Source organism: Callospermophilus lateralis, chromosome 11 (genome assembly GCF_048772815.1).
Source record: "Callospermophilus lateralis isolate mCalLat2 chromosome 11, mCalLat2.hap1, whole genome shotgun sequence".
Classification (NCBI taxonomy): Eukaryota; Metazoa; Chordata; class Mammalia; order Rodentia; family Sciuridae; genus Callospermophilus; species Callospermophilus lateralis.
The window spans coordinates 4,799,408-4,871,143 of NC_135315.1; the positions used below are offsets into that span (position 1 = coordinate 4,799,408).

At 47.2% G+C, this 71,736-nt stretch overlaps 2 protein-coding genes across 3 annotated transcripts in view; both read left to right on the forward strand.

Moving 5' to 3' along the window:
* Positions 1-2,148: 2,148 nt before the first annotated feature.
* Positions 2,149-21,668, forward strand: St6galnac1 (ST6 N-acetylgalactosaminide alpha-2,6-sialyltransferase 1). Its single transcript, XM_076870781.2, is given in 10 exon segments — positions 2,149-2,383; positions 18,100-18,307; positions 18,309-18,878; positions 19,500-19,668; positions 19,747-19,918; positions 20,154-20,292; positions 20,547-20,650; positions 20,842-20,931; positions 21,009-21,108; positions 21,366-21,668. Coding segments are annotated over 10 exon segments (1,872 nt in total). The 5' UTR covers positions 2,149-2,249; the 3' UTR covers positions 21,552-21,668.
* Positions 21,669-66,675: 45,007 nt separating this feature from the next.
* Positions 66,676-71,736, forward strand: part of St6galnac2 (ST6 N-acetylgalactosaminide alpha-2,6-sialyltransferase 2) — a 16,970-nt gene continuing 11,909 nt past the window's right edge. For both annotated transcript variants that reach the window (XM_076869249.2, XM_076869250.2), the window contains exons 1-2: positions 66,676-66,885; positions 70,362-70,422. In XM_076869249.2, the coding sequence (XP_076725364.1) occupies positions 66,761-66,885; positions 70,362-70,422 (186 nt within the window). In that variant the 5' untranslated portion in view covers positions 66,676-66,760. The remainder of the gene's footprint in view (positions 66,886-70,361; positions 70,423-71,736) is intronic.

The window sequence follows — 71,736 nt, forward strand, 5'->3', positions numbered from 1 at the left end:
TACAGTTTGTATTGGTGCCTTTATTTGGAGGCTTACATAGGACTGCATCCTTTTTGAGATAATGTCTCATCTGATGCCCAGACACAATGATGAACATCGAACACATCTGCTTGTGATATCCTCTTTAACAGTGGGCTCTTGCTGGGCTCTGTGGGGCACGCCTGTAATCCCAGCGGCTCAGGAGGTTGAGTACAGAATTTGAGAAGATCAGGAACATAAGAAGGGCACTGAGCACAGCCCCTCAAGGTAGAAGACCAAAATATGCCCCCCCACCCCTCAAAATATGCCTCTTTGGCATCAGAATTATTTTCCACTGTTTATTTTGAGAAACAGCAGGCCCAGAAAAAGGTCTAAGAGCAGAGTTGAAGTCGTCCTTTTCAAAGGAAAATCACATTTATAAAGAAAAAGAATGGTGACAGGTGGAGGGAGCTCCAGCCGCACTCTGCAGAGGTGACCGCTGCACCCACGCATTTCCTGCCTGTCTCCCCTCTGCCTGCCTCTCCCCAGCACCTACTTTCCATGTGAGTTGACAATCCTACACAAGCTGGAGTTGTCACAGGCCACCTGTGACGGGGGTCCCCTCCAAGAACTTAGAAAGGCAGAGGAAAAGTAATTTTCTTCCTCTACACCACCAGCTCCACTGTGGGGCTTTCAACCTCCCAAAAGTTGAAATGCCTTTCACTTAATCCAGTATTCCTCTAAGCCATCGAATGTCCCTCAGAGCAGAGAGGATCCAATGGCTGACACTTTTCAAGAAGTCCAACCCACGCTTGCTGGTGCAGGGCATCCCTCCAGAGGAGCCGCTGTCCCCTGGCCTTTCGGAGATTTACAACTCAAAATTGTGGGCGCCGGAGACACACACATACTCTCTGTCTGTAGGGGAAGATCGGAGGCCGTGAAGTGACGAGCGGTGGCCACTCAGGTGAAACAGCCGGCCTGCTTAAGGTCCTCCAGGAAAAGTCCCACTCCTCTCCAGAGCCCTTCACACCCAACTCAGCTTGAAAAAGTTACAGAAGATGTGGAAAAACCAGTTTTGCCCCAGTTTGCAATGCCTTTTAACAATTCTTACTCTAACCTGAGCCTCTGCACCCTCTCTTGACCATTCTCTCTTGGTCTGCCTCTCTCACGAGTGAAAGGAAATGACAATCGTCTTCTTGCTTCACTTTTCACTGCAAATGACCTTTTGACAACTCTTATCTGCATAGAAGTTCTCACACGCCCTGCTGGATGGTTTACAAAGAAGGCCAAAGTCGAAAGTTTTAGTTTAAAAAGGAGAGAGATAAAAGTAGATTTATCAAGCAGAAGAATTATGAAGCCTAGAGTCAGTTCCCCTAAAAACGTGTCTTTTCCTGGACCTCACACTCCTGGCAGCATTGGGCTGGAACCTGAGAACCGGGAAGTGAACTGTGGATTATTCCACCCCACTGATCTGGGTTGTAATTTTCACTCAAGAGTAATAGGTTGTTTTTTCTTTCTTTTTTTTTTTTTCCTAAAATCAAGGCAGTGCTCATTTCTCAGAGGGCTGCTGGGCAGCGGTGGAGAATGCAATCTTTGGGTTGGGCAGATGGGGACCCGGAGCCAGCAGCGCACTGTGGTCTTGTGTGACCGCTGGCTGGCAGAAGCAGTTTCCTTAACTGAGAAATGGGGAGGACCAGGGTCCCTCCTGTGGCTGCGCAAGTCGCCCTGGGGCCCGTGAAGCCTCACACGGTGGGTTCCATGCACCGTGGGTGCCTGGCGGAGTGCACAAGGTTTCAGAAGAGGAGGAGGAAGGTGGAAAGGTGGGAAGGTGACCGAGAGCCGGTGCCTCCCATAAACAAGGCACCACTGCATGTGGTGATCTCGGGTGTCCTTGTGACAGCCCAGAGGCACGGGCCTCTGCTTTTCCCATTTAGGGATGAGGCGAGCAGATCAAGGAACTCGATAAAGTGAGCTTGCTTCTCATGGATGTAGTCCTCTCGAAGCTCTGCATTCAGAAATTGGCTTCAGAGACAGAAAAGGAAGGTGAACTTGTTTGAACAAAAGGAGTTTCTCTTCCTTGCAGCCACGCCAGCCTATAAGCCTTCATAAAGCAGTGAAGGCGGTTCCTCTTCCCCTGGCAGAGACTGATAGCCTCCGCACTCACCACAGTGGCTCCGGGTGAAGACAGGGTGCACACTCCCTGACCCGAGGCCTGGGCGGGGAGCCCTTCCCTGTTCACATCCAGCCCCAGGATATGGAGAAATCCCCTATAGGGCCCCACACTCACCAGCATGAGGTCCTGCCCACGGAGACTCAGTCGACTCAGCCGCCTGGGCCAAGTGTGGCCCTGGCTTGTGGCCGCGCTGATCTTCTTCCTCCTCACCCTGCCTTCCTTCACTAAGGAGCCCAGCACGAAGCCTTCCAGGTAAGAGTCGCTCCCTTCCAGGTTCCTCCTGTCCCCTGAGGGGGACTGAACACTGTGGCCCAGGGAGCCTTGGGACCTCTGAGCCACTTGTGAAGGTGTCAGATCAGAGATGTCAAGAACCACGGGTCGGGAAGACCCTAGGGAAATGGACCCCAGGGGGATGGAGGAGATAGTGGCAGTGGCAGAACCAAGGTCCAGGGACACCACCAGGCTCCTGTGGGGCAGAAAGGGAGGCGGGAGCCGAGAACTCGTGGAGCGGTCAGCAGAGAGCACAGGTGGAAATGGGCTGAGCTCCCCTCTGGGACCGTGAGCAATGCCAGCAGCCTCAGCGTTGGCTCTCACAGGCCTAGAGCCAAAGACGCGTCCCGGCTGTTCCATTTGTTTAAAGCCATGCCACCCCGAGAAGTCTGTCGGTGAAACGGGGCCTCCACGGAGGGAGGCGGCTCTGATGCTGTGCCCCAAGTTGGTCCTCCAAAAAGACAGAGCCATTTTTCTTAGAAAATAAACACACCTCTGGCAGTGAGCCAGACTCAAAAAAAATTTTTTTTTCTTCTTTTGGTTTTGCATGTGTGTTCTCACAGAGTTAAAAATAATACAGAGAAGAGAGGCAGGAAGTGAAGGTCACCCCGTGACACCCCACATCTGATCACTGTTAATACCTTGGTATGATCACAGCTCACACTTCCACAGCAGTACTGTGTGCCAGGCCCTATTCTAAATGCTTTATGTTCATTAGCGAATTCTCGTTATGATGAGGATGCTGAGACACCGAGAGCTAAGCTGAGTCACCTAAATAACACTGCTAGAATGTCTCAGGGCCAGGATTTAAACCCAGGTATTCTGACCCTGTATCCCATGTAGGTCTCCTTTATGCTATGAAACACCTTCAACTGTGTGTCCCACCGTACTTACTGTGCCACAGGACAATTGTTTTTTCCAGCACTGAAGACTAAACCCAGGTGCTCTACCACTGAGCCACTTCCCCAGCCCGTTTGATTTTGAGGCTGGATCTCGCTGTTACCCAGGCTGGTTCCACACTTTCGATCCTTCTGCCTTGGCCTCCTGAGTAGCTGCATTACAGGCATTCAAGGCCTGGCTACAGGGCAATTTTAAAATCACACTTAGGGTAGACATTTTTCCATGTTATTGCTACATAGACTACTGTTTATTATTATCATTAATTAATTGATTGATTTTATGATGCTGGGATGGAACTCAGGGCCCTCATGCATGCTGGGCAATGCTCTGCTTGAGATAACACCCAGCCCCACTCCCTCTCCCTTCTTTTTCATAGCTGCATAGCATTTTGCAGAACTGATAGGGTTTCTTTAGCCAAGCCCTATTGATTAGCACAGGGATATTGGACGTAGGGGTGGGCAACCGGATTGTCACTCATTTTTCACTTCCTTTTGTACATTTCCGTAGCATTTCTGTAGAGGGATTTCTTGCAGTGGGATTGCCAAGACAATGATTACAGCCATAAGAAATGTTAATGGAGACGGCAAAGCATTTTCCCCAAAGGCAACACTAGGGGGCGAGAAGGTCAGCTCTCGGCCAGATGTGGCCACCCTGGGGAGCTTCAATGCTTTGGGGGTTTCCATTCTATAGGTAATTTTCATTTATCAGTTTATTGGGGAAGCTAAGGCTCTTTTTAAAGTTGTTAATTATTTGTACTTTTCTGTTTTCTTTTTTGGTACCAGGGATTGAACCCAGAGTTTCTTTACCTCTGGGCCACAGTCCCGGCCACCGCCCCCGACGGCCCCCGCTTTTTTTTTTTAAGTTGATTTAAAGACGGGGTCTTGCTAAGTTGCTGAGGCTGATTTTGAACTTGCGATCCTCCTGCCTCAGTCTCCCGAGTAGCAGAATCATTTGTATTTTTCCATGAATGCTCTGTTCATATCGTTTGTTCTTTTTTTTGTTAAAGTAAATTATTTCTTTTTCCTATTTGTAAGAGATTCCCATGTATTGGGCATATTAACTCTTTCTGACTTATATGTTACAATGCTTCAAATGTTTCCTTTGGCCCAATGTTTATTCCGTGTTTGTGATATTGTATCTCATACAGAAGTAATATTTATGTAGATAAATCTTTTCCTTTATGGTCACTGGGCTTTTTGTGCAATTTTTAGGAAAACAAGTCCTACCCCCAAATCATATAAGTTTTCTTTTTAATTTTCTACTAATATTCCTGCATTTTCCCCTTTATGTTGAATAAGTTAATCCTGCAGAATTGAACATGAACATGAACATTCTCCAGGACTCTTGATTTTTATCAGCAAAACCCAAATCCATCAAGCTTAAGTAGGATAGTGAGGGGACGAGATGCTAGAGCAGCGCAGCTCTCCTGGGGAGCACTGCAAAGTGACGCTGTCCTGCAGATGAACGGCTGCTGGTGACAGGGCTCCTGGCCACCTTCCCCAGGAGTTAAAGGGCAGAGGTTAGTGGCCAGGAGATGTCTGGTCTAGAGGTTTCTGAAGGCCAAAGGCCACTGTGACTCAGGGCAGGGTGATGTGTGGGGAAGATGACGGAGCCACACTGCCCGTCCCAGTCATTCCTGTGGCTCGTGTGCTACAGGGATTGCGGATCAGAGCCTTGAAACTGCCCGGTTACTTTCTGGAGCCAAGTAATGAGACCACTCATCCCAGAAAAAGTGTGGAAATGCTGACAGCTGCCAGGGCAGCAGGGGTCAGGCCAGGAAGGCCCTTCCTGGAGAAAAGCCATGCTTACTGACAGTGAGACCAGGTCAGCAGGTCCCTGCCATCAAACAGAGCCTCGGGGTGAGCAGAGACACCTTCCCAACACACACCAGCAGGTGGGCACTCAAGTAATAATGCCAAGGCTCAGAAGAGCTGAGCCTTGACAGAGGGGGCAGCCCGGGCCTCCGCCCAGAGGTAGAGCATTGGCCCGGCACCTGCGAGGCCCTGGCTCCACCCCAGCCAACACCACAGAAGGAAAGAAAGGTGGGCAGAGTTCTCCTGCCTGGCCATGATCTTGCCGCCCCCTCCCTTGCTCCCTCATCTCCCCAAACTCCCCTCATCTCATCCCCGTCTCCCCATCCCTACCCGCAGCTGAGAGGGTTGTAGCTCTGGTTTGGCTGCAAGGGGGAACAGGAGAGGAGCTCTGAACCACGTAGTACACCTGGAGCTCTCAAGGAGATCAGAGACATGAGGGAGAGCGAGGGCGAGAGACAGAGAGCGGGGGGTCTAAGAAAAATTACAATATAATCTGAGTCTCGGGTTTTTTGGTTGGTTGTTTTGTTTTGGTACTGTGAACCCAGGCCCTGCACATGCTAAGCAAGCGCTCTGCCACTGAGCTACACCCTCAGCCTCCTAAGACTGAATTTTCAGCCTCAAAAGTGACTATGACATTTTGGAGATATTTCCGATTCCATTAAGGAATGGGAAAAAGGGAACATATTATGCTGCTCAATAAACTGTTTACATAATTAAGTTCCCAAATGGTTAACAGAAGAACCAAGTGCCATACGGAGTCCCTGGAAGAGACTCCCTGGAAATTCTCTGTTGAAGGATTCTCAGAGGATGTGGCACTTGAGACGAGCAGGGCTCAGATGAGGGACTGGGGAAAGGCGTGTGGGTGGGTGAGGAAATCCTACAAACAAGGGGCTGACCTCAACGAGTCCTCTGGCCTTGACGAGCCATAGCAAACTGGCCCCAGAGCAGAAAAGGGCTGGGCAGCAGCGGCTCTGCAGCAGGGTGGGGACAGAGGCTTGCTGCACGGGGCATGCGGGCAGCGGTGGCTCATGAGACTGGTATGTGAAGGCCGTTAGTCTGTCAGAGGTGAACTGGGTGGGTGGGAAGGTGGAGTGGGTGCCATCTTGGCCTGACCAGCGGTGGCAATCTAGGGTGGGATACAGAGAGAGTTCCCAAGCAAATGACCTGACACAAAGTCCAACAGGGGGAGACTAACCGCTGAATCTCAAGGCGAAGAGAATCCGGGAGCAGAAAGAAAGGGGACATCGAGAGGCATATCAAAGGAACAGGAAGCAGAGTGGAAGAGGCAAACGTGACCACAAACTTTGCACCTTAGAGACTGGCCACGGTCCACCCTCCTCAGTCTTGGTCCCACAGTGCTTCTGGGAAGAGGGTAACAGTAAAACCAGACATAATCCAGGCACAATGGCACACACCTGTGATCCCAGCTACTCAGGAGGCTGGGGCAGGAGGATCACAGGTTCAAGGCCAACTTGGCAACTTAGTGAGAGGTCCTCTCTAAAAATAAAACTTATTAAAAATGGCTGGGGATGTGGCTCAGTGGAAGAGTGCCCCTGGATCCAATTCCCAGAACCAAAAAAAAAAAAAAAAAAAAAAAACCAGACATGAAAGGGAGTTTTAAAAAGCTTACCTTAATTTATGAGGGTCGAAATAAAGGAGGCGACAACCACTTTCACGACACATCATTAACATTTCAGAACTGGAGATGTTTCCAGAGCACCCTCTACCCAGGAGCTGTCTGTGTACTCCTTGGTAGACAGCCAACATCAGGGTATTTATTCTTTCTGAAAGATCTCAAATATGAGGCTCAAAAAGGTTAACACTGATTCCACCCAACCAGAAAATAGCAAAACAGAAACTTGAACTTAGGGGACTTTGGCTCCATATGCCATTCTTCCACTATCTCCCTTGTGTGTTGACTCCCAAGAGATGCAAAGTCTAAAGAAAACGAGAGACATACAAAGTAGGCAGCAGGCAGGACATGTGACAAGTGCCACGAAGCAGATAGGGAGGACCAAGTCCAAGGGGGAGTCGGAGTGAGAACATCACGGAGAAGCCTAATGACTGTGTGACATTTCAGCCATCAGGGATGATGCAAACCAAGGGAACAGTGTGAGCGGTGGCCCAGAATGCTCAGGAGGGAGTCATCGGTGGCTGATCAACCAGCACCGGTGTGGCCCTTGCAGTGTGCCAGGCCTGGTCTCGGCGGCTGCTGCATATTAGGCTTCTTAGGTAGATACATCATCACCACCACTCCCCGTTACAGAGAAGATAACGTGCCCAGGACAGTCTGGTCACAAGTGTATCCCAGGCAAGCTGGCTGCCGTCCAGACTCTCAGCCCCAACACCAGGCTCTGCCCTTCAGCTCCTCAGGTTCAACAAACCCAGAGTTTTGTTTCGTCTCCCCCCAGAGCACGCATTTCTTGTGGGCAGCCTCTTATTTATCTCTATTTCCTATTTTCTCTATTTTCCTCTATTTTGAGCATGTCCTGAACACAGCACAGGAGCATAGATAAAGGCTTGTTGATGAAAGAATAAACTCATGCCCTTAAATAGCAGGCCAAAGTATTTACAGACGTTATTCTATGCTATAGAACTTTAAGAGCTCGGGATGACTTGCTCACGTCTGTGCTAGATGCAGGTTACTCTGCCACTGGATGTCCTGGATGACGGGGGACAGTTACGGGGCCAGAGTTCAGGACACCTGAGCAGGGACGGTACAGACAGGAAGAGCGAGCCGAGAGTGCCAGATCTGCGGGACTAGGCCACAGGGAGGTCGGAGGAAGGGGTGAAGAAGAGGGACTTCGAGCAGCTCTGTGACCTCAGACCAAGGTTACTGGCCACCTCTCACATCTTCTTAGGACAGAGTCAAGTGCATCAAACTGTGAAGGTGTTGGTCCCAGGCTAGGTTTTGCAGGCTGATGCGCAGATGTGATCTAAAGCCACCCTCTCTGCCTGGTATGAATATGTTAGAGAGGATAATTGACAGTAAGCTTTAAAAACACAGCTATGGAGTCTGCTTTCCATTTTATTTTGTTTTGGAATAAGAAACACAACCTTATTTTCTTTGACCTCCTGATTTCCAATCTGGACCTCTCCAGGCTGCAGGAGAACTTGACCTCAGCGTTCTTCCCCCTCTGGCCCATCCCAGGATGTTGCCAAGGGCTCCAGGACCTAAAGCGGTGCCAAGCATGGGAGGGCAGCAGACTCTTAGCCCCTGGTGGAGCTGCTGTCGAGCAGCACTGTCCTTTCCCTGGGCTCCCCCCAGGTCCACCTGGCTTGGACTGTCTGTGGTCCCATCTCCCAAGGCTCTGCACACAACCATTTCCTTTCTGGGGAAGTGTCAGACCCCCAGATCACTGCCACAGGGGATAGTGGCCTCTGATCCCCTGAACACAGATCTCTCCCCTGTCTCTGCTCTCCCTTCTCTCTCCCCTCCCCCAACCAGAGCAAGTCTCCAGGGAAGGAACAATGGCAGCGGGAAGTAGTAAGTCCCCCTCCCTCCTAACTTCTCCAAGACATTTTATGTATTTCACCAATTTTTAAATTTTTTTAAAAAAATTTATTTGTATGTGGTGCTGAGGATGGAACCCAGGGCCTCACACCGGCTAGGCGAGCGCTGTACCGCTGAGCCACAACCTCGGGCCTTATTTCACCAAATTTTGAACACGGAACAGACTCTTAACTGCTAGGGGAGGTGAGGGGGTGCAGGGAGGAAAATAGTTAAATAACATTCCAGAACACTAGACAACTGCTCAGGACAGGGACCTGGCGGCTCACGCCTGCGGGACTGACAGAGCGTTCTTGCAGAGGATGGGGTTATAGGAGATTGACACCCCTGCGTCTGCAGTGAGCACACATTTCCTCCCTCACTTCTGAAGACTCAGGAGAAAAAAGGCTCAATTTAGGTGTCACTCCCATTGCAGAGGCCTCCCAGAGAGAGCTGTCTTCCTGAGTCGTCTCCACTGCCCCCACACATGTGACGGAGGCCGTCACGCCTGTAACACCTGTTGCAGCTGTGGATATTCATGTCCGTCTCCCTGGTAGACTGAGCTTCTAAGATGGGTGACCCAGTTATTGGTCCCTAACAGACGTCCTATGCTGGGCATATGGCCAGTCATTTAAGAAAATATTTGCCAAATAAACATTGCCTGGGGCTTTCTAATTCTCATGGGATTTTCAATGTCTCATTTTGTTTTCAGTTTTTCTCAATATTTTTTTGAACTTTTTTAAATACCTTTATTTATTCATTCTTTTTTTTTTTTAATGTGGTGCTGAGGATCGAACCCAGGGCCTCGCATGTGCTCGGCCAACGCTCTGCCACTGAACCACAACCCCAGCCCCTCTCCTCAATATTTCATGTTTGTTAACAAGACATGCACAGTTCTAAAGACCAAGGCTGCCATGCTGAGGCCTGCCTCCCACAGGGCAGCCCTCAGTGCCCTCCCCACCCCAGGACCCTGATCCCCAAGGCTACTACTCCACTATCCTGCTGTTTCTTTTGGCACTGACCCCACGTTTCTGAATAACATGGCTGACCTGCTGTCCTCTGACCTCTCAACTTGAAGTGGTTAAGTGCTGTCAGTGACGTATTGTTTACCCCCAGCCTTGGGCTGATCATTCCTTTCAAGTGTCCTTTCTGGACATGGAGACCCAAAGGGAAGCTGATTGGGACAGTGTCACTGTGTCATTCCAGAACTGACAACTGTCCGAGTTTGACCAGCCTACCTTAGTACGGCATGGTAATAAAAGTGCCTTTTACCAAATTATGCTGTTATCCTGTGTGCATATATGGATATGCATGGATCTGTAACAACAAATCACATCATTTTGTATCTCCATAAGGCACCATTAAAAAATGTGGAAAGGAAAATAAAGTGCCTTCTACACATTGGATCGTAAGTTTTATGAGACAGGTATTAAGAATCCCATTTAATGCAAAAAGAAATGGAGGCTCAAAGGGTTTGGTGACTTGCCCCCAGCAGCTGGCCAGGCAGGATGTATCACGTTTTTGTGTTGGAACCTTCAAACAGCTCTCTTCCAGCCCTTTACAAAATATATGTCATTGCCGACCAGTGGTCCCATGCTGTGGACACTGGAACTCACTCCTCCTCCTCCTCACTCCTCCCATCTAGTGGCATTTTGGTGTCCATCTCCTCTCTGGCCATGCTTCCTCCCACTACTGAGCACTACTCTGCTCTCTACTCTATGAAATCACTTCTGAAGCTTCCCGTGGTGAGAACATGTGTATCTCCTGTGCCTGGCTTATTTCACTTACCTAACACCCTCCAGTCCCACCCATGTTGCCACAAATGGCAGACCCCCATTTCTCGGCTGGCCAACCTCTCATTGTTGCACACGCCACCTTTTCTCACCTCCTCATCCACCATTGGAGAAAACTTGGCCGATTCCATGCCTTGGCTCTTGTGAATACAGCTGCAGTGAACGTGGAGCCCAGGTCTCTGATCACACAGATCTCAGTTCCTTGGGCTGGATTCTATGGTGCGGCATTTTTAGTTGGCTGAGGAGCCTTCAGACCGTTCTCTGTAAAGGGGAATCCGTCCACGCTGCTGCGGTGATCTTTTGCCTTTTTTATTATAGCCATTCAAACTGGGCTGAGATCACCTCTATTTTGTTTGCCTTCCTCATCACCAATGACATTCAGCAATTTTTCACATATTTGGCCGTTTGTGTACCTTCTTTTGAGAAATATCTGTTCAGATCATTTGCTATTTTCAAGTGATGATTCACGTTTTTTGCTGCCGTTTGAGTGCCTTGTCTTCTTCTGTGGATGTTAATCCCTTGTCAGATGGATAGTTTCCAGTATTTCCTCCCATTCTGTATGTCATCCTGCGCTCCATTGATGGTTTCCTTTGTGTGCAGAGCATATTTTAATTTTTTTAAGATGTTGATGAACCTTTTATTTTATTCATTTATTTATATGTGGTGCTGAGAGTCGAACGCAGCGCTTCGTTTATGCTAGGAAGCACTCTGCCACTGAGCCTCAGCCCCAGCCCCATATTAAGTTTGATATAATGCCACTTGTCTATTTGTTTTTTGTTTTTTTTTTTTCCACTTGTCTATTTGTGTCTTTGTCATCTGTACCTTTGAGGTCTTATCCAAAAAATTAATCGCCCAGAACAATGTCTTAAAACATGTCCCATATGTTTTCTTCCCGCAGCTTCAGGTTTTACCTTTAGGTCTTTGATCCTTTCCGCTTTTCCCCTGTGCTGGGGGTGGCTCCCAGGGCCTGAGGCACGTTAGGCAGGAGTTGTGCCACTGGCTATTTCCCCAGCACCTTTGATCTGCTGTCAGTTGGAAGGGACGAGGGTCGCATTTCGTTCTTCTCTGTGTGGATATCCAGCTTTCCCAGCACCATGGACTGAAGACCCTTTGACCGTATCTGCCATTGTTGTTTAAAACACCTCCTCCCTGCATGGCTTGGTCCTGTCCACCACCACCCCTACTCTGCATCTTCTCCTAAACTCTCACAATATTCAGGCCTGGGAGTCAGGGGCGAGCCCTGCCAGTGGACAGGATGTGTGTTTTATGGAGAGAGGACACCCAACTTTCAAACCAACTCACTGTCATTCTGGCCCAGTGAGTCCAGTGAGGAGACAGGATTCCCAGAGAGCGCCTGAGGAGCCCTAGGCAGGGTGTGCTTCGGGAATTGCTTCCTCATTTTTTCCTCTGAATTTTTTCCTTTTCTTCCTCTTCTGTCCCCATTAGCATCTCCCCTTCTGTGATTAAAGGGTTCATAGCAAACAAAAGTTTCCTCTGGGCGCTGGGGTCGTGGCTCAGCTGTAGAGCGCTCGCCTAGCATGTGGGAGGCACTGGGCTAGATCCTCAGCACCACATAAAAATAAAAGATATTGTGTCCACTACAACTAAAACAATTTTTATTTTTAAAAGGTTTCCTCTTCCCCTGATACATCATCCCCTTAGTAACTCTTCAAATGAACGAGCTCTGACCTGAAAAAGAACACTCAGAATAACAAAACACGGATTTCCAGCAAATGTTTCAACACACAAAGGTAATTTAGGCAGTTGTACAGCTTTTAGCCATTGAAGCAGCCACTGAAAAATCATTCAAAACCTTTAAATCATCTAAAACTTTTCAGGATTTCCAGGGAAAATACGCTTGCTAGTTGGAAAAGCAAAGCAGAGTAGCTGTTTTCATTTCAGATAGGAAAGGAGACCCCAAAGAGCCACCAAACTCCAGGGGGGACTGGGACAGGGGAGTCTTGGAACCCACAGGTCTGGCTAAGAGAGTGGGGCGGGAGCAGCCCCTGGAATAGGGCTAGACAGCAGGAGTCAGGCGACCCAGGAGCGGCCAAGGCGGGTCTGCCTCCCTTCCAGGAGAAACAGCTGGAACTGGCATCACAGGGAGGGACAGAGAGGCAAAGCTGATGACCAGGACTGCCTAGAGAGCCCAGGACTCAAGGACGTGAGGGGACGCCCATTTGTGTGACTGGCCACTCATGACGACAGACTAGCAGACACAGCTGACTGGGACCCCTTTCAGTCCCCGAACCACAGCTCGGGAGCCCAGGTACAAAACTACTGTGGAAATCACAAGTCTTTTGACCACTTTCCTATGCTCCAGAAGTAATCCACTCCTGCCGCCATTACAGGTGACCACTGACCGGGGTAGTATTCTCAAATTTCAGTTCAGACAGCCTCTCGAACAGCCTTGGATCCCGTCCTGCATTGTCTGTAGGCTGTAATCTCTGGAAAACCTTGCTTGGTTGCCAAGTTGCTTTATGACTTCAGGCATAAATGAACTTTGAACCTGTTGCCATTTCTTTGCCTCCAGCCTACCTGTGGTGATGTTTTTACCAATAGAGAGGAGACTGCAGTGAAACATTCTTCTATGTGCTACTTTTATCAAATAGAGCTGTGTGAGCCTCATGATGATTAAATGCAATATTTTTTCTTACCTCCCCAGTAGATCAGAATTATGAAATTGTTATTATTATTATTATTATTATTATTATTATTATTTTTGCTTAAGTGTGGTCCATAAATATTTCCCCTGTCCTTCTGGACTAGATACCCTTAATAGAAAAGTGCTCTCCTGCCCCAGCCCTGCCCATGGCTCAGAATCTGAACAAATGAAAACAGGATACTCAGCTTCTGCACACCACTTTAGCATTCAGTAAATCCATGTGTAACAATAAGGAAATGCTTGTATAAACACCTGTGAACCTAACAATCATAGGTGTGTTTAATTATTGATAATTGAAACTTAAATCAGATAATTATATCACTCCCTGGATTACTGCTGTGACTTCCTGCACAATGTCAACGAGTTTTCAAGCAACCGAAGCATTTGCAGACAGAACTGTCTTCTCTGGGTGTCACTGGGCCACTCCTGCCTCCAGACCGATTCTAGAGAGGGACGTTGTATGTCTTCAGGGGCCGTGTGACCGCTATGCAGAGGGCCGGCTGTCCGTGCTGCCCAGTCTGCGGTGCGGAAGACCACCGGCCTCATTCTCTTCCCAGCCGCTGCCTGTTGGTGCCCTTGGCCAGACAGCAACATCCAGGAAAATGTTCAGGCTAGGAAAACGTTATTCACCAGAGTTCCTCAAGCAGGGTGCTAAGAGTTTGGGAGAAAACACTCTCCAAGACTTCTAGGGGAGGAGAAAGCCGACGGGGTTCGGGTGAGTCCACCAGGGCCTCACTGCCAGAGCTGCCTGATGAACCAAGCCAACAGCTGGGCTGGAGCTTGTGCTGAACTGTCAGAGCCCAGACAGTAGGTGAGTCTCAGCCCCATCCTGGCAGCTCTCGACCCTCCCACTCCATCAACCGAGTGAGTCACCAAGGACACAGCCGGACCAGTTGGGTCTTCCGAGGCACCCTGAATGGTATTCTTTCATAATGGATACTTCAGGGGTGTCTACCCAGCCTATAAGCCCCTCTTCCTCTTGAAATGGTCATCCTCTTGTGCAGAGGGTGGACCCTAGGATGTCACATACTGTGTGACCCAGACCACTGGGTAGGAAATGGAACCCAAGTCCTTCTACCAAGATTAAAAATCTGGGAGCAAAGAGTCAAGCCCCTAGGACGGGGGTTACCAGGTGGCTACATTCATCCATGATGCGGGCTGAAGAGGGGAGGCTCCCGGCGCTGACTCCTGGAAAGAGAGAAACCAACGCAGAGGGGGCAGGAGAGAGAACAGAGCCAGAGGGAGACTCGGGTTCCAGTCTCCTGGGGGAGCAACCACTTATTGCTTTTTATTTTTTTTAAAAAAACCCTTTGTTTATTTTCATGTGGTGATGAGGACAGAACCCAGGGCTTTGAATGTGCCAGGCGGGCGCCCTACCACTGAGCCACAACCCCCGCCCCCACTTCTTGCTCTTGATTCCTTGAGACACTTACCCTTGGAATAAGTTTCCCTTTTGCTTTTTTTTTTTTTAATATATTTTTTAGTTGTAAATGCAGCTTTTATTTTATTTATTTATTTTTATGTGGTGCTGAGGATTGAACCCAGGACCTCACATGCCAGGCAAGTGCTCTACCACTGAGCCACAACTCCAGCCCCATTTTTGCTTTTCTTTTCCTTTTTTTTTTTTTTTTTTTTTGTGCTGGGGATTGAACCCAGGGCCAGAAAATGAGAAATGAAAAAGAATCGGGACTGAAGCCTATTAGCCTTTCCATCAACCCTGCCCCAGGGCCTCTCCCTCCTGGTCTGAACTACCCAACATTTGAAAGACTCCTCAGGGCCACACAACAAAGGAAGAGGCACCTTCTACAGGGGCATATTCAAAGTGCAGAAGTGCCAAGGAGGCAGGACCCCTGGAGTCAGGACACCAGGCCAGCCTTTGATCGCCCTTGAAGGGATTTAGGCCCCAGGTCAGTTTCAAAGTCAGAACCCAGAGTGTCCCTCCAGGAAGACCAGACAAATGCAAAGGCGAATCTTCCTGGCTGAGAAAGGCAGGCGGGGAGCCCAGGAGGGCTGGCTGGCCTGGAGGGAGGCCTTGGGAGGAAAGGTTAGCTAAGGTAATCTGCTTGCCTCACCTGTTGTCTGGAACCAGCCCTGTATTTCTCCAAGAATAAGGATGCCTTTGTCTTCTGCCTCTGATAACAATTACTGGACATTTCATGGGTCCAAGGTCCATGCCTTATTCAGTCTGTGCTCCTGGTAACTACACAGTACTTTGCACAGAATAGACATTCGGTAAACGCTTGCTGAGTGACAGTTCTCTCATGTCCTGTGTAACTATTTCATATTCTATTATGCTTTTGTTTAAATCCACTTCCTTTTGGGTTCAGAAGGCCTTTCATAAGCCCTGATGTGGCATGATGTGGCACTGTGACAGCATGATGTGAGGGCTGCCAGGGTGACTTCTGCCTCTTCAGAGTTTGTAACAGAATAAAAAAGATGGCATTGAGAGATGGCATTTCCCTGAACAGACATACACCTCAAAATGTGACAGAATCAACACCTGTTTGGCTTCAGCATCAACCTTATTGCAGGAAGTAGAGCTGCAGTCCAGCGATGTCCAGGGCACCCCGCCTTGTTCCCAGCTCTCCTAGCACAGCTCCTAATTACAATTTGATGCTTATTTGTGTGACTATCTGTCATTCCCCTTTATATCTCAGGCTCCATGGGGAAGGTTGGGTTTGGCTGAGCTCATCGCTGAGGCCCCAATAGCTTGTGCAGTGCTCAATAAATATCTGCTGAATCAAAAAATGAATGCATAACTGTTGGACTGGGTGGGGGAGCTGAGCAGCAACCAGAGGAACAGGAGACCAGGCAAGCAAACTCCTAGCTGTGCTTGCTGAGCTGGGGGAAGAAGGGAGGGAACTTATATCTGTTGGGCTGCATTTTCTGCCAGGTGCCTTTACATGCTCCCCAAAGCCTTTTCCCAGCAGTGCATTTTACAGATAGGAAAACCAAGAGTCCAGAAAGTTCGGGAGAGTTCTCCAGTCTTGTGAGCTAATAAACCAAGTGTTCACACCCTTGCTCAGGCCTGCGGGGCTGCAGGCTTCCTGCTCCTCCTTTTTTCCTCCTGGTAGCCTTGGTAAGTCTGTCTGTTAACAAAACATAGCTCAGAAGAACACTTCCAGCAGGAGGAGGGAGCCTGGGACACATGTGACCAGGACTAGTGGGGAGGCCTGAAAGTCAGCCCCAGAGCACAGCGGCAGGGACCGAGGACCTGGAAATCCCCAGGAACCCTTGCAAACATCTGGGTCGTGCAGGGGCCCCTCAAGTCAGAGACTCAGGTTTCTCCCAGGACGCCTGAACCAAGTTACATGTAAGTGACTGACACCTCTCACAGTCTCACTTAGAAGTCAAAAAGAGAAAGGAAACACGATTCCTGGAGCTGAACCCTTGCATGCCAGAAGTCAGACCAGGCATCCTGAATATGCCTCCTTTTTTATTTTTAAAAATTATTTAATACATTTCCTTTTGGGTTCAGAAGGCCTTTTATATAGCTGTTGGTGGACCTTTATTTTATTATTTTTTTGGGATAAGGGTACCACGGATTGAACTCAGGGGCATACAACCACTGAGCCCCAGCCCCAGCCCCGTTTTTTACTTTATTTAGGGACAGGGTCTCACTTGCTTAATGTCTTGCTAAGTTGCTGAGGCTGGCTTTGAACTCTTTTTTTTTTTTTTTAAGAGAGAGAGAGAGGAGAGAAAGAGATAAATTTTTTTAATATTTATTTTTCAGTTTTCGGTGAACACAACATCTTTATTTTATTTTTATGTGTGCTGAGGATCGAACCCAGTGCCCCATGCATGCCAGGCGAGTGTGTTACCGCTTGAGCCACATCCCCAGCCCTGGCTTCGAACTCTTGATCCTCCTTCCTCAGCCTCCTGAGCCGCTGGGATGATAGGCATGTGCTACTGCACCCAGCTTATTCATTTATTTATATGTGGTGCTGAGAATTGAACCCAGTGCTTCACACATACTAGGCAAGCGCTCTACCACTGAGCCACAACACTAGCCCCCACCACCAGAAACGACCTTTGGAATGGAACTCAGATTGCACCGTCCTCCTTCAGCACCCTCTCTACCTCCCATCTGGAAGTCTTCTGGCAAATTCCAAATCCAGGATCCCACACACCACGCCAATGGCTCTCCATCCCTGCCCCCACTCTGCCCTGTAGCAGCCAACCAGCGGTCCCATGCTCCCCAGAGCAGCCTTCCCAAGGGCTCCATCAGCCCCCACACCCAGGCAGGTGTCTCCTACCTGGCTCTTACTAGGCTTTCTCTTGCTCACAGCTGGGACAGGCCTTCCACCTGCAATCGCCAACATCTAATGTGAGATGTGGCATGAAGAGTGGGCTTTTGACAAATACGCATTGAGAATATATTTTTTCCCTAATGATGCCAATCAGCAAAAGTTTGTTTTTAAGGGTTTGGCTCTCGGTGATATTCGAAGTTAGTCTGTAAGGCAAACCTTTCAAAGTTGGGCTGGGGTTCAGGTTGGGGATGGAGCAGAGCGCTTCCCTGGCATGCATAAGACCCTGGGTTCCACCCCAGCATCTCAAAAGAAAGAAGACGTGAAGGCTGGCAGCTCTGGTCTGTACGTGATGTGCCTCTCCCACTTCCTTGTGAGTGATGTTATGTAACTTATTTGCCTGTGCTTCATTTTTTAAAAAGGAAGTTAATCAAATGACACAAATATTAGGTGACAGAACCATTCCATTCTTGCAACTCACAGCCAGAATGGCAGTCTTCTCTGGGGCCCAGGTGTAGGTGCAGGAAGGGCGGTCCAGCCTGGGAGCACTTCCCGTCTCGGCCTCTGGCCAGCACCCCAAATGCTTGCTGTTGCCAAGGTCTCTCTCCTGACCACAGGTAAATCTCCAGGTGCACTGACAAAGTGCGCAGTGTGATCTCTGCGGATGGCCACACCGTCCCCTTCATCTCCTGTGGAGACTAGTTTGAAGTCGGCCTGAGGCACGATCGTAATCACTAGTCATGCTTCTGAACTGTTTCTACTCTTTGCTAAAAGTTCTCTCTTCCACAGGTATCAGTATATACAGAGAACTGAACAAAGGTTTCGGGATTTGATACAAAAGACCCTCATGGGATGGGGGACAAGCACCCCTGCAAAGTCAGCGAAGGAGACCCGTGCCCCAGACACACACCCCCCGGCCCACAGCCCGCAGCGCCACAGAAAGCAGGAGGACAGAGGCCCACCAGGCACCTGGCACAGCCTCACCTACAAGGCAGGAAGAAGAGACAGCCAAGGTGGACACATTGCCACCAAGAGGTCAGGACAAGGACAGGGCCTCTACCAGGACAGAGGCACTAGCACTGCAAAGTGAGGACAAGAAGACAGCCGGAGGGAGAGAGGCCCAGAAGGGGAAGCTGACCTCGGCAAGGACAGTGACGCCCCGGAGCAAAGGGGCAACTAGAGCCCAGAGGCTCAGTCCAGGAATCAGGGAGAAAAAGTTGACCACCGCAGGAGCAGCACCAACGAGGACGAGACCAAGAGCCGCCACGAGACCAAGAGCCGCCACGAGACCTAGGCCAAGGCCGACGATGAGACTGAGAGCAACCACGAGACGGAGGGTGACGACGACACCCAGGGCGATGAGGAGACCGAGCGTGACCACAGGATCAAGGGCGAGGACGACAGCAGCTGTCCAGGCCAAGAAGAAGCCCACCCTGGCCGCCCCGCCTGCCCCTTCCCCAAGCCCCACCATGCCAAGAAGCCAGAGACTGAAGGCTGCCAACTTCAAGTCTGAGCCTCGGTGGGATTTTGAGGAAAAATACAGCCTGGACAGGGGGAGCCTGCAGACGGTGAGTCCCAGCCCTGGGCTCCCGCCCTGGAGCCCTGCTGAGCAGCACCCACCGACTTCGCCTTGCCCACCTCCTGCTCTCCACACGCTCCTCCCTCCTATGACAGCCAACGTGGGGGAGGAGGGAAGGCAGGCCCCAGAGTCCTGCTCCCCCGGCACCAGAAGGTGTGAGTGAGGAAGGGCCCTCCCTGCAGGTCCTGAAGGCGGCTGGAGGGTCCTCAGGCAGGAGGTGAGACAGCACCAAGTCTCCCCCTCCGCCTGGTCTTCCCTGCCAAGCTGCCTCTAAAGCCCTCACTCCCCTTCAGCCACCCCCACCGCTGTCTTCCCACGCCCCGGCACAGCGGGCAGCATTCAGATGTGCCTGCTCTCACACAGAGTTGAACCCTGGCACCACAGCACACTGGACACAGGCCACACGATTCCTCTCCCACTCGCGAAGGTGCCTCTGCCTTGAGGCAGGGAATGCCCATTCCCTAGGTCCCCTCAGGACCCCAGTGGGCCCAGACAAGGGAGAGGAAGGTCAGCGGAGCCCGGGGCTGGAAGAGGGGACAGAGGCCTTGCCTTCCCCGCTGAGGCCCTCCCCAGCCTCTGCTTCCTGACCTCCGTGTCCTGCTGCCCACAGACCTGCCCTGACTCTCTGAAGACCAGAGCCGCCAAGTCATCGTGGCTCCAGAACCTCTTTCTGCCCAACCTCACTCTCTTCCTGGACTCCAGGCACTTCAACCAGAGCGAGTGGGACCGCCTGGAGCACTTTGCACCGCCCTTTGGCTTCATGGAGCTCAATTACTCCTGTAAGTCCTCACCCGAGGGAGGCTGGGGCCAGCAGACCTGGGAGAACCAGGCTCTGAAGGCACCCCTCCTCCTTCCAGTGGTGCAGAAGGTGGTGTCAGGGTTCCCTCCGGTGCCCCAGCAGCAGCTGCTCCTGGCCGGCCTCCCCACCGGGAGCACGCGGTGCGTCACTTGTGCCGTGGTGGGCAACGGGGGCATCCTGAACAACTCCCACGTGGGCCAGGAGATAGACAGCCATGACTATGTGTTCCGGTAAGGCGTCCCACCCCGGCTCCCCTGGCCAGCCCTCTCCTGCAGACATGGGCTGCTCCGAGGGACCTGACACAGTGTCCCATGCCTCTGTCTGGACAAGGTGGAACCCGGGGCTCTCCAGTATATAGCCACTGCCTCCCCCATTCTCCCTTTCCTGGCCCCCGTCCTCCCACACCAACTGCCTACACCTCCCTTCTCTGCTCACAGTGCTTTCTCATTCTGTCTTTCTGTACAGATTGAGTGGAGCTGTCATTAAAGGCTATGAACAGGACGTGGGGACCCGCACATCCTTCTATGGCTTCACCGCCTTCTCCCTGACCCAGTCCCTTCTCATACTGGGCAGTCGGGGTTTCCGGCATGTTCCTGTAGGGGAGGTGAGCAGAGAGGAAGGAATTGGCCTGGCCACAGACTCTGGATAGGGGACCCGTGAGTGAGAGGGGAGATGAGCGTCTCGGGTCTGAACAGAGTCTGCGGTTGGTTCTGGTTCTGTTCACATGAAGGACAAGGGCAGAGAGGACATCCACACCAGGTCAGCAGAGAGCAAGAGGGCACTCTGGTGTGAAAGCCAGGCTGCCCGGCCCACAGTCCTAGAGCAGTACCCCAGGATCTCGCTGTCCTTGCTCTCTAGGACATCCGCTATCTGCACTTCCTAGAGGGCACCCGAGACTACGAGTGGCTGGAAGCCCTGCTCCTGAACCAGACCCTGCAGAGAAAGAGCCTCTTCTGGTTCAGGTACCCACTTCCCTCCTCCTGCCCCTCACCACCCCCCCCAGGCTGAACCCTGAGGTGAATGGCTACAAAGGGGTGGGCAGGTGGGGACAGCCTGGGCTGCCACCTGGAGATGGGCACCAGCCATGCCCGTGACCCTGACTTGACCCCCACTGAGCCAGTAACCGAGCCTGAACGGTCATCCCTGACCACAGGCATAGGCCCCAGGAAGCTTTCCGAGAAGCCTTGCAACTGGACAGATACCTACTGCTGCATCCCGACTTTCTCCGCTACATGAAGAACAGGTGAGAGCAGAGAGTCCGCGAAGGGGTTTCTCGTCCGTGCAGCCTCCTGACAGTTGGGGGTCTGGGGTATTTTACAGGTTTCTGAGGTCGAAGACCCTGGACGGTTCCCACTGGAGAATATACCGCCCTACCACCGGTGCCCTCCTGCTGCTCACTGCCCTGCACCTCTGTGACAAGGTAAGGCTCCACTTCAGGAACAGGAGTAACTGGAGAATAGCTCTGGGCTAGTTCTAGGCCTGCTCAGCACAGGACAGGAGCCGGTCCGGGTGCACGCCTCTGTCCAGGATGGGCACGACTGAATGTGTGCATCCAAAGCACCTGCACCCAGGCCCCCAGACAGAGAACCAGGATAACGGCCCCACAGAGTCAGCCCATGAGAGGAAGCCTGGGTGACAGCCACCACAGATCCTATTTCTCCTCCGACCTTTACCTAGGTGAGTGCCTATGGCTTCATCACCGAGGGCCACGAGCGTTTCTCTGATCACTACTACGACAAATCCTGGAAACGAGTGGTCTTTTACATAAACCATGACTTCAAGTTAGAGAGAGCTGTCTGGAAGCGCCTACATGATGAAGGTATCATCTGGCTGTACCAGCGTCCCCAAACAGCAAAGAACTGACCAGAGCCTGGGTCCCAGCATCTCTTCACCCACTCCAGAACCCAGGGCAGGGCGGGAGTCTTGTGACTCTCCTGCCATTTCTCCAGGGCTGGGACCAGGCTCTAAGCCCTTCAAGACTTCCAAGAACACCAGCACAGAGGAGAAAACTCCCTCAACACAACAAATGATGGGTGGAGGTTTTGGAATCTTTCACAAGGTTGCTGCAGGGTCCAAAGGAAATGCCTGGGGCCAAGGACTTTTTAATTAAATAGAAGTGGCCAATACCACCCATTGCTGAAAAACACTCTTCACTGTCCGAGGACTGCTTGGCACAGAAAAAGGGGCTGGAACTCACAGAGATGCATAGATCTGGTGTGAATTGCAGATCTTCTACTTAGTAACTGTAAAATGTTTGATTTAACCAGAGGTTGTCTGGAGGCCCTTTCCAGGGGTTATCTGATTATTGAAGGGTCTGTACTTTTCCTGTCTCTGAGCCACTTGACAACTCTGTGTTGTAGGAAACTGACAGTGACATAAATGATTCATCTCCATGGAGATGCAAGTAAATTTTGCACAGTGAGGGTGCACTTGTTACCTCGTGGATACTCACCAGATTGGTACCTACTGACAACTTCGTTTTCACATTTCTGAGTGCCCAAATGTGTGTCTGATCCTGGGATTCACCTTTGAACCAGTTTTTACATCTTACTGGCTCCTTCGTTAATCAATGAGTAAATGAAATCTTTGACATGTTTATTTTCCATTTGTGTGAGAATTATGATCTCAGCCTTTAAAAATTCACCCTTTAACATTTCCATCTAAAGTTCATTAGATTAAAACTTCATTCTAAAGCATTCGTTTTCCTTTCCCTTTATCCTCTGTCCTCCCACCACCTGCTTTCTCACTCAGCCAGAGACATTTCAGTTCCCCAGATCCCTGGAGCCCTGGATCTGTACTCTGGAGCCCAAAAGAATTCTAAAGATCCCACAAAGACTAAGGTGCTGGTTAAAGGCGGAGGAGGACTCGGTACCGGTACCGACGGGCGGGATCTGCGGTGCTCTAACGGTGCAGTGCCTGTCCCGCGCGGCAGGCGGCGGCAGCGGGCGCCCAGGTGCCCGCGTTCCCGGCGGCGCCGGCCTCTGCTTCCCGGCTCCCACGCAGGTGGTAGGAGGTGCCACGCCTGGTCCACACCGCCGCTGAGGCTTAGGGTGGACAGAGCCGATCTGGGCAGGGCCGGGCCTGGGCAGGCGTATGGGGAAATGGGGGAGAAGGACCCGTCGCGCTGCCGCAGCAGTGACTCCACGTTGACCCCTCGAGGGACAGCCTGTGCAGGTGGCAGGACCTGCGGCCGAAGCACGGGGCCCGACAGCGGGGCCGCGAGGGTGCACGTGGCGAAGGCGGCCAGGGCAGCAGGGGCCTCGGGCCGCCCCGGCCTGCTGGGCGCAGGCCTGGACGGGGATCACGCACCCGGGCACCGGTCCGGAGGGGACCCCGAGAGAGGTGGCCTGGAGGAAGCTCCGCCCAGGGTCGCCCTTCCCAGGCCCCTGCCTGGTGGGGGCGCCTGCAGCTCCCTGCAGCACCCCTGGCCTGGAGAGCAATAGGTGCTTCCCCTCACACCGCTTGGGGCCACCAAAGCTTGGGGCCAGGACACAGCTAGTCAACGCAGGAGTGCAATGAGTAGCCCAGAGCACCAAATTAATCTGTTTCATGTACAACCTATACACATAACATGAAGGTCATTTTATAGAATCTTTTAGTAAACTCAGCCACAAAGGAAGGGCTGAGCCTCACCTGGCCCCGTGACTCTGGGACCAGCCTGCGCTACAGGAGCATCCTGGACTCTCCAGAGCTCGGGGTAGAGCTCTAGCCCGGTGTGCAAGGCCCCCAAAAGGAGAGAAATCAATTCAAATAGAACAGCAACACTGTTCTTATGTGAGATGATAGAGTAGAATGTGACAGAATATACTCTGTATTACACATGTTGTAATGTAACCAGACATAAGATTGACCTACAGAAATCAACAGCCTTCAATGACATAACAACCAGGTAGGGGATATAAGGTGCAACAAGCCCATTTCCAATAGCAACAAAGAAGATAATAATACTTAGTCATAAATTTGGTAGGAAATGTTCAAAATCTGTATGAAGAAAACATCAAAATTCTCCTGAAAGATACAAAAGCAGATTTGAACAGTCATCTTTGGTTCTTGGAAAAGATGACTCAATATGATAAATCTGTCAGTTGTCTCCATGTTAATTTATGAATGCAATTTCAACAAAAATGTCAAAATATTTTTTTTCCTAGAGCCTAAACTGGCACTAAAATTCACACAGAATAAATACACGTAAGAATAGTTAGGAATACCTGAAAAAGAGAAGCTAACCAGGAGGTCTGACTCTACCAACTATTAAGACATACCCTAAAACCTTTACTGTTAAAACAGTGTGAGACCTAGATGGGGAAAGTAGGTCACCAGAAGTAGGCCCTGGGAGGGTTCATCTCACCCCCTGGCCCCTTCCTCACTCTCTACTTTGGGCCTTAGGCTGAGCAGCTGTCCTCTACCATGCCCTTCTGCCATGATATTTCTGTCTTGGAGCCAGATGACCATAGACTGAAACTTCTGAAACTATGAGCTTATTTATTTTTCACTTATTTATTAGTATAAGAGATTGAACCCAGGGGCGCTTAACCATTGAGCCACATCCCCAACCCTTTTTAAAAATATTTTATTTAGAAATAGGGCATCTTGCTAAATTGCTGAGGCTGCCTATGAACTCTCCATCCTCCTGTCTCAGCCTTCTGAGTCACTGGGATTACAGGCATGTGCCACCATGCCTAGCTGAAACTGTGAGACTAAATGAATCTTTCCCTCCCAGGTATGGTGGTGCATGCCTGTAATCCCAGCAGCTGGGAAACTGAGGCAAGAGGATCGAGAGTTCAAAGCCAGCCTCAACAACTTAGTGAAGACCTAAACAACTCAGCAAGACCCTGTCTCCCCAAAAAAAGACTGGAGATGCTCAGTAGTTAAGAGCCCTTGGGTTCAATCCCCAGTACAAATAAATAAATGAATAAATAAATCCTTTCTCCTTTAAGTTGTTTTTCTCAGGTATATGTCACAGCTACAAAAAGCTGACTAACACAATGCACAAGATTATTCACTGTAATAATGCTTGGGAATTGCAAAATATTGGGAACTACCAAAATGCCTATAATATAGGAGACGTAAACATGAAGAATGTCACATGGGTACAATGGAGTACTGTACAGCTGGGGAAAAGATGGGCAGTTCGTGTAACTGACCAGCACAATGGCTAGATAAATCATTAAATTAAAAAAAAAGCAAAGATAACAAAAATTTTTACAGCACAGGATGAGTATCCCTTTTCCAAAAGTGCTTGGAATCAGAAATGTTTCAGATTTTGGATTTATTTGGACTTTGGAATATTGGCATACACCCACTAAGATATTTTGGGAAAGAAACCCAAGTCTAAACATGAAATTGATCTGTTTCCTGTATACCCTATACACATAACCTGAAGGTCATTTTATAGAATTTTTTTAGCATACCTGTTTTGACTGTGACCCTTCATGATGTCAGGTGTGGTATTTTCTCCTTGTGACATAGTGTTGGCTCAAAAAGTAACACATTTTGCAGCATTGGAGCATTTGGAATTTTACACTTGTACTTGAAAAAAAGAAATAAGAATAATATACAGGTGTCTAGTTATCTTTACAAAAAGAAATACAAAGAAAAGATACACCAAAACCTTGTGAGACTGGTTACCCAAGGAAGAGAAATAGGAATAAAAAGGGATTGGAAAGGTTGAAGGAGGACCACACTACTCTGAGTGGCCTTTTCTCCCAGTTCTGCCTTTGTTCTGTAAATGACCCCAAAATAACAATGAAATCTACATTATCAGACTTGAAAACACAATACAAAGAGAAAAAATGAACCTAGCAAAATTCAAAATATTGTTCACAATCCCATAGAAACAGCAAAACTATATTTCAACTACATAGCCTCCAAATAAAGACAAAAAGAATGGCAAATATGGACCTCTAGTTAGTAGGTAGGTTTGTTTTTTACAAACATAATGAAAACACTCTCAATGTGTTATAACAAAGTAAATATGGACTGTCAGAAAAGAAAGTCACAAATATGGAAAAGGTCAATGAACCCTACAGTGATGGATGAGAACTAGAGATCAGTATGAACTTGAGATTTTTTAATAGAATTATATGTATGGGGCAGTTTATATGTGTGAATATATGCAAGTATGCACACATACATACATTCCCTAGGTTTATCAACTGGTGGAGTCTGGGGTCAAGGACATTCCAATGACAGTAAGCACACTGATCACCAGCTGTGGAGTTCCTAAACACCACTCACTACTACAAAAAAGCAGGATGTTTTGGAGAAATGGCTGATTCTAGTGCTGGAGTAGGGAAGATCCAAGCTTTCTTACTGGAAGGTTTATTGTTCCAGAAACTTCAGAAGTGCTTAAAGACTAGGATATGTCCAAAGAACACAGGAGGCAACATGAAGGAATTCCCACCGGTTTTTAAAAAAAATGATTTTGAAAATGAAAGTAAACGATGACAGTAGTGCAGGGTTCCTTATGTTTGTAATATAAAGAAGGAAAGCTTTTTCTTATAGAACGCCAACAAATCATATGGATGGAATAAAGCCGCTGGAAAATCAGTATGTGACAAACACCAAACTTAGAGTCAAGCTGTCATTAACCAGTGCTAACTCTAGTAGATGTAAGTTTAATGGAGAGTAAAATGTCTACATAATCCCGGCCTCCCACAGCACACTTCCTAATGACTGTGACTTGAAGAAAAGCCGAACCTCCCAGAAAGGTCCCTAGTGGGTAACTGGGCCCAGTCTCAGAATGGAGGCTGAGTGCAGGGACAGCGGGGGGTTCACGTGTGTACTCCGTCCTCCTGGGAGAACCACAACTCAACTCTGCTGCCCTTGCCTGGGAATATTCCTGTTTCAACTGCCAAGATAATCAGCCTCTAGAAAGTACCATTTTGCCACTGGACCTGACCAATCGCGGTGACCCTCCATCCACTAACCAAAACTGAGCACTGTCAGAGCTGACTAATGGACTATGACTTAAAATCAGCCAATCAGGACTGAGCACTTCCAGGCCTGACCAATGAGCTGTGACCTGCAATCGACCAATCAGGACTGAGGACTGAGCACTTCCCACAAGCTTGGGTTTCTTAGCGTGCCAAGTGCACCTGGGTGGGAAAGTGGGTCAGAACTTTATATGAGCCAGCGCCTGCCTGTGTTCTTTCAGAACACATGTTGGTTTTTTGTGGGTTTGTAGCCTGTTTATTGAAATAAAGTTTCTCTTTTTATCTTAAATTTCTTTCTAATGGATTTTATTGACGTTACAAAAAGCAAGCTAATAACTTTACAATGGAGAAACCTGATAATCACCACCTTAACCAAGTGATCAGTTAATATCACTAGCAAAGAAACAGACCAGCGTCCTTTCTCTCTCAGAAGAAGGAGACAGCACTTCGTGGCGTTCTTACTGAATAGGCATAATAACTTCAATCTAATCATAAGGAAACACAAGGGCTCGGGATGTGGCTCAAGCGATAGCGCGCTCCCCTGGCATGCGAGCGGCCCCGGTTGGATCCTCAGCACCACAAGCAAACAAAGATGTTGTGTCCGCCAAATACTAAAAAATAAATATTAAAAACATTCTCTCTCTCTCTCTCTCTCTCTCTCTCTCTCTCACTCTCTCTTTAAAAAAATAAATAAATAAATAAGGAAACACAAAACAAGTCCAAACTGCAGAATAATCTACAAAATAATTGTCCTATCTATTTATTCTCTTTTAAAAGTCCAGAAGTCATAAAAAAAAAAAAAAAAAAAAAAAAAAAAAAAAAGCCCAGACCAATAAAATACAAAATAGAGCTGGGGATGGTTGTGTGTCCCTGAATTCAGTCCCAAGTAGGGAAAAAAAAAAAAAAAAATCACATGGATTCAGCTAAGAAACCACATAATCTATCTGATTGTTTAGGGAGAAATTCAATGAATGTTATGTTAAGAGTCAATTATATAGTTAGGAAAAGAGAAAAATCAGTAAACAGAGATCTGAAAAAATTCCCAGTATAGATAAAAGATATAAGGATTTTAAAATTAAAAATGTATAAAATATAGAGGGGTAGAGTGAAAAGATCTTAGAGAATCCAAAGCAGAGTTCCCAAGAGACAATAAAAAAGCAAGGAGTCAAAATAATATCAGAACTAATAAAGGTCACAATTCTCCACATGTGATGAATTCTACAGTCCAGGGAGCACAACATATACTTAGCAGGATAAATAAAATAGAAAGACACAGTGCTGAACTGCACAATGCCAAAGGCAAAGAGAAGATCTTAAAAGCAGTCTCAAAGAAAAATAATCTAGATCGCAAGGTCAGTCAAAGACATTGCAAGCTAAACAGAAACCTTTAGATAAATAACCTTCAAGAATATAAGCTCCAAAATTTTTAAATATTAGCAAGTCAAATCCAGCAATGTGAAAATAACACAGGAAACTTACCATAGGAATCTTGAGTTTGCCTAACATTTGAAAATTAGTCATTAGGATTCGACACACTGTGCCGGGTATGTGGCTCAGTGGTAGAGCGTTCGCCTGGCATATGCAAAGCCCCAGTTTCAATTCCCAGCACTGCAAAAAAAAAAAAAAAAAGAAAGAAAGAAAGAAAAGAAAAGAAAAAGAATTCAACATGCTAACAGAATGCAAAAGAAAAAAAATATGTACTTATTTCATGTAGGAAAATTTAAACAAATGTCAGTGAGATGGGAAAAACCAAAAGCCAAAAGAATGCAACTCCCTAGAAGTTAAACACAGGAAACCTTTTGAGAAGCGGAGAGTAGTCAATGGAGTCTGATGAAGCTGAGGGGTTAAGCAAGATGAAGATTGAGAACTGACCCCTGGATTTGGCTAGATGAGAGTCACTGGTGAAGTCTTCAAAGTGATTTCAGTGAAACTTAAAACCTCAAGGCTACAAGGAGGTAAGGAAGTAGAGATAGGGTGAACAAAGAAGTCTTGTGTTCTTAAAAAGCAAGATTTTCAGCATAAAGAAAAAATATATAATAAGCATAAAATTCTATAATCTTTCATTTGAATTGGAAGTAACGATATATTTTTCTCTTCATAAAAATTCGTGCTGAAGAGGGCCCAAAAAGTGTGGCCCATCCAGTACCAATAAGCACCGTGGCCCCCAAATTATGGTTTCTAAGAATCATTTCCCATAAAAGGGAAACAAAGGCTAGTTTCAGGTCTGGGACAGAAAAAGTAAAATATTGGTCTGGAACTTCCCATTCCATTAGAAACCAAGGGTATCATAAAAAAAGCAACAAGACCGTGTCAAAAGGAGAGAGGCCAACTTCAAGGGCTAGCTCTTTATTTTTTTTTAAAGACCTTTTATTTTATTTTATTTTATTTTTAAAGAGGGAGAGAGAGAGAGAATTTTTTAATATTTATTTTTTTTTTAGTTTTCGGCGGACACATCTTTGTTTGTACGTGGTGCTGAGGATCGAACCTGGGCCGCAGGCACAACAGGCGAGTGCGCTACCACTTGAGCCACATCCCCAGCCCGAGGGCTAGCTCTTAAGGACAAATACAGGAAAGAGAATTTGAGCATCAGGAATAATAATGACCACAGTGTGTCGGAACACATCAGTTAAAATTCCAAAAACTCAAGATGAAACTAAAAAAACAAAGTTCAAGAACAAAAACCACAATAACAACAAGAACCCATTTTGCTAGTAGGAAAATGGATCTATATAATGAGCATTAAAAGCTGCTAAAAACTGGGACTGGGATTGTGGCTCAGCAGTACAGGGCTCCCCTCACACGTGCAAGGTCCTGGGTCAATCCTCAACAGCACATTAAAAATAAGTAAATAAGTAAACAAATAAAGTTTAAAAAAAAAAGAAAAATTAAATAAAGCTGCTAAAACTACCTAGAATAGAGAAATATAGAGAGACAGGAAGTAATACAGAATTACCAGGGTGGGAGTAGGCGGGACCATGGGCTTATGGGAATGGGCACAGGGTTTCTGGTTGGGATGATGAGGAAGCTTTTGACATGGTTCCATAGCCTTGTGAATGCACTTAATGTAGCTGAATTGCCTAATTAAAATGGTTAAGTATAATTTTAATGATAGGCACCTTTTATCACAACAAAAAGCTTTTTAAAAAAAATGCTTAAAAAAACATTAAGTGAAAGGAATCTAACAAAGGATGAGTCAGGCTGACAAAACCTGAACCTAAAGATTAAGTTTAATACCAAAGTGAAAGACAATTAGATATTATGGATCTATGGACAGACGCTGTGAGTACCATATGGCTTTACCTCTTGTTAACACAAGATCAAAACTGGATCTGATCAAGCTGCTTAGTCAGCATACAGTCAGGAGAGTGTAGAACAAACACCGGGTTCAAACACCAATTCAAAATGTAAGAAATTCTCCAAGACATGATTCAGCTTGTTTTATTTCTACAAATAAGGGAATCATCCTACAAATAAAAAGAGAAAGGTAAAATTGGCTTATATTAAAAGAGACTCAAATGCAATGTGTTGATCTTGATCAGATCCTAATTTGAACCGAATGGCTACAAAAAGACATTGATGTGCCAGATGCAGAGGCTGGTGCCTGGAATCCCAGTGATCCAGGAGGCTGAGGTGGCAAGTTCAAGGTCAGACAGGTAATTTAGTGAGATCCTACCTCAAAATAATAAATTAAAACACATGGGGATGTAGCTCAGTACTAGATCATCCCTAGGTTCAATCCCCAGTAGTGCAAAAACAAACAAGCAAACAAGTAATGAAGCTGAGAATGTAGCTCAGTGTACAGCAGCCCTGGGGTAAATCTCCAGTGCTGGGAGGAACAGAGAGAGAGAGAGAGAGAGAGAGAGAGAGAGAGAGAGAGAGAGAGAGAAGATGGAGGGAGGGAAGAAAAAAAAGAGGTAAGGAGAGAGGGAGGAGGAAAAAGAAAGAAAGAAAGAAAGAAAGAAAGAGGGAGGGAGGAAAAGAGAGAGAAGAAAGAAAACAAATAAGCAAGCAGGCTGGGCATAGTGGTGCACACCTGTATCCCCAACTCAGGAAACTGAGGCAGGAGGATCGCAAATTTGAGGTCAGCCTCACACTTTAGCAAGATCCTAAACAACTTAGAAATAAAAAAGGCTGGGGATGTAGCACAGTGGTAAAGTGCCCCTGGTTTCAATCCCCAGTACCAAAGGGAAAGGAAGGAGGGAAGGACAAAATGTGGTCAGTTCATTAGCATCAGGGATATCGATGCTAGGGAACCTCGTTCAGTGCAATCATAGACTACCATGAATGCTGCTGTTGGAAGTCACATTAGCAAGAATGGCACTCCCACTCCTGACTGGGAGATGGGTACAGGTCTCCTGACACAGAGGAACAGCCCCAATCTCCACCCGTGCAGAACTTCTGATAACCAGTTTTTGAACACAACCTTCTCTATGTATTTGTTCAACGAACAGGACGCTGAGTCAGATTTTCAGCCCCAGCCTGTACTCCAGTCTTGCTTTATTTTGAGTCTATCAAAGAACTGCTTCGTTTATATTTCACCTCATTCCATCCTTTCCCAAATCCAGTAACCCATGTGTCTCTTCCTCTGGATGGGGAGGCAGCCCAGTTTCCCTCCCATGAGCCTGGTGTCAGTGAGTTAGTAAACAAAACTGTCCCCTGTCGCGACCCCTTGCCCGCAAGGAAGACGCAACTCAGGAATCTTCTTTCAGCAGTTTATTCAGGCCTTGATTTAAGTATCTTTTAGTGACTCCCTTTCTTTCTTCTTCTTCCTTTCTCCTTCCTCCCGAGGGCCCAAGCACAGCCTAATAAAGCCTCCCACGTACCAATCTTAAACCGCCGCGTGGGTCTTTCTTATAGGGTGGCAAGAGATAGCGTGCCAACTCTCCACAAAGGAATTTGATTTATCACAGGCCACAGTGGAAGCCGGCGCCATCTTCTAATGGCGGCCACAATTTACAACAATGGCTTACTACAGTTCCCCCTTCTAATTTATAAAACAATGCAGGCGAAAGTAGAGGTCCTATCCTACTGTGCAGAAGTGGCTGCAATGTATGGTTCAGTCCTAAGGAGGCGCCTTCCCCAGACCTGACCCCATATCAGCCGACGCCTTTTTTTGTAGGGCAGGGGTGTGGACGTCAAACCCGCATGCAATAGGACATGCTTTCCTTGAGGTCCGTTGAGGGATCACTCAAGTGCAGTGCTTTGCCTCGCATCCTGCATCGTGATGAAGGTGGACGAAGGGGGACAGCTGAGGCTGTTCTGTGGCTGTACACAACGACAAACGAGTTGACAGCACCCTGAAAGAAAGGCACGGACTTTAAGGCGATAGAGAAGCATTAGTGTGGAAACCCACCTGCGTGCAATGGCAGCAAGACCGGCAGAGTGCAAGGGCTTTCCAACACCAAGAGAATAATGAGGAAAGACATGCTGATCCCAGTGCAATGTTATAATAACTTGGGGTGCAACGGCCATGTCAAAGATTTACTGTTTAAGCTGCGCAAGCCAGACTTGAGGTGAATTGCCATTTTCTAAAGCAGCAAGAGCTTGGATGATCATAGCCTTATCGTGAGCATTGCGGGCCTTGAGGCGACAGAGAAACCACAAACAGAGAAACATACCGAAGCAACACATTGCACCAAAAATGTCTACCCCCACCCACTCTTTAAAAAAGGAAAAAGCAGAAGATATCCAATCGGTGAATTGACCCAAAGTCACGGGATCAACACGGGTGTTATTCAAGACAGCTATCTGGGTTAGTTGAGACTGGATCATGTCTTCCGCTTCCATGGACCAACTTCCAGCCAAATATTCGCCAATGATGCGGGAAGCATTCCTGGAATCATTAAATCTGACAGAGGTTATGCATAAATGTGCACGTTGGTCAACACAACCCAAAAGTACTAAGTCAGCCAATTCTTTTACCTGAGCTTAGAGTAAATCTATTCTTTGGTTGGCAGCTAAAATCCCTGACAAAATATGTTGATTAATTGTATTTTGGGATTCAAGTATAGTGGAAGTTTGTTGGACAACTTGATTAATGGTGGCAGCAGTTTGTACTTGATTGGCCATAGCCATTCCGGCTGTAATCGCTGCAGCAGCAGATATCGCTACGGCTGTCACTATAGCCGCTGTGATCCCAAAATCTCTGCGGACTCTAAGTAGCTCAACAATAGGGAATTTATCAGGATCCGCAGTGACCGGGATTGGGACGAAAGTTGGAATTTTCATAACCACTGCTACAGTCCAGGAACCATTCCAACACTCAGATAAGAGACAGGTAGTATGAGAACAATCCAGCATCCCCGATGAGGTGGCCTCAGCCAAAAGGAATAAGAAAGGGGATTGGACACAGACCATTGCAGGAGGCAATGCGGCATTATACAACAGAGAGTTGAATGAAACAGATGTAAGTCTATTACCTTGTTCACTTTCCCTAACAGTACCAGAAATATTAGCCAGCCAACTTTTGGCTCCTAGCAACTGAGCCAATGCAGAAATATCGGCTGAAGCCCCCTTTTCATTGGAAATCAGCCACTGAAACCAGGACCAACCTACTCCTGTAGAGGAGCTGGCACTATTGTTAAAGTTATAAACATACCTCTTAAGAGAGGGGGAAAGGGAGAAACCTTTAGCAACTTGATGTTTCTCCCAAGAATGATCCTGACAAGGCGTAAATGTTGGGGGGAAACCAAGATTAGGGGAACAGTAAGGAGAGGCCTTAAAATGAGTGGCATTATAAATACTACTAGAAGAAGGAGGCACTGGGATTAGTACCTCGGAGATAATAGCCAAGGTAGTTATGTTAAGAGCAGAGCTGCTGTTTGCGGGGGTCCCTGAGCCTGATTGCTTCCCCGAAGCTACTTTGCTCAATACAGCATTGATAATGTTTTCTGAGACCTAATTGGACCGCAATGGCTCCTCCCAGTTAGTCAAATTTTTGGTCTTAAGGCTAATGCAATTAGCGTTTCTAAGGCTGAAACAAAAAACTCCTGTAAGATTAACTTGAGATTGATTAAAAATTCTCTCCATGTCCCCTCTAGGAGAGGCACAGGGAGCAGACATCTCACATGAGGTAGAAAAAAGAGTGGAGAGGACACTAGAATTACCATGAACCGGCATCGGCATTGGCCATGCCCGTGCCACTGCCCACCACTGCATTGGTGTCGCCTGTGCCATCGGCACCAGCACCAGAGCCAGAGCACTTAGCAGAATGAAGATCCTCATCACAGGATTGTTGTGGTATCTCTTGTTGCTGGTCAGTTGATGTCGAGACTCTTCTTGTCAAGCGTTCAGGGACCCACAACGGTTCCGTACGATCCTGGGGAAAAACACATACAGATCCTCGTGCCCATGTCAGCACGGGGTCAGGGCCGTTCCATTGGCCCGTAAGAACATCCTTCCACTTAACATAGCCAATCACAGAGGGCTGAGGGGACACATGTCTATCGGCCGCAGAGCGACCATGAATATCCAAATTTAAAAAATTAATGGTAAAGAGAGCTAAGGACAGGCGTTCTTTAGGAGTGTGTTTAGCTCCTATTCCCCCTTTTTGTTTTTGTAAAGTTTCCTTTAAGGTGCGATGAGCACGCTCAACAATGCCTTGTCCTTGAGGATTATAAGGCAAACCATGAGTAAGTTGCACTCCCATAGTAGAACAAAAAGCTGTAAATTGTCTGCCAGTATAAGCAGGTCCATTATCAGTCTTAAGGGATGCAGGTGCACCCCATGCTGCCCATGCCTCTAAACAGTGAGTAATGACATTACGTGCCTTTTCTCCCGATAAAGCAGAAGCATGGATAATTCCAGAGCACGTATCAACGGAAACATGCACATACTTAAGGTTACCAAAGTCAGGTATATGTGTCACATCCATTTGCCAAACAACCAATGGCTTTAATCCCCGTGGGTTTACTCCATAATTAGGGGGATGAAGAAATGTGACACAATGGGGACATTGCAATACTATCTGCCGAGCATCCGCTCTTGAAATGGAAAAACGCCTGCGCAACGTTAATGCATTAACATGGAAGTTTTGGTGAAACAATTTAGCCCTCTCTAAGGAGGAAGCCAAGCATATTAATTGACTTCTAGTGGCTAAGTCCGCACAGGCATTACCTTGGGATAACGGACCAGGAAGAGAGGTGTGAGCCCTGATGTGCATTGGATAAAAAGAAGCAGTGCGGTTAGAGATAAGCTGTTGAAGCTGAGTAAAGTAAACAGACACATTGTGGGCATCACTAATAGTTCCCACGGCCTCCAGGACTTTTAGTGCTTGTACCACATAACTGGAGTCCGAAATAAGATTAAAAGGAAAAGAACACTGTTTAAAAACTTCAATAACAATTTGTAGTTCTACCCATTGTGGATTTCCAGGAGCAAATTGATGCTGGATAGGGGGAGAGTCATTAATTACGTAGGCTCCCATTCCAGACTTGGAACCATCAGTAAAAATGTTAACAGCCCCCGGAATTGGACTGGATGAAGTTACCTTAGGGAAAATGATGGGATGTTCTTTAACAAAATGGAGTAATGGATGAGAAGGGTAGTGATTATCAATACTCCCTTGAAACGAGCAACACAGAATAGCCCAGTTGTCTAGAGTAGCACATAAAACATTAAGTTGAGCTTTAGTGTAGGGTATGATAAGAGAAGAAGGTGATTGGCCGAAAAATTGAATGCTTTGTTGAATCCCTTTAAGTGCCAATGCTGCAACAGCATCAGGATAATATTCTAAGGATTTTCCTGGGGATACATGTGGGTGGATCCATAGTAAAGGCCCATCTTGCCACAGTACTCCAGTAGGCTGCCGCATAGTGGCAAGCACACATAACTGGAAAGGTTTATCACTCTGGAGCCTGCATAGAGTGGCATGCTGTATAGCTTGTTCTACTTTTATAAGGGCCGCTCTAGCCTCAGTAGTGAGGCTACGAGGGGAAGCAAGATCTGGATCACCCTTAAGAGTAGCATACAAAGGCTGGAGCACAATATTAGGAATATGTAAATATCCTCTTATCCAATTAATATCTCCCAGCAATTTTTGAAAATTATTTAAAGTTTGGAGATCTTGAGTCCTGATGGTAATTTTTTGTGGTTTTAATTTGTCATACCCAATTGTCGCTCCCAAGAACCTGATAGAATCTCCCGTTTGAACCTTTTTAGGTGCGATGTGCAGTCCATGTTGAGCCAACAGCATCACGAGTTCTTTATAAGCCTCATAAACTGTCTGTTCTAATTTTGTGGCCAATAACACATCATCCATATAGTGAATGATCTTGGTGGAGGAATACTTATGTCTGAGAGGTGCGAGTGCCTTTTCCACATACATCTGGCACATTGTGGGACTGTTAGCCATCCCCTGTGGCAACACCACCCACTCAAACCTTTGATCTGGTTCCTCATGATTACACGAGGGAAGGGTGAAAGCAAAACGTTGGGAATCTTTAGGATGCAAAGGAATGGAAAAGAAACAGTCTTTAATGTCAATAACAATTATATGCCAGCCTTGAGGAACAGAGGAGAGTAGAGGCAGCCCTCTTTGAATGGGCCCCATAAGCTGCATCTGAGCATTAACTGCTCGTAGATCATGCAGTAGGCGCCACTTCCCTGATTTTTTCTTAATGACAAATATGGGAGTATTCCATGGAGAAGTAGAAGGTTGGATGTGACCCAAATCAAGTTGTTCTTTGACTAGATCATGGGCTGCTGCCAGCTTAACCGAGGGAAGAGGCCACTGAGGCACCCAAACAGGCTCCTCGGTGAGCCATGTTATGGGTATTTGAGCCCCAGTGGCCCCTAGGAAAAACCCAGACCAAACCTGTTAAGCTTTTGATGACCTTGCACAGGATGCTTACGTCCCTGTAGGTGCCTTCCTAGTCCTAGACCTGGCTTATACCCCATATCTTGCATGATATGTTGAGACACTGGGGAATAGTCATTACTAAGAGTGAACCCCATGTCTTTCATCAGATCACGGCCCCATAAAGAAATAGGTAAATCAAGTACATAAGGCTGAAAGGTACCATCGTGTCCTTCCGAGTCCTTCCAAGATAGATGTCTACAGCTGATTTGAGGGGCTTGGGCATATCCAAGTCCTCTTAAGGATTGATCAGAAGCCTGCACTGGCCATCCCCTAGACCAGTCCTTAAGGGCTATGATACTACGATCTGCTCCTGTGTCCAGCAATCCCACAATAGATTTACCCTCTATGCTTAATTCCAAAGTGGGGCGATTGCTCATATCCAGTGACAAATAGGCACAATTTCCTCCGGTGGTACCAATCTGATTTCCTGTCCGTGACCTTGAGTCAGCAGGGAAGTGATTATGCAAACTAGGCAAAATTAGCAATTGAGCAATCCGATCCCCTGGGGAGATAGACACAATGCCCCTTGGAGCTTCCACCATAACCTTTACTGCCCCTACAGTATCAGGGTTTACAACTCCGGGGAAAACATGAAGACCTTGTAGGATAGAGGATGCACGTCCAATTAACAAACCTACAGTGCCAGGGGGTAAAGGCCCTTTGAACTCAGTTTCCACCAATTGGACTCCCATCTTAGGTGTTAATACGAGTCTGGAGGTGGAACAGAGGTCCAATCCTGCGGCACCTGTAGTGGCTCTCCGCATCTCGTGGGATGGCGCAGAGAAGGCCATGTCTCGGGTTTGGGTGTGACATTCTCCATTGCCCCATATATTTGTGGGCTCTGGGGTCGGGGGCCCCTTTGGCCGTTTTTTGGCCCAGCTGAAATAGGCTGTCCATGGATGTCCCTCACTGATCTACACTCCCTTGCCCAATGCTTCCCCTTTTTGCATTTTGGACACAGCCCCGGTTGACAAGGGCCATTAGAACGGCCACCGCGAGGAGGTCCAGTAAAATTGCCTTTTTTGGGACAGTCACGTTTGAAATGGCCGGATTGACCACAATGGAAGCATGTTCCGGCACCAGGACCGCCCCCTTTTGCAATCCGAAGGACAGCAGCTGCAAGACCTGCATTAGTTAAAGGTCCTCCAAGCTCTCTACACACTTTCATCCAAGATTCTATGCCCTTGTTTTTATAAGGAGCGATTGCTGCTTTACATTCTTTGGTGCATTGCTCAAAAACAAGTTGTTTAATCAAGGGCATTGCTCTATCAGGGTCACCAAAGATTTTTCCTGCGGCATCCACCATCCTAGCAACAAAGTCCGAGAAAGGTTCTGTGGAGCCTTGCATGATTTTTGTTAAATTGCCAGACACTTCTCCTCTATTTGGGAGTGATTTCCATGCACGGATACAAATGTTATTGATCTGTTCATATACCTCAGGGGGATATCCTGTTTGTTGATTAGCATATCTGCCTTGTCCCAAAAGCATTTCCTTGTCCCAATGGGGGTGTCCCGCCGCATAGTTTTGGGCAGCCTGCTCTACAGCACCCTCTAGCACAAAGGCTCTCCAGTCCAAATATTTGCCTGGAGAAACACAAGCCCGAACAAGGCTAGCCCAATCAGAGGGAGTCATACAGTATCTAGACAGACTCTCCACCTGAGTTAATGTGAAGGCGGCATCCACCCCATAAGTACGCACAGACTCTGCCAGGGTCTTCACAATTTTGAAATCTAAGGGCTCATGGAATCTTCCCCTATTGTCATCCTGGAAAACTGGATAAGCAAGACCCATCTCAGCATTAACAGCCCTCCATGTTTGGGCATGGAAAGCTCTCCTCGAAACACCCTCACCGTACGGCGGCGGGTCTGGAGGATCATTTTTCTTGAGCTCCTGTTTATTTTTATTCCCTTCTCCCATAGTTAAATTTCCTAGCTGCCGAGACAGTCTCCCGAGCTCCTCCTGTTCTTCCTCCTCCTCTTCTGACCCACTTTTGCATGGGAGTGTGCGCAGTGTACTGAGATCTGGATACAAGCGTTTCCTCCCCCGTTTCTCGCTCTGCACATTCCTTTCCTCCTGAAATATTTCACTCCGTGCCAGAGACAATCGCCTCCTCCCCTGTTTCTCGCTCCGCACACTGCCATCCTCCTGAAATACGTCACTGCCTGCCGGAGATAATTGTTTCCTCCCCTGTTTCTCGCTCCGCACACTCCCACCCTCCTGAAATACCTCACTGCCTGCCATTTCTGATTTTTCTTCATGTAATTGCTCTAAAACTTCTTGTCCTTTAGTAAGTGCTTCCTGACATCTGCTATCTGTGAGGCAACTACAAATCATCCTCCAAAGGGGTATCACCCCACCCTCTAATATGCCCTGCTCAGAAGCAAAGTCAAGGTCTCTGCCTAACTTATCCCAGCTAGGCAGAGTAAAGCTGCCCCAGAACGGAAACCACGATGCAGCAATATCTGTCTTCTGTAAAAATCTCTGTAAAGTACTACGTTTCACTTTTAGGCCCTTGGAACGTAACAGGTTATCTAGGGCCAGGAGAAGCGGACTTGAAGATACGGCACCCATGACACAACAAAAGACACACAACAAACAAGAGTGAAAGTAAGAGCAAAAGTACACAATGCAGCTGCAATAAGATTTAATGCTCTCTCTGGCTTTACAGAGGAGCTGCCGCCTTGACAGCGGGTCCTAAATTACCTAGGACTAATCTCTGCTTTAACCGCAGGTCCCGCCTTACCTGGGACTAACCGGTGCACCACCCTTGACTGCTGAAAGTTCTGGTTCCCGGGTCTCTCGGCACCACTTGTCGCGACCCCTTGCCCGCAAGGAAGACGCAACTCAGGAATCTTCTTTCAGCAGTTTATTCAGGCCTTGATTTAAGTATCTTTTAGTGACTCCCTTTCTTTCTTCTTCTTCCTTTCTCCTTCCTCCCGAGGGCCCAAGCACAGCCTAATAAAGCCTCCCACGTACCAATCTTAAACCGCCGCGTGGGTCTTTCTTATAGGGTGGCAAGAGATAGCGTGCCAACTCTCCACAAAGGAATTTGATTTATCACAGGCCACAGTGGAAGCCGGCGCCATCTTCTAATGGCGGCCACAATTTACAACAATGGCTTACTACAGTCCCCCAGTTCTTTATCAGATGGGTTTGATGGTTTTACTGGAGAGAACTGTCACCTGTCAAGACTCCAAGACTCTCATTATTTCACACTCCTGGCATCAGAGTTCTAGTCTAGAGCCCTGATTCTAGGGGTCCCAAACAATCAGGTCTGCCGCTCCCCCAAGAAAAGGTGAACTTTTTAAAAAGTACATTTATTCTTAACTTTTAGGTAACACAATATTTTACATTTATGTGGTGCTGAGGATTGAACCCAGTGCCTTGTGCAAGGTAGGTGAGCACTCCACCACTGAGCCACAGCCCCAGTCCCAGAAAAGGTGAACTCCATCACTATATCTACCCTGGGGAGGCAGGGACCAGGCCTCTCAGCCCTGTCTTGGGGGGCACTGACATGAGCGTTAGGTTTAAGTAGAGGAAGGACTCGGGCGGGGAGACGTCTGCATGATTAAGCAGTCTTGGTCAGACTTTGGTCTGGTGGATCCTTAAAGCAGCTCTGGTTCTGTGAGGTGGCTCTGGAAAAGTCGTTATTGTTTGAGGGGGCACTCTGGTTCCCACGGATGACTACCTGCTCAGGTGGACAACCTCGGCTCCGGTCAGGGGGTAACTACTCTCATGTAAGGGTGTGGTCTCACCATGAAGGTCTGTGAGGCTCTGCGCAAGCCAAGGGGATTACAGGTTCAGGGAAATGACCAGGGACTTCTAGGTGCTGTTCCAGGGGCCTGGAATGGACAGTTGAGGGTCTCTGCAAACCTTGAAAATACCCTGGTTACCCCAGGCTTGAAGGTCATTGAGGTAAAGGTAGGGCTAATCACTTTGTATTACCAGTTTTTCTTTTTAAGACAGACACTCCTTTTTTTTTTTTTTTTTTTTTTTTTGGTGGACAATAATATCTTTTTATTTCAAGTTCTTTTAATTTTCTTTCCTCTTTTTTGAATTTGACAGTTTATTTATTTTTTATTATTAGTTGTTCAAAACATTACAAAGCTCTTGACATATCATATTTCATACATTTGATTCAAGTGGGTTATGAACTCCCGTTTTTCCCGCGTATACAGATTGCAGAATCACATCGGTTCCACATCCATGTTTTTACATACTGCCATACTAGTGACTGCTGTATTCTGCTGCCCTTCCTATCCTCTACTATCCCCCCTCCCCTCCCATCGTCTCTCTCTACCCCATCTACTGTAATTCATTTCTGTCTCTTGTTTTTTTTTTTTCCCTTTCCCCTCACTTCCTCTTGTATGTGATTTTGTATAACAATGAGGGTCTCCTTCCATTTCCATGCAATTTCCCTTCTCTCTCACTTTCCCTCCCCACCTCTCATCCCTGTTTAATGGTAATTTTCTTCTCATGCTCTTCCTCCCTGCTCTGTTATTAGTTGCCCTCTTTATATCAAAGAAGACATCTGGCATTTGTTTTTTAGGTATTGGCTAGCTTCACTTAGCATAATCTGCTCTAATGCCATCCATTTCCCTGCAAATGCCATGATTTTGTCATTTTTTAGTGCTGAGTAATACTCCATTGTGTATAAATGCCACATTTTTCATCCATTCATCTATTGAAGGGTATCTAAAGACAGACACTCCTTAAGAGATTAACATGCCTTTGTGCAGAGCTGAGCAGGAATCTGACCCAAAGTGTAAGGTAAAAAAGGAGACAAATGCAAAATGAAGGCAGAAATTCCAAGCCATTGCCCTACTTTCAGTGACTCATTGGACATCCCAAGGCCCAGTGAAGAGTCGGTGGTTCTAGCCAAAGCAGCCTGGAATCCCCTGCTGTACTAGAGCATGGGCTATGCCATTTTATACCGTCCGGGTATAAAATCTCCCTCGGTGGCCGGAAAACCCCAAGTCCTCTCCCTGGACCACCGCGGATCAGGAAGTGCCGCGCGAGCTCCGGGGACCTCCGCACGCCTCCCTGTGATTGACAGGTGAAGGGGGCGGGCTTGACCAATGAGAAGCGCGTGCTGCAGCCCGGGCGCTCCCTCCCGGGCCTCGGAGCTCTATTGCGGGAACTGTCCCCTGGCCACACTTCTCCAGTGCCACTGTCTGCCCCGACGTCGGTTCTTTTGTTTTTTTGGAGGCCCAGCCCCTGGCCTTCCTTGTCTTGTGGAGGCAACTCCAGTTTCTGCCTCCACCATCTCCATCTGCTCTGGGGGTGTGTGGGGGGTGTCCCCATTACCCTCTTGTTATAAGGACTCCACATATTAGATTGGGACCCAAACAAATCCATTATGACCTGATTTTAATTTAATTCTATCTGCAAAGACCCTGTTTCCAAATAAGGCCACAGTCACAGGTTCTGAGCAGACGTCAGCTTGCGGCAGCACATGATTCAACCTGGCACAGCCGGAAGACCTGCCTGCCCTTGCCTTCTTTACTCATTCACTCATCAGACCGCTGGGCAAAGTGCTGGAAAACGTAAAGAGGGTGAGCACACACCCCTTCCCCCGTCCCTGAAGCTTACCATCCCAGGGAAGAAGGAGAAACTGGAGTGTGGTTCTAGTTTCAAAACTTTGGGACTATGTGGAATGATCCACTGAAGTACACACCTTAAAAATGTAACAAAATGTTTTTATTTTCCTGGAGAATTAAGGCTCTTTACTTCATAAGATCCATCCTAATAAAGATGCAAAGAATGGAACCCACACCTATCACACATCACTGCACACCTCCTCAAGTCTAGCTTACATTTTAGGGGGGCGGGTTTTTTTTTTGTTGTTTTTTAATTCTCATTTAGTATTGACAAGTGACAGGCATCTTTGTTACTTGGGCTTCAGAGGCTTACCAAAGCCATTGCCAGAGAAGAGCTGGTGGCAGAAGTGGGAGAGAATATGGAGCAATGGCAGCTGCCCCCTAGGACACCGTCCAAAGGGCCCTGGGTGAGAAGGGGAGGCCTGAATGAAGCACATGCTTCCAAGGAAGATAAATGTCTTGAGCGAGAAAGATGCAGTCTCTTCAGCACTTCTTACAGACGAGGACCTTCCCCATACACTGTCAGAAGCAGGGCTCAGGTGTGATGGGAATAACAACTATTGCAGGAAATTCACTCACACCCCTTCGTCAGCCAGGGCCACCCTGTCTAGGTGACTGGTTGACACCTGTGACCTCTGGAGGAGTCCCCCTACCTGATGGAGCCCTTTGCCAGACACTCTTGGGACATGCTACCCTGCCCCTTCTCCTGGGATGCTGATGTGTCACCAAAGGGGTACAAAAGCCTGCCCACCTCTGAAGTCAGGGCGGTATCTCTTCTCAGTATCCCTTCCCTTTACCTTAGGGCTGCCTCCCGAGGAGTTCTCCCTCCGTATACCACACGCCTCCAAATCCCTGGCTCAGGCTGTAATTCTGGGGAAGGCAACCTCCGAAGGAGTCCTTAAGAGGGGGTTTTTAATTCAGACAGCTGACTCTAACTCTGAGGATAAACTTGACACCTAACAAGTCACTCATTTCTTATACTTGGTCTCATGATATTATCCAGTCATTCTTTTCTGCCATTAAAAGTCTCCGCCAGAAATAAATTTTGAACTGGCTTTCTTGGAAGTCCAGTCCAAGGTTAAATTTTAAAATAAAATAAAAATTTATTTTAAATTTGTAAATTTAAAATAAAATTTTGATAAGAACACACAATCAGTTCAATGGGAGAAGCTGTGTTGGTCAGCTTTCCATTACTGTAATGAAGACCTTAGATAATCAAGTTATAAAGAAAAAAAGGTTTATTTTGGTTCGCAGTTTTAGATGTTTCTCTTCATGATCCATTGGCCCTTTTGCTTTCAGCCCAAGATGGCCCATCTTGACAGGAGCGTATGGGAGAGAAAAACTACTCACCCCCTGGCTAGAAAGCAAGAGAGACATAGAGGAAGAGACTGGGGTCCCTCAAACTCCACTGAGGCATGCCCCCATTGACCTAAAGACCTTCCAATAGGCTCCACCTTTTAAAGTCTCCACCACCTCCCAATAGTGCCAAGCTGAGGAACAAACCTTTGCCACATGGACCCTGGGGCACACTTAAGATCCCAGCCACAGCAGAAATGGTCATAATAAATAGCTTAGGTGAAGAACCATAAGTGCAAGCTCAAGTTTCCAAACCGTAAGGCCCCCAGGCTGTTCTCTTGCCACCAGGAGTGAACTCTAGGGATTCAAATCCTGTCTGCGCAAGGCTGGGCCTCCCTGTCGGTTAACTGCCTCCATCTCTCCCTCCCTCCCTCCCTCCAGGAGTCACTGCTGTGGGTCCTGGCACAGTTACTCTCCCTCCTTCCTCAGGCTCCTGGGGCTTGCCTGACTAACCCAGCTGCTTTGGTGGACTTCAAAGGTCGCAGTCCAGCTCCCGACTCTACGCTCTGTCTCCCCTCTGCTCCACTCTGTTGCTTCTGGGTCAGCAGTTTCTGTTCTTGCTGTTTTTCATTCCTCATTTACAGGAATTGTTCAGAGATTTTTTTTTTTTTAAGTTTATGAAAATAAGAGTAAAAGGGAACAAAAGTTGTCTCTGGGTCAAGAGTGCATGAGAGAAGCTGGGTGAAGTGGCGCAAGCCTGTATTCCCAGAGGCTTGGGAGACTGAGGCAGGAGGATTGCAGATTTGAGGCCAGCCTCAGCAACTTAGCAAGGCCCAAGCAACTTAGTGAGACCCTATCTCAAAATAAAAAATAGGAAAGGTTGGAGATGGGGCTCAGTAGCTAAGCACCCCTGGGTTCAATCCCTATTGCCAAAAAGAAAAGAAAGAGAGAGAAATTAAGAGAGAGGGAGGAGAGAGAGAGAGTGCACAGTGTGAAGAAATGTAGATGTTTGCATTAGGGACAGAAGGTCTGGCTTGGGCTTGGAGGGATGGTGGTGTGTCCTCCCTTCTCACTGCATCCTGTTGCCTGGGATACAAAGGAGAAATCAGACTCAAATGGCTTGTGTTCACTGAGGAAGAAAAGTTCACCTTACCAAGCTTGAGGATTTATACTTGTCCTTAAACAAAAGTGTTTGCAAATCAGTTTAAACAAAAACACGACATTCTCTGGATTATCACCTCCCGGGTGAGCACAAAGACCAAGCGCTGCCTTGGCCCCTGGGAACTCACCCCTGAGTTCAGTCCTTTTCTCCCCTGCCCCTTCCAGCTCCCTCAGTATTGCAACACGGTGAGCACACCCAGGTGACGCCCAACAGATCCCCACCCTGCGGAGCTTGCAGGCTGCGGGCCTGTTCCTGCACGCCCTCCCCCTGCACGCCCTCCCCCTGCACGCCCCCCCCCCCCCGCACGCCCTCCCCCTGCACGCCGGCACCACACTTCTGCAGCACGCAGATGAAGTCTCGGTAGAGCAAATCCGGGTCCGGGAGCGGGTTACTCCCCACCTGCCCCGGTCTCCAGCCAGGCCAGAAGAACCGGGCCAAGTGGTACAACTTGGGTCCAAAAGAAATGCCTGGCGAGAAAGGGGCCTGGCCTAAGAGAGTCGGTGGGTTCCTGACTTAGACGTGGTTGGACAACTAGAGAGACGTCCTGGACCGCAGTCCTCGGGCAGGGGAGGCAGAGACACACGCCCCCCTGGGGGAGTCTCTGAATTTACAAGTGCAAGTGTGAATACTTACAAACCGCAGAAATTGTGATAGGTTTTGTGATAGGTTTTGCTTAAACAAGATTTTTGTTGTCTCAGTTTTATTTCCTAAGGGATCTATTTAAATGTTTGAAAACTTTGATATGCCTGACCAACTCAAAGTCAAATTCTAAAACTAAATCTTGCAGATTTTCAGAGAGCCCCTGGAAGATCTAAAAACACATGATAGACATAATTATATAAAGTCACTTTTAATATATGTTCCAAAATTATACGGGATTCCTAGAAATCTGGTATCTCCTAATATGCTGTTATCAGACAGTTACCAGAGGCTTGGGAGTCTGATGCCAAATTCTCATACACTTCAGAAATAACCACATTTCTTTGTCATCATGAGTGGTCATCTTTACCCAGGCTACTTTTTAAAATTTTTTTAATTTGTTCTTTTTAGTTATATATGACAGTAGAATGTATTTTGACATATCATACATATGGGCTACTTTAAATCTTGTCTTTATTCTTGTGGGTTTATGAAAGGTTTTGCAAGCAACTGTAATTCTAAAGTGCTATGTCTTCAAGAAAATTCGTGGAAGGGATGATGAGGACTCTAAAATATACAGATTTCCAACAAGTTGGAGAAGGTGAAAACTTTCAAAAACTCTAATAAAAAGGCAGATGGGCTGGGTATGGTGGCACCAGCCTACGATCCCAGAGGCTCAGGAGGCTGAGATAGGAGGATCATAAGTTCGAGGCCAGCCTCAGCAACTTAGCAAGGAAGTAAGCCACTTAGTAAGACTCTGTTTTCCAATAAAAAGGGCTGAGGATGTGGCTCAGTAGTTAAGCACCCCTGGATTCAGTCCTGGGGAAAGAAATAAAGAAGGAAAGAAAAGAAATAACTTCATGTGTTCCTAAAACTGCGAAACCAGACAGAACAGAAATTAACTTGAGACTGAATTCACTGATGAGAAAGAGTTATGAGTTTCCATGACCTTTTGTTTCAACCTAAACCCACTGCCTCAAACTCCCAAAGCTGACAGGACTTTCAACTCAGGAAACAAGGAAGCTGCCCCCGCCCTGCCCGTTCCTGAGGTGCCTTGAGAGGGATCTGATTGCTAGGGACCTGATTTCCCAGTAGGATTCTGACATTGGTCTGACTTAACCCTCCACCATGCCTCTCTTACCAATTACGCCGCAGTCTCCTGTGGTCAGGGTTTCAGATTCTTTCCTTGGTTATCATTGCCATTCTGTTTTGCTTTGTTTAAATTGCTTGTTTTTTGTGGATCTTAGTGTCTTGGAACTGTGACTAAAACCAAAATTGTAGTTAGCTCCATACCTAGAAAATATTCCCCAAGCTGGGTGCGGTGGCGCATGCCTGGAGACAGGAGACAGGAGGATCCAAAGTTCCAAACCAACCTCAGCAAAAGCAAGGCACTAAGCAACTCAGTGAGACCCTGTCTCTAAAGAAAATACAAAGTGGGGCTGGGGACGTGGCTCAGTGGTAAGTGTCCCTGAGTTCAATCCCTTGTATCAAATAAATAAATAATAAAAAGGGCTGGGTATTGTGGCTCAGGGTTAAGCAACCCTGAGTTCAGTGCCCAGTCCAAAAAATAATAATTTTTTTTTTTAAAAAAGAGGCCAGATGTAGTGGCACACGCCTGTAATCCAGCAGCTCTGGAGGCCGAGACAAGGAGATCGAGAATTCAAAGCCAGCCTCAATAACAGTGAGGCGATATAAAAATGCCAAATTGTGCTGGGATTTTGGCTCAGTGGTTGAGTGCCCCTGAGTTAAATCCCAGAAACCCCCCCCCACTTTGCAAAAAAAAAAAAAAAAGATATATATATATATATTTATATAAATATATATATTTATATATAAATATATATAATATATAAATATATAATATATAAATATATATATATATATATATTCCCCAAGCCATGGCCCCTGCCAGCCTCTACAGAAACGTTCACCTTTTTTTAAGGGTTTTTTTTCTTTTTTAAAGAGAGAGTGAGGAGAGAGAGAGAGAGAGAGAGAGAGAATTTTAATATTTTATTTCTTAGTTTTCGGCAGACACAACATCTTTGCTTGTATGTGGTGCTGAGGATCGAACCTGGGCCGCGCGCATGCCAGACTGGCGCGCTACCGCTTGAGCCACATCCCCAGCCCTTTTTAAGGGTTTTTTAACTGACATATATGATAGCAGAATGGATTTCAATTCGTAGTACACATATAGAGCACAATTTTTCATATCTCTGGTTGTACACAAAGTAGAGTCGCACTATTGGTGTCTTTGTGCATGTACTTAGGGCAATGATTTTGAAACATTCATCTTGGACCTGCCTGAGATTAATTTCCAGTTGCGTTCTTGTTGCCTGAATTTGTTCTCATAAGCTCCCAAACTTGCTTCCCGACCACAGCTGCCAATTACACTTTGTGATGAGGGATGTGACTTCCTGGGACAGCTCCTTCTCAGAGACTTGAAACCTCTTATTCTTAGGTTGCCTTCCAGGGGACAGATTTTGATCCAAGGGGGGAAATGCCAAGGGAAAATCAAAACAGAGTAGCATTGGTTCACGGGACTTTAATAGAGTCAGGAAGCCTCTGTTAATCAGATCTGAGACACAACCACAGCTGAACCATTAGATTCGGCTGCAGAATGCCCACCCAGAGCTGACTGTTAACCTCTGCCAATCTTCTGTACAACTGATCCCTTCCTCCAGACTACCCAGAGACTGAGAATGCACCAGCCCTTCTTCCAAGACTGCCTCACTTTTTCCAGCACCACTGGTAATTCCTAACAGGTGATGTGATTTCCATACCTTGTGGTTTAAATCTATAACTGTGACTGACATTTGGTAAAACCTCTGAGCACATTTTTGGGACTGCTTGAATCTCAGGTTACAATTCTAAATAGCCCCAAGTAAATTTTCTTTGTTCTCAACTAGGTTAATTTGATTCTTGGTCAAAAACAGGAACCTCTTTCCCTGCCTGTTATCTTCCAGCCTCTCTGTTAGGTTAATTCTCTGTCCCTTCAAAGCAACCTGCTTTTGCTATTGAAAGTTTGGGTGTCCTCTTTCTCCTTGGAATTCAGAAGTCTTGCCAGGATTGGCCCTTATCTTTTCAGAGGTTATCCTACCTGTGTTTGCAGGAGTCTTCAGAAAAGTCTTCATCTTTGTTCTGTTAAAGCACCTGTTTTCTCCACCTTCCTGTGTTCCCTTTTACCTTGGAATCGGTCCTCCACGTCCATTCTCTGTTTATCCATTCTCTGTTTCAGGATTTACATTTTTTCACCACCCTGTGTTCCAATTACTGGGATTTCAATAGAGATCACTCTCTTTTTTCCAAGCTGTCTGATGAATTTTCAAATTTGAAAAACCATGGGCCTTGGTTTGGGACCCAGAGTACCAATTTTTAAACATTTGAATAGAATCTCTTTGAAAGGACTCCTGCTATTGTTTGGTACATGTCCCATCTGGTCCCTCCCTCACTCTTGTCAGTGAGTGACAGCCCTGGTTTCCCTTCCGTGGCCTGTGCTCTTTGCCCTCTTACAGCTTCCCCTGTCCTCAGCAGCCAGGTCAGGTGTCTCTAGTCTCTCAGGGAGTGATGTAAGAAATAAGTTTCTGCCAGGCGCGGTAACGCATGCCTGTAATTCCAGCAGCTCAGGAGGCTGAGGCAGGAGTATCGCAAGTTCAAGGCCAGCCTCAGAAGCTTAGTAAGGCTCTAAGCAACTTAGTGAGACCCTGTCTCAAAATAAAAAATAAAAGGGCTGGGATGCAGCTCAGTAGTGCCCTTGAACCCATTCCCCAGGACCACACAGAAAACAGAAACAATTTCTACATCTGTGGTTAAGGGATGAGCACTCAGCACATCATGACGTGTCTGTTGAAGTTTAGGAAGGACCTGTCACTTTCGAGGATGTTTGTCTTTTTTTTTTTTTTTTAATATTTCTTTTAGTTGTCAATGGACCTTTATTTATTTATATGCGGTGCTGAGAATTGAACCCAGTGCCTCACACATGCTAGGCAAGCGCTCTACCACTGAGCCACAACCCAGCCCCGACCTGTCACTTTCTCTAGCGCTACCATGTACAGGCAGCAACTATAGCCTACAGTCAGGGCTCGAGAACAACTGAGTTACCTGTGAAGCTGCTCTCCAGATCCTCCAAAATCTAAGGGCTTTAAAAAAAACAGCCTGCATTTTCCCATAATTTTATGGATCAGCCATTTGGACAAGATCAGCTTCCTTCTGCTCTGCCTTGAGACTTGCAAGGCAGCTGCAGGGACCTAGTGGCTGGATGGAGCTGGATTGACCAGATGGCCTGCTCTTCTGAGAGTTCCTGCCAGCTCTCAGCTGGATGCCTGGATCTCCTTCACATGATCCCTCCTCCTGTAGGTGAGACGGACTCCTTGACAGGCTGGCAGAGGGTGCTAAGAACCCAAGAGCAGAAACAGCAAGGCCACTGGAGGCCAAGCCTTGGAAGGCACACAACATGAGCTCTGTCGTGTTCTGTTGGGCAGAGAAGGTCATAAGACCAGTCCAGACCCAAGGGTGGGTAAACAGGAGTGACCTCTTGCTGGGAGGAGGACAAAACCCGCATTGCAAAGGGGTAGGCCTTCAGGGACGGGAGGAGTTTCTGAAGTCAGCTTTGTCAGCAGGCCAACACTGGTGACCCCGGGCTTGCCTGCGGTCCAGTGCCGGGCAGCGCGGCAGATACAGGCCTTCACCAAAAACGAGCCCTGTCTTTCTCCAGATCTGGGGGTCTGATCCCAAACCATCACTTTTCAGTCTGCCCAGAGCCCCAAGGGCAACATTCATACAGTGCTTCCTGGGTTTCCACAATCGGCACCGGCCTGTGTAATGGGCAGGCGATCCTTTCAAAGTCGGGACTGTTATCATTCCCGGGTCCAAAGAGGAAACTGAGGCAGAAAGTCACTTGGCTCGGCTCACCCAGAAAGTAGGAGGATTGAGGCCAGGCTTTGGGATCCGCCCGCGTGGGCAGTCTGCTGGCTCCACAGGTCTCCTGGGAGGGCTGTGGGTGTCCCCTTCTTTGGCATCCGTCCTGCCTTCCTTCAAGCTAAGGGACTCCGGGGGCGTGGTGACTGGAGCAGACACCAGATCTCTCTCCACCAATGTCTCTCAGGGAGCGAGTGGGCAGAGCTTGGCAAGACATCTGAGATCCCGGGCTCCCTGGGGAAGGCAGCAGGTGCCAAGGCAGGGGATTGTCACTAGGAGCAAGCAGCCAAGGGGAGAGCGTGTCTGGTCTTGCTTCCTGGGAGAAAGGTTAGCATGTGGGCCCTCTCTGGGAGAGCTCCGGTGGAGGAGATGGAGTGGGGGAGAGGGAGTGGGCTCAGCACTCCCAAAGCTACACTCCGTGTGTCCCCACAGACACAGTTTCCATATGTTCTCTTTTTGTGAGTCCAGCTCTCAGACAGCTCTCTAAGGTATAAAGTTAGATCCAGATAAGTGCCACGTGACCAGGCAGCCCACACTACATCCAAGGTGTTGGGACTGGAGCTGTCCATTTGAGATGACACCCTTATGTCACTGCCTTTTAAATAAGACTTTTTTTTTTCACTCTGTGTTAGTCCAGTAGATTTGTTTTTGTATTAAGAAAATTGGTTTCAGATTTGTTAATTTGAAATGTAATGGACACTTTTAATAATAACCTTATTTTCTAAAGATGGGTGGGTTTGTGGACTTGTGAAGGCCACTTTCTGCCAATGGACCTATATTTATGTCGCTATCATGTTCAACTAAATGCAAATATAGTAAGGGCCAGCTGGTGTGAAAAAGAAAACCATAAAGAAGAAGGGACTTTGCCCCCACCCCTGCTCTTATGGGATGGTTTGCATTATATCTTCCATTCAGACAGATAAACATGAAATTCTCACCTACTACCCAAGTGAGAATTCTCTAGTGCTTTACTCCATATTGAACAACAAGCAGCACATGACAAATTTGAATTCAGCCAGATTTACAGAATGCTGGAGCCCTTAGGACACAGACTGAACTATGCAGAGCCTGCTGTTGACCAGAAGCCTTATCAGTAACATAAACAGGCTACAAATACATAGTCTGTTTGTTGTATGAGTTATATGCAGTGGAAACTGTGCAAGAAGTTACTCTTCAGTGCAGTCTGCCAGTTATTGGAGCAATAACTGCTGGTATGGAGAGGATGAGCCTCACATAAATTTTTTGGTACCAGAGATAGAACTCAGGTGTTTAACCACTGAGACACATCCTCAGCCCTATCTATCTGTCTGTCTGTCTGTCTGTCTATCTATTTTGAGACAGGATCTTGCTAAGTTGCTTAGGGTCTCACTAAATTGCGGAAGCTGGCTTTGAACTTGTGATACTCTTGCCCCAGCCTCCAGAGCTGCTGGGATTACCAGCATGCACCACGTGATGTTTTAAGTAGATATTTGCAACACTTGAGCTTACAACATAGCAACAGGAAGAGGCTGTGAAATCACTGTGCTAGCACAGTCTATACTGACTTCCTGCAGTTAGGATTTAGTATTGTTTGTTTATCTCTCTCTCTCTCGGCTGCAAAGGATACTGTGAGCATATGTGTTTGTGTGCATATGTTTTGCTAAATTTTACTTTTTTTTTTTTTTTTGAGAGAGAGAGAGAGAGAGAGAATGAGAATTGCTTATTTTTTAGTTTTTAGTGGACACAACATCTTTATTTTATTTTTATGTGGTGCTGAGGTTGCAACCCAGCGCCCCGTACATGCCAGGCAAGCGTGCTACCGCTTGAGCCACATCCTCAGCCTCTAAATCTTACTCTTTGTAATAGATGTGTATACATTTGTGGTAGTGAATAATAGATTATTAGCAGTAAATAGAGTTTTGTTAGCAAATAGAAGACTATTCTATCGATATATTTTTTGTATCTATGACATACATTTTAAGTTTGTTTAGGCTATGTGGCTCACCTGCAGGTTTTTTCAAATTGCCATCAATATCTAAACAAACACAAATTCACAAGTAAATGGACCCATGTCATTCAAGGGTCATCTGTATATCAAATGACACTGTTGTGGTTTGGCCCTGGCGTGTCCCCTGAAAGCTGAAGTGTGAGAATACGCAGGAATACTCAGAAGTGAACAGATTAGATCACATGAGCTTAATCGGCGGATTGATCCGTCTGGTGGAGGGATAATCTGAAAGGACTGCAGGCAGGGAGGGTATGGCTGAAGGGGGGCTGCTGGAGCCCAGGAGTCAAGCTCAGCCTGGGTGTCACAGCGAGGCCGCCGGGGGGCGCCTTTGGCCCTCTCCTCCCCGGCTGCCCTGGCAGGCATTTTTCCTCTGTCAAGTGCATGTTCTGCTTCATCTCAGGCCCAGAGCAATGGAGTCGCCGCCCCTGGACTGAGACCTCAGAAACGCTGAGCCTAAAGTACCCACGTGGATCGGAGTGACAAAAAGCTGAGTAACCGACACAGGAAGCAAGAACCGGCAAAACGAAAGGAAGAAGTCGACAAATCCCAACTTGTCTTGGAATCAGGTATTCTCTTCTCAAGTGAAACACACACCTTCCTTACACCACAGCTTCCACGCAGAGTGTCCACCAAGAGAAACAAACCCCTGCACGTGAGAAAGTCTGCATCACAGTGTTCAGAAGAGACTCGTTCATCCCTAAGAGCCAGGAACTGGAAACCATGCAAATATCCAAAAATGAGAGAAGAGATGAAGATTGTATGTCCCTGTTCATCTAATGGAATAATTTAAACAGATCAAAAAGGAACGTACCACTGACGCCCGCGTTTACAAATAAGGACAGTAAGATCACATTTTTATGAAGTTTGAGAATAGTCAAAACCAACTTACACTGAAATACATCAGAGCAGTGTTGAAAGACATCAGAGCAGTTATCAACTGGGACAGTCACAGGGAATGGAAACATCTACATTTTGATGGGGTTTGTTTTGGGGCAGATGCAATTATCAGACTTCATGAACTGCATGCTAAAATGTATGTTTCAGTGCATGTAAATTTTTCCTCAATTTAAAAATATGGGATGGCAAAAAGGAATCAATATAATCCACATTAATACAAGAGAAAGAAAAATTAAAATGCTTATCTCAATTAATTCCAGAAAATGCATGTGACAAATTCAATACACATTCATGATTTTTTTTTTTTTTTTTCAGTATGGAGGATTGAACCCAGGGGCACTCTACTACTGAGCAGCATACCCAGCTCTTTTGACTTTTAATTTGGAGACTAGGTCTCACCAAGTTGCCCAGGCTGGCCTTGAACTTGTGATCCTCCTGCCTCAGCCTCCTCAAGAGCTAGAATTAAAGACACACACCACTACATCCAGCACTATTCATGATTTTAAAAGTTTTAGCAAAGTAGAAATAGAAGTGAGCCTCTTTAATCCAATAACACATCTATAAAAAATAAAGGCAGCACAAATATCACTCAGAATAATAGAATATTAAAAACATTCTCCAGAGAGGGAGAAAAAGACAAAGATAACCGCTATTACTGCTACTATTCAACATTCAATTGGACACTCTAGCCACTGCAATAAGGCAGGAAAAAAGACATGAAATGAGTAACGATTAGAAAGTCATTATTGTCTTAATGCACGATTGTACTCATGGAAAATCAAAAATAATCTATAAACTATTATAATACTTTAGCAGGATATAGTGGCACACACCTTAGCCCCAGCTACTTGGGAAGCTGAAGCAGGAGGATTGCTTGAGCCCAGGAGATTAAGGTCAGTGTGGGTATCATAGCAAGACCCTGTGTGTTACTAGGGATCCAACCCAGGCTCTTGTGTATGGTAAACTGATAGTTAATTGTGGGAGACCACCTTACACATGACTGGGTTACACTCCCCGGCTGGGTGCTGAGGCGCTTAGTCGCAGAAATGTGGCAGAGATTTCCCCACCCTTCTTGGGTCTGAGGGTCAGTGTCTCGCCATGGGTGTGTCTTGCTATAGCCCCATGGGTGAAGCTACGCTCACCTGTTCCTTTGTAATATAACCCCTTGTCCTGTTTAGGATAGAATCTTCCATGGAAGTGCCTTGTGTGTGTCCCCTTCTCTTACTGTGCCCTTGGGTGTGGCCTACCCAGGTGTCAGTCAACCTGCTGACAGTGGACATCATCATGAAGATAGACCCAGCCCCCTGAAACCTGACTCCTTGCCTCATTTGAATAGCTTCTCCTCAATATAATGGGTCAGCGCATGCTCTCGCTCTCTCTTTCTGCGGACCCTTGAGGTCAGAGGAGAATATTAAAAACAATCACAGCAACCCCAAAGAAAAAGGTATTTGTGTCTCTTGTGTGGTTATTTTGCGCAGCCCAGTTAGCCCAGTTCAACTAGAGTGACCCTGAGTCTTTTAGTTGCGAGAACAGAAACCCGGCAGTTAATAAGTGAATTTATCGAGATCTCTAAATATCAGGTCAAATAAACAAACCATTGTGTTTCTATGTCAGCAACTAACAGGTAAGAAGTGTTTTTTCGATATGAGATCTTACTATGTTGCCCAGTCTGGTCTTGAGAGTAGAAGATTGAAACGTGTCAGGTAGACAGAGTAAAGGACACCCCCCACCATGTTTACAAATGGGGCAGACAGCTTGCGACCTGAGAGTCCACTGGAGGCTGAAGCTATGCACTTGGAACCCTGAACCAGTCCCCGAGGTGAAGTGAGGCGTGACCAGCAGCCTGACTGGACAGGGGCACATGAACAGCAGGTGCCCTGGGGCGGCCGGACTCAAAGACCCACTTCTTTAAAATCTCTAGCCTGTGGCCTGCAAGGTTACCAACGCTCCTCTACGCCTATCACATAAACCTCTAGATAACAGCGGCATGTGGGCAACTCTCCTAGGGACCCTTCCCCCCACAAGAGCTCTGTTTTCTTCCTGTTAATAAACCCTGTTGCCTTTGCTCTCACCTTCGTGTCCATGGATCTCATTCTTCAAATCTGTGAGACAAAGAACCTACCGGTCGATCCTGCCTTCTCAGTCTCAGACTCATAAACTCAAGTGATTTTTCTTTCTTCAGCCTCCCCAGTAGCTGGGACTACAGGCATGTCCTGCCATACCTGGTTTAAGATATGGAATTCTTTTTTTTTTTTATTCAAAACATTACAAAGATTTCAGAATCACATCGGTTACACATCCACATTTTTACATAATACCATAATAGTAACTGTTGTATTCTGCTACCTTTCCTATCCTCTACTATCCCCCCTCCCCTCCCCTCCCATCTTCTCTCTCTACCAAGATATGGAATTTTTTAAATATTTATTTCTTTTAGTTACACACAATGCCTTTATTTTTATTTATTTATTTTTATGTGGTGCTGAGGATCAAACCCAGGGCCTCCTTCATGCCAGGCAAGCACTCTACCGCTGAGCCATAACCCCAGCCCTAAGATATATGGAATTTTAAAACAACATTGTTTACAATAACATCAAAAAGGCTCAGATGGGCTGGGGCTGTCACTCAGTGGCAGAGCACTTTTAGCACTTGTGAGGCACTGGATTTCATCCTTAGCACCACATAAAAATAAACAAAGCATGCTGGCCATCTACAATCATCCTCCCCCTCCCCCACCCCCAAAGAAAACCCAGACATCCAGGAATAAATCCAAGAAAAAATGTGCATGACTCTACACTGAAAACTATAAAACATCTTTGAGAAATTGAAAAAACCAAAGTACATGGAACTATATACAATGGTCATGAGCTGGATGATTCCTTACAATGAAAATATCACATCTACCCAAATTCAACCATAGACTTAATGTGATCTTAATAGAAGCCCAACAAGTGTCTTGTGGAAATCAACAAGCTGGAGTGTGAGCAAAGGCAGCCCCGACAGAGCCACCCGGTGGTGGGCTGCCTCGCAGGTGCCCCAGGATCAAGCAGGAGGCGCTCGACCCCTAGAGGCCCACCTGGGCGCTGGACCCCCGCTCAGCAATGGGCACCGGCCTGGCTTGCAGGACTTCTCCCTGGGGCCGCAGCCAGGGACTGCTGGCAACCGGGACTGTCACCCTGCCTTGCCGCTTCCCCCAGGATTCCATCCCCATGGGGGACTCACCGCTCCACTACCGAGAGCTCCTGCCCCCGTTCCCCCCGGCCAGAGGGACCCAAGCCCATCCCACTTGCGTTCATGCCAGTTCTCACCTCAAGGCCCACCTGCGAGCCCCCCGGTGAGAAACCTTACCACGGTGCCTGGGATGGCTGCAGGGCCGCTCTGATGAACTGACCAGCACTACCGCGAACACACGGGCACCGCCCGTCCAGGGCCAGAAGTGCGACCGGCCTTTCCCAGGTCGGGCCACCTGGCCTTACACACGAAGAGGCACTTTTACATCCCAAATAGTGGATACGACCCACACTGCCAGGGAGAATTCAGGTTTGTTTTGTTTTGTGTTGTTTTTTAACCTTTCACACCGGGGAGGAGCCCAGCTGGCCAGCCCTAGAATCATGGTCAATTCCCAGGGGGTCAGCTAGTGAAGGGACGGATGATCAGTAGAAAGGAGGAGTGAAAAAGACAAAGAACAGACGGCGTCTGTGACTGGATCTTCTGTCATTCCAATTCTCAGTCCAACTTGAACATGCCTGCACTTACAAAATGCCAAGGGTGTCTGCAAGTTTGGATATCAGGGTATAAATTAGATCTGAGAGTTGGGGGTGGGGGGGAGGGAAGACCAGAATTCCCTTGAACCGTGTTTCCATGCAATATTAAGCATAAAGATCACCTTGTATTCTCTTTGCCTTCTAAAAGCCATTATTATGATGTTAGTAGAAGAGGAAGAAATTCAGTTACAGAAAATGTGTTTTTTAATAGCCTACGCGATGGTGCTTGGTGAGTCTTGGTTCTAAAGGTACCAAATGAGGAAGCCAAAGTTCTTAAACTGCTGCATACTTTAACAAGGAAAATCTATTTTTGCCTTCCAATCTACATGTATGACCTGAGTCAGGTAAATATGCCTGATTTACTTCTTTTACATTTTTTATGCAGTCTGTTATGCACTGTGGTTTCAGATGTGCAATAATTTGTACAACGGTTTATTCCCAAGTATGCCTTAAGCAGAACAAATGTGTTTTTTCCTATATAGTTCCTTGCCTTAATAAATATAAATAAATAAATAAATAAAAGAAATCAACAAACTGACTCTAAATGCATGTGAAAATACTGAAGGCCAAGAATAGCGGAGGCAGTGCTGGAGAAACAGGAGAGCTGGGGCCTCCACTACCAGGTGTTTCCATAGCTACAAGTTAAGGCACCAGGCTAGACTGGACAAAGGCACAGAGTCCAGCAAGATGAATAAAATGGAAAGTCCTGAACAGAACCATCTAAAAGAATCACTGAAGAAAGTTTTCCAAACAGAAAGGACGTGGTAAAAAAAAAAAGGGAACGTGGGGCATCAGGAATGAAGAAGAATAAACAATGGAGAGAGTCAAAATCTAGGTGAATGTAATAGACTGTCATTCTTGGCTTAAGTTTTGTAACTTACATTGATGGCTAAAGCAAGAATGGAAACATTGTTTGAAGTGGTTTTAAATTGACTTCAAGAAAACATTTAAGACAATTGTATTATGGAGGAAGGTCAAGAAACCTAAATAGAGCTAAAGTTTATATACATTCACTCAGACTGGTAAAATGTGAGAAGCAGTGTGCTTTAACGGGTTCCAAATGTACAATGCAATATCTTGAGGAAAATAATATCTAGAGCAACCTCCTAAAACGCTGTACAAGAGACCTTTCTCAAGAACACTATAGATAAACCAAAAATGGAATGCTAAAAAAGAAAGCAACTTGCAGGAAGCTAAAGGTAAAGGGTAGTGAGAAAAAACATCAAGCCAGGCAAAAAGTGGGGTGGAAAAGGGCTTCAGTGTGAAATCAACCTGCGCATGTGGGACCTCCCAGGAGGTAGGTGATGCTGTCAGAGAAGTAAGCAAAGTCCAAATCATAGGTGGCCTTGAAGGAGAGACAGCAGAACTTGGACCTGTTCTCTAGGCCCTGGGCCTGAGGACAAAGTTTAGATTGAGCGCCCTGTGAGAATTCTACTTTTCAAAATTAGTAGTTACCAACCATTTTCCTCCTACTCTTCCCTTTTCCCCAAAGTCAACAACTTTCAAATCTTCCAACTGAGCCTTTTGGTATTTACTGAATCTTCTAAATCACATTACATACCATGCTTACATTGGCACTTTTTATGTTTAAGATTTAAGGCCCAAATACTGATGTTTCGCATAGAAGATGCAGATTTAGCTCCCTACCCTGCCTCTCACCCCACACACCCATGCACATTTCCTATCTCTGAAATTTCATATAATTTTGAATTCAGTCTAGAATTGAGTGTTCGCATTATTATACTTATGTAAATGCCATCCACAACGGGACCCTGTAGTTAACTAAAATTGCTTTCCTTTTCTTGTGCCACTTTGCCCCCGCTGACATTGGAACTTGCTGTGTTTGGGGATTTGCTTTGTTTTCTATACAATCATCAGTCATTTCTTTCTTTTTTTTTTTTTTTTAATATTTATTTTAGTTTTCAGCGGACACAACATCTTTGTTTGTGTGTGGTGCTGAGGATCGAACCCCGGCCGCACGCATGCCAGACAAGTGTGCTACCGCTTGAGCCACATCCCCAGCCTGTCATCAGTCATTTCATCCCAGATTTTCTTTCAGTTGTCTAAATATCCACTCAAACAGCTTATTCACACCAAGGACTTTATGAGTTTCATTATTTTTAGGAAGAAATTTGTCCCTGAGCTTCTGACCTTATGTAGGAGTTGTCCTCGTTGCCTGGCCCATGTTTTCACTGTCCCCCTGGGTTGAATCTCCTTTCTGTACCCATGTCCTGTCCTCTTTCTACTTTACATTCTCACTTTGTTTAAGCAAGTCCTCTGGCAACTTCCTTTTGAAAAGGAGTATAGTGCAGAAAAGTTTTGCGGACGTTAATTCTGGAAACGCCTGCTCCTCTATTGCATTGACAGTTTGGCTAGCTATAGAATTCTAGGTTGGAACGTTTTTTTTCATGGTTTCCAAGCCTTTGCTCCATTGTTTTCTAACCTCTATGTTGAAAACCCCAAAGTCGTTCTTGAACCTTTATCATGAATCCTAATAATTTCTCTCTGGGTAGCGGGGACCCATTCACTCCAGACACTCATATCTTTCAATTCTACAAAAAAAATTATTAAAGAATTAATCTTAGGGCCAAGCATGATGGTGCCCACCTGTAATCCCAATGACTCAGGAGACTGAGGCAGGAGGATCACAAGTTTAAGGCTAAAGCCAGGCATGGTTTTGCACACCTCTGGAGGCAGACGCAAGAGGATCACAAGCTTGAGAGTAGCCTCAGTAACATAGCAAGGCCCAAAGCAACTTGGTGAGACCTTGTTTCAAAATAAAAACTAAAAAGCGTTGGGGTTATAGCTCAATGATAAAATATGCCTGGGTTCAAGCACAAGTATCATAAAAAATATATTTTCTTCTGGAACTTCTATTATTTGGGCATCAGGCCTCCTCTATGCATCCTTGCAGACGTGCACCATCCAAATAGCTTATTCTTTTCTACTTTTCCCCATCCATTCATCATTTTTGTCTTCCTTTCTGAAAACTTTGAGTACCCATATAATCCTGTAGTATGTTCCAGTCCATTAACATTCCACATCTTCAACTGGGCCAACTGTCTCCAGATCAAGATCTAACTTTCCAGAAGAAAATACCTTTGGTCTTTTGCCAGATGCTACCGTTTGGATATGGTTTGTCCTCCTAAAGTTCATGGACTGGGGGCTTGGTCCCCGATTTCATGGTATTGAGAAGAGTGAATCTTTAAGAGTCATGGCCTAGTGGTTGATGGCTTGGTCTTGGGGGCACCGCCCTTGGGAAGGGATTAATAGTGTAGGTCTTGCTCCTGAGACAGTGGGTTGTTATAACAGCAGCCTGGCACCTCCTCTCGGGTCCTTGCTTCCTGAACCACCATGTAATCTCTTCCTCTCAGGCTCCCACCATTGTGATGCCGTCTGCCATGAGGCCCTCACCGGAGCCCAAGCGGACTCAGCAGCTTGCTCTTGAATCTCCAGAACCACGAGCTGACCCTCTTTACTTTGAGTTATCAAGCCTCAGGTATTTTTATAGCAACACAAAACAGACTGAGACACAGGGTCGGGAGGGGCAATCTAGTGGGCAAATAGGGTACAAAAAGGAATCTCGTTAAATAGATTTCTCCCAATCTTCACCCCGTCACCCTGTTTCCAGAGGTGCAGGATGTCAACAACTGCTGTTTGGAAGCTTCCAGAGCACAGCTTGGTATGGTTTTGCTCTTCCCTAATAGCTTAGTACTCAGCTAACTAGAGACGTTAAATCAGTTACCATTTACCCTTCTGTTTCAATTTCCAGAACTTGTTGTTGTGCTCCACAATCTTGTCTTCTTCAAGCTTCCCAGCCTGTGCCTCCCTCACCCCTATACTGGGGATTGAACCCCAGGGGGCTTACCACATCCCTAGCTCTTATTATTTTTGAAACAGGGTCTTTCTAAGTTGTTGAGGCTGGCCTCAAACTTGCAATTCTCCTACCTCAGCCCGCTGACGAGCTCTTTACACCATCCAAAGAGCTTGGCTTGTGTTTTTAAAACTCTGTACATTATCATTTTAGTGGTATTTCAGGAGGGAACATAATTAAATACATGAATTTAACCTGTCCTTGTTACATAAAGATCTGAGAAGAATGTTTAGTCAGGTGTTTTATTTTCATATTCTTTTAAATGTTCAATATAAGCCTTTTTTGTAGTAGTGCATGTTAATTATATGGTGGGTTTCATTCTGGTGTATTCATGCATATATAAAAACACAATTTGAGCCAGGTAGGGTGGCACACTCCTGTAACCCCAGCAGTTTGGGAGGCTGAGGCAGAAGGATCACAAGTTTGAGGCCAGCCTCAGCAATTATGAGGTGCTAAGCAACTCAGTGAGACCCTGTCTCTAAAGAAAATACAAAACAGGACAGGGAATGTGGCTCAGTAACGGTTGAGTACCCCTGAGTTTAATCCCCAGTATCAAAAAAAAAAAAAAAAAATGAGAAAGAGAGAAAAATAATTTTTTTTTTTTTTTGCCTTATGCCTTTGTGTTCAGTGTGGCTGGTTTTTTATTTATTTTTAATTGCTTTTAGTTTTTAAATACATGACAGCAGAATGCATCGCAATTCTTATTACACATAGAACACATTTTTTCATATCTATTTGTATATAAAGTGTGTTCACACCAGTTCATGTCTTCTTACACGTACTTTGGATAATGATGTCCATCACATTCCACCATCATTGCTAAACCCCTGCCCCTCCCTTCCCATCCCACCCCTCTGCCCTATCTAGAGCTCTTCTATTCCTCCCATGCTCCCTCTCCCTACCCCACTATGAGTCAGCCTCCTTATATCAGAGAAAACATTCGCCATTTGTTTTTTTGGAATTGGCTAACTTCACTTAGCATTATCTTCTCCAACGCCAGCCATTGGAGAAGAGACGAATTCTTTAAAATGGGTCCACTGTGCTGACTCCCACACGCTTCCTCTTTTAAAAAGCAGTTAACTAGCAGCCCTGCCTAGCTTCAGTCGACAGACTATGTTACTACCTGTTATCTGCAGGAGAAATGTAGGCCCCCAAATGCCAATAATAAGAAGAGGGGGTCTTTTGTGACTACCGACCTTACACAGATCAGATACCAGAACTCAGGGAGATGGGGATAATCTGTAAGAACAGGTTCCAATTAGAACCAGTCAGCGTGGGCCAAGGTGACCTAGAGTTGTCGTGCACAATGGGGACTTGAAAGTCTGACATCATCCTGCTGTCAGTCAAAAGTCAAGAGGTGGGCCTGGGCCGGGCTCTCTGGAAACTTTCCTAGAACCCCCAATGAAACTGGAGGACAGGAGAGCATGTTCTCTTTCTCCTCTCTGAGAATTCTGTCCTTTGAGAGTGTCCCCTTTTCGCCTTTCCCATCTCTTTTATGAACTCATGCCTATTACTCTGAGCAACACATCTGAGGTATTCCTGGCTTGATGGCAAGGATCAGGGTTTGAAGGAGGTACTTGGCATTGTCCCCAGCACCGTAACAGTTTCATTTGTAGTTATGGTTTCTAGCAGTCTTCCACACAGGAAAGCTCGTCACTGCTAACTCACCGAGTTTCTCAAACTCTCGGATGGGGCTTCTCCATGTATCTGTACTCAAGACTGAGAAACTGCCGTCAGTGGTTTGGCACACTGAACGTTAAGCCAAAGAGAGAGGCGGTCAGTTCTGCGTTTTGCATGAACCACACAGGTGGCCAGCTGAGTAGAAGGTGACTTTGGAAGGACAAGCTGGAAGTCAGGGAGGTGAGTTAGAAGACAGCTGCTGTCCAAGTGGGCTCGAGGCTCTGGGAGTTGGGTGGAGAGATTAAGGTGACGTACGTATTCAACTTGGATTTCAAACTAATGAAAAAAATCACCGTAATTTTAATATAACTTCATAGATAGAAAAAGAATAAGTCAAAAAAGGATAAATTACTGATTTATTTGGAAACAGTGAATGAGTTATGATATAGGCAATGTTATAGCATCACAATTGAGATGAAAGACAGAATAGTTTTGTTTCATACTTTTAACACTTTTGTTTCCTATTGTTATCAAGACCAATTATAATTATGCAAATTTTGACTATTTCTCTGTGCAAATACAAACAGGCAAATCAATTATCTATTGTCAAAGTAAATTTCCATTTACAGCAAAATAAATGGAAATTAAGTCGCCATTTTTAAGAAGTGTAGGGGGGAAATCTTCCCATTAATAGGTCTATAGAAAAAAACATATAAAAGGAACTTTTTAAATCCTGAAAGACATTAGGCTGTAATTGTGTGACTCACAAGTGCTAATCCATTTTCTGATTGATTCAGAACATCCTGGCTCATAGTCAAAAGGCGCCATCAACCGTACTTTGTCTTGCAAGCTCAGTTTCCACTCAACTTCAATGCAGGGCATAAATTTGACTTGTTATAAATTCCTGACATACAACAGAAGCAATTTTCATCATCGTTTTTTGTTCATAAAATCATTAATCGTCTAAAAATGATTTTGATTGAAACGACAGAAGCTTCTGATGCACAATGAGAACTTGTAATAAATTTTGATTGGGGACTTGATTGAAATTCATGCCATTTCAGATACTGAGAAATAATTTGATTTTAGTGAAACTGTGTTTGTGCAGAGCTGCTTCCACGTGATTGTTTCAGAACACAGAGTACTTGAAGTTTTGAACTTTCTGGGCTTTCTGTTTGTTTTTCGCTCCTATGGCAGCTGGGGGCAGGGGTTGCCGGGAATTGAAGTTAGGTCCTCCAGTATGCTAGGCCAGTGCGCTACCCCAAGCTGCGTCCCCAGATTAATCTCTTGGTTTTGTAAAACCATAACCCATACTCCATCACAAGTGAAAACTGCTCAGGCTGGCGTCCAACCTGGGATCCTCTTGCCTTAGCCTCCTGATTAGCAGGGACTACAGGCTTGCACCCCTGTGTCAGGCATCCATGTGTATTTCTAACAGATAAGAACTCTTTTAAAGAATAATTACAATGCTATTATCACACCTTCAAAAAAAAGTTAACAACTCCTTAGATTCACTACTATGGTTTGGATCTGAGGGGTCCTCCAAATTAACACAGGAATATTCAGAGTTGATTGGATTGCCAGCCCTGGGACCTGATCAGTCCATCCTAGTTTGAATGTGCTAACTGGGTGGTAACGGCAGGCAGTGGGGAGGGGCGGAGGAGGGAGTCACTGGGGGCTGCCCTGGGAGGGTGCATCTTCTCTGCAGCCCCTTCCCCAGTCTGCTTCCTGCTGCAGGGAGAGAAGCAGTTTCCCTCTGCCAACCCCTCCTTCCCCATGTTCTGCCTCACCTTAGGCCCAGAGTAGTGGAGTCAGCTGACCATGGACTGAACCTCTGAAACAGTGAGCCAAAATAAACTGTTCCTCCTCTAAGTGGTTCTTGTTGTATATTTTGGTCACAGTGATAGAATCCTGACTGACACAGTCCCCGCAAAGGCCCATGTTTGAAAGCTTATTCCTCACCCATGGCTCCATGGGAAGGTAGTGGGACCTTCAAGAGACGGAGTCTAGTGGGAGGTCTTCCAGTCATTGGGAGGTGTGGCTTGGAAGAGGAAATCGGACCCCCAGCCCCTTCCTCTTTCTCTGCTTTGAGCCCTGGCCATGAGGTAGGCAGCTTTGCTCTACCACATGCTTCTGCCATGGTGGGCTGCCAGGTCACAAAACCTAAAGCACTGGGATCATGACTGAAGTCATGACCATGGACTGAAACCTCCAAAACTGTGGACCAAAATAAACTTTCCACTCTTTGTAAATTGGTCAACTCAGGTGTTTTGTTATAGGAATAGAAAGGTAACTAACACATTCACCAGATACCCAATTTATATGCAAAGTTCCCTTAAAATAGGATTTTAAGATGATAAATCATCAGTGAAACCAACATTAAATTGAAAACCATTGTAAGAGATTGACTTTCAGCACAAGGAACGCACAGACCTACTCCCCAGTGAAACCAATGAACAGACAGCCATTTAAAGTATCAGAAAATGACCTTAGGGTACTCAGCAAACAAAGAAGTATCTGTGCAAGAAAATCTATTAAACTATGATAAGAGTCTGTGTGGTATGTGAACCAAACACCAACCTTGAACTGCCCTCTCTCTCCCTGCTCCCAGCTCTGTGAGATGAAAACTCTGCTCCAGATTGGTACAACCAAAGACAAGAGGCCTCTTCTCCCCTCTCCCCAGGTCCCAGTCAGAGGACTTTCTTCCTGGGAGGGGCAAGACATCAGCATTTCTCATACTGCTCCCAGTTACCTGTTGCTGAGGCTAAGTCAAGGGCAAGGACTTAGAACTGGCCAAGGGGTAAGGACTCTCTTCTTCCGCCCAGTCCCTACTCATTGAATGGAGACTCTGGGGCATGAGATCACAGAAGATACCATTATAAGGTCATGGTTCCATCCCAAGAGAGGACAGCTGAGAGCTCCTGTTTCCTTCCCCCCGCTCCCCAGCATCAGGACTGTTGCTCAGAGAAAAGCACAAATCCTAGCTCAGAAATTTTGCCTGGGGAAAGAAGCAATCTACAAAACAGAAAGGCCCTAATCTCTTCCCAAAGGAACTGACGGGAGACGGTAGAGGGCTTGGGAAGCCAAAGACAACAGAAGTGAGAACTTGAGGTGGATGGACAGGAAGCTTTGGTCTGAGGGGGTACTGCTGTTGGGGGTTGAAGGTAGACCCCAGTCATTAACACAGATGGGGGATCAACCGCACATAGAGGAAAGCACCACCTTCCTTAATGCAGGAAAAGTCTAGGTGGAGTTTGTGGGTTTGAAGATGGAACGCTGAAGAAACAGTTAGTGATTCCTCTTTTCTCTATGAAGTAGGAGGTAAGCCTCTTAATGAGAGGGAGGAGAAAGAGAGGTCTGAGTTCTTATTAAGCACAGAGGAAATGGGAGCATGCTGTGACTAAGAGATGAATAATATACACAGGGATTTGGACACATAAAGACCATGGAAGTCGAAATGAAAGACTGGAATCCATGAATTCCAAGCAGTGCCCATCAGCAGGGTAGCGAGAAGCGCCTCACTCTGCTCAGCAGCCTTAGGATAAGAGAAAAGCCTGGCTGTGCGTGATCACCACCGGACCTACTGACCACCGACAGGGAGGGCTCTGCTTCCGGAGCTCAAGGTGCCCTTCCAGGTGGTGCTGGAGCCCAGCTGGACCTCTATGCCGCCAAGCTCTCCAGTTTGGTTTCCCTTTGTAGAAGGAACGCCGTGCGCTCAGGGGCCTGACTTATCTGGATAGTCACCAAATATGATGACAGTTCCACCAACCCCACACACCTCCACCACCAGTATCCCGGCTCAGCAGACTCCCTACCTCCCTCTCCACCTCCAACCCAGTCTAGTTGTGGGGGTTTCTTCTCCAATCCCCCCTCCCCTCTCCAGCTCCTTTGGTGAATTGGATCCTCCCTGTAGTTCTACAGGGACATGAGGCGCCAGGATCCAAATCCAGGAGTCTGGTGGTCCTACCAAAGGGAGGCCAGCAGGTGCTTCCCGGCTGGCTGCCGTCTAATCGCCTCTGGCATCAAGAAGCCTGGAGCCAGAGCCAGGGTCTCCCAGCGCGCAGTGCGCAGCCAAACCACAGGGGGCGACGTGTCCCTTCACCCCAACTGCCCACGGCACAAGGCTCTCTTGCTCTTGTCCAGGAGGGGGAAGAGCCCTGTGACACCCCGCTAGGTGGGTCCACGGTGAGGGGGGTGTCAGTTGTCCATGTCCCGGAGGCAGAGGGCAGCCCTGGAGGGGAGCGCGCGACTCAGCGCCGGTGGCGACATCCCAGCCTCCCGGGACCAGCACCATAGCCCAGTCCCCAAGAGTGCGGCGACCTCCTCCGGCGGCCTGGCCGGGGAACAGGGGAGCTTCGGGGCGGGGAGGCGCGGCGGCCGCACCGGGTGGGCAGGGCGGGGAGAGGCGGGGCGGTCGCCTCCGCGAGTCCGGCCCGGCCCACCCCGGCTTCTCCGCTGGGCACCGGACAGCGGCAGGCAGGAGCGCGGAGGGCCGAGGACTCGGCGCCCACCAGCAGGGGCTGCATGAGGCCCCCGCGCGGCCAGCCCTTCTGGCTGCTGCTCCTGCTCGCAGCCGCCTGCGCGGGGATCCTCCTCGTCCTGTACTCCTCGCCGGTGGAGCGGTTCCCGGGGTTCCAGTCCCGAGCCAGGTAGGGCTGCCGGCTGACCCAGGGGCGCAGGCGGCGAGCAGGGAGCGGGAGGGCGCCCCGCACCGGGCTCTCCGGCCGCCCGCAGCCTTCAACCCGTCCTCCGCGTCTACCCCGCGGGGTGGCTCACGGCGGGGGCTCCGCCTCGTCCCTTTGTTCCCAGAGCCTCCCTCCAGAGCTAACCTCGCGCTGCCTCGACCCCGCGGCCTCTGCCGGGGTCTGAAAGTCACGGACGACCGTTCCTGCACTCTGAGTGGATTCCCTCTGTGCCCGATTTAAAACTCTTTTTATTGTCTAAATTTGGCTGAACCACCCGAGTCTGAGAAAAAGAGTTTCTTGTGTGTAGGCAACTCTGAAACGTCATCAGACTCCACTTTTGAGGCCGGAACCCAGGTCTCCTGGTTTCCACCTTCGCCAGGATCCTCAGGCAGGTCGACTGTTGGTTCTGGTCTCTGCTCTGCTGGCGCCGGGCTCCCCTCCCTCCCGGCCTGGCTGCGCGGCTGTTTATTTCTGGATAAGCGGCACCTGGACTCCCCCGGGAACGAGTGCCTCTTCTGGGTGCACCTGAATCCCCTCCTGCGCCTCCTGCTGCGCTGGTCCCCCTCCTGCTTGCCCAGGCACCTTTCATTTCATTTGCGCCCCACGAGGAGAAACCTGAGAGTCTGCCATTAGCAGGACAGGGTTCCAGTTACTGGAGAAGTCTCAAAAGGATTTAGTTTTACTTCTGGTGGGCAGGCCAAGCCGCAGTGGAGTCTGGGTTTGGGAGGCCAAAGAGCACGGGAGCCTCACCTAGAGGCCTTGGCAGGCTTTCCATTCCAGTGCATCGGCACCCCTCAGCACACCTTGCTGCAGGCACAGTGAGATGGAAACAAAATATCTGCTTCCAGGGGACAAGGTCAAAGGACAGTCCAAGTTCCAAATAATATGAAGCACACTTGCAAATTATTAGGAGTCCACCCCTCTTAGATGGAAGGGTGCTCTAGTGGGACCTGAGGTCACTAACATCCTTTAAAGGCACCCAATATATCTTTAAATATGGGTTTTATTGTATCTCCATTATGCTTCAGTAAAGCCCCTTTTAAATTTTTTCTGTTTTAAGATCATTCTCCTTGCCAAGCACTGCGGTGCAGGCTTGTAATCCCAAGACTCCAGAGGCTGAGGCAGGAGGATCACAATTTTGAGGCCAGCCTGGGCAACTTAGTGACACCCTGTCTCAAAATAAAAATAAAAAGGGCTGATGGCAAAGCTCCACTGAGTCCAACCCCCAGCACTGCCAGCGCAAGCGCACACACACACACGTTCTTCTTTTCAAAATCTAAAATCTAGTATGACTCAAAAACCTGCCCATTCTTTGCTTCTTGGAGATGGATGTGTTGTAACAAATCCCAGGGGACTGGTCAGAACTCATTCTCATGGAGGTGGTGGATATTTTAGCCCAAGGGGGAAGCAGCATGGGAAGGGGACAACCAGTGAGCTGTGTGACCTTCCGCAATGAGGACTGCCGGGGGACTTTCCTGGCTACAGGGGACAGCCCAGGAAGATTGACTGGGACAGGGTCTCTGGAATGAAGGAGGGAGCTCTGAGTGCATCTGGAGAGGAATGCAGCTGGGAAGAGTCTAGTTCAGTGGTTCCCAGCATGAGGATTTCTTGGCCTGTTTATATATATATATATTTTTTTATGAAGGAGGGGGTGAGGATCTACATAGGATTTCCAGTTACCATCTATTGTCAACATTATTTTGCAAAAGAAAGGACATTTTAGGGCCCCCGATTAGTAACAATATGATCTAAGTTGAGTAAATTTAGTTTTATGAAAAACAGGCTACAATGAGCCAGGTGCATGGCACAGGCCTGTAATCCCAGCAGCTGAGAAGGCTGAGGCAGGAGGATTGCAAGTTCAAAGCCAGCCTCAGCAATTTAGCCAGACCTATCTCAAAATAAAAACAATAAGGACTGGGGGTGTGGTTCAGTGGTTAAGCACCCCGGGGTTCAATCTCTGGTACAAAACAACAACAACAACAAAAAACCCCATTGACCTTATTTCTCCTTAAGCTGGTAAAACTTCCCAGAGGGGCATGAGTGGCTCGTCCCCTTTCCCTTTCCCTTCCAGGCAGCCCAGGCAGACAGCTGGAAGCACTTGGATTCCCGAGAGGGAGGAGTAGAACAGAGGCTGGGAGAGTTCAGGGCAGCAAAACTGAATGGGGGTGGGGGATCCCCATGTTCACCAATACCCTCACCCTAGCAACTCTCTCCCACCTGTCTCAAGTCTGCCCTGTTCAGCAGTATCTCCATCTGGTTCTCAAAACTGGAGGCATATTGGAGTCACCTGGAATGTGGGTGCAATCAATCAGATCAGAATTTGGGGACTGGGCTCCCTAAGCAGCCCGGGTTGAGCACTGTATCCTGGCCCTTTCTCAAAGGGGTCACCCTGTTCACGTGGCTGACCAGGGGACCAGTTCCAGGGGAAAAAGGGACAGTAGAGGGAGGAATCATCTCTGCTTTTTCTGAGCTGTCACTGGAGGGTCTTTCAGGAAACCTGGGAAACCAAAGGGAGGCAGATCCCAGATTCCGGAGTGGTCGGCTGTCTCAGCACCTTCAAGAGGTTTTTCGATTTTCCCCTTGCACACTGCCAATCCCAAGTCCTCTGCCACCTGCTCGTTTCTGGTTGCTGGGGGCGGGGGTAGCATGACCACCCTTTTGAATGGGCTTATGGTGGACCCTATTCCTTCCTTCCAGTTTTCCCTCTGCCCTGCTATTGGGGCCACCTCATGCCTGGGAATTGGGAGTAACATCAGCTCCTTTCCTCCCTCCAGAAGGGACACTAAGAGAGGCTGGCACAAGGTCCTTTAGGTAACAATGGCTGGTATTTAGAAGGCATTTTTCATATGTGATAACCTAGACTTTCTTTGGACCCAACAATTGGATGAGCTCAATGTGATCGTCCTTATTACGCAGATATGAAGACAGGTTCCAAGACGTTCAGTAACTGCCTGAGACTGTAAGTGGTAGAGCAGGATACAACCTGGGGGTCAGGCTTCTGAGTTGGGCACTTCACCAGGACAGTGGTGCAGAAGGCTGAGGGGATCCCATCATCTTAGACCTACTGCCCACCTCCCAGGCTTTGGCAGGGGACCCCTCAGATGGTCACAATTCCAGAGACTGTCAATCTTTCCTATTTTATATTTTCATACTTTAACCACCATCTCACTGTTCCTATAAACCCCACATTTTTGCCATTCTCTGAGGGACCTAATTTCTGGGTTTATGTAGCTAGGCAGAACACAATCAAGTGACTGTATTTTGTGTGCCTAAAGAGGGAGATATGAGCAAGAATAAGAGTGTGGGAGAAGGGTGAAAAGAATATACTTTTTGGACCCTGACACTCTGTCAGGAATCCATCTGGAAGCTTTCAAGGGGTAGGTCAGGTCTGATGCCACGGCTGACCTGGGCCTCTGCTTTACTTCTGCCCTCTCCCACAGGGACATCCTGCCTCACCAAGCATTCTTCCAATCCAAGGCAAGGCGTTCTGGGAACACAAAGGTACAGTGATCACCTCCCCAGGGCAGTTTTAAGCATTCTCAGGTTCTCAGGGAGGAGGGGAAAGAAGAACAAACTAGAACATTCTCAGGAGATTACGGGCCTGGCTCTCTGGCTCTCCACCAGCACAAAGCTGAGCATCCACCCATTGGGGTGTCTCTAACCTAACCAGTAGGGTTTCCTGTACCCCAGCAACAGAAAAGGGTGAATAAATAAGCATACTTGGGGTGTATCCAGATGAAAAGTTCTTAGGAATTTTAAAATGTCACCATAAAACTTCAGGTGGATTTTATACTGATCCTGGAAATACCTACTGACTTTAAGTCACATTTAAACTACTCACCATGGAGTCGACTCCAAGCTCTGAGAAGATGTTCATGCTTGGTGGAGGATCTGAGAACTTAGAGGGCCCTGCTCCATAGTCCTAACTAATGGCCACCATGGACCACAGGTCCCCATGTGCTGCTTGGGACGTTACTGGGCTCCTCTGACTTAAACCTCTCAGCAACCCTGGAAGGTAACTCTCCCAGGTGAGCAAACTGTGGCACAGAGAAGTTAAGTGGCTTGCTCAGGATCCCTCAGGGGGCAAGAAGTGGTACTGGGACTGAGTCCAGATCTGACCCCAGAAGCTGGCCCTGTTCCACCCTGCCACCACGGCTGGTTGTGGCAGTTGAGCTGGGAGGTTTCTATCTGTGAAGTTCTCAGTGGTAGAGTGCCCACCTAGCATGAGTGAGGCACTGTAAAGTTGTTTTCAGTGCCTGGGAGACTGATTGAGGCCACAGGGAAAGAGACTTCCCTGCAAACAAGAGGTAAGTGTCAGCCAAGATGTTCAGAGACAGAGCAAGTGATCCTGGGCAGCTGATTGGGAGGGGGACATTAAGAACAGAGGCCAACGGCCATGTAACCATCAGGTGAAGAGAGACCCTACATATTGTATGAGTACTTGAACTAGGTTGTCTTTAAATTTTCCAAGTCCTTTCTACCTGGAATTACATGATGCTAATTAACACATGTCCCCACCTGGTTTAAAACAAAGGGTTTGAGGTGGTTTCTGAATACATATAACAAGGTGTTCCAGAAAAAAATGGGTCCTACTGTTTGAGGACCCCAAAGGGCCATGAAACCAAAAAGAGGCAGACAGATCCAGGATTCCACAGAATGCAATTTATCAGGGTGTGGTCCTGTGCAGCAGCAAGACTTGCATATGACTCTGAAATTTGGGTCTAGAAAGACAGGCATATTTCTGGGTTAGACCAAAAGTGACTTTATCCAGCTGGAATGGATCTGGTTTATCATGAGATAATTTCAAATAGTCAA